Genomic DNA, 72,089 nt, shown 5'->3' on the forward strand with positions numbered 1-72,089 from the left:
TAAAGAGAAGAAATTCTGGAAAAAGTGAAGAAATGTTGGATCTCATTCCTTGGTTAAAGCTATTTTAAACATTAAATTTATGCTTTTCTTTGAAATAGTTCAGATATATGCAATTCTTCTCACTTATTAAGATGCATTTATCAGAAAAAAAGAGACAGAAAAAACTATTATTTTGTGTCAATCCTTCCCTAATTATCCTTTATTAATTAGTTTTGGCGTGTATTTTTTTCCCAAATTTATTTTTTCACCTTTACAACACTGTTTATTAAAGCAATTAATTATCTTTATAATTTGCATATTTGACTTATTAATCAAAATTCTCTAGATGTAATATATACTAAGTAATGCATCCTTCATTTATGTGTTCCGTTCTGTATTATGCATGCGTGACTGTTTGTATGTAAGTGTGTTTAACTGTGCACATGAATGTGAATATTAAAGAACATATTTATTTACTATGATTGTTATTTTCAGAACAAATAAATCTTTTGGCTGTTATGTTATTGATGTTATTATTATTGCTAGTTAAAGGGTGGTGACTTGGCTGAATATTTTGAGTCTTGTAGTATGTAGTTGTGTTAGTCAATATTCTGAGTTCAAATCCAACTCATTTCTTTATCATCATTATCGATGGACCACTCAAAGAGGTATGTATACATTATCATTTTCGTAACATAATTTCTGTAGTATTTCAAGATGTTTCTGACACGTATTTTGATTCACATGGCGGAGATCCAACATTTCTTCACTTTTTCCAGAATTTCTTCTCTTTATTTTTTTTTTTTTGCGAAATACGGAGTTTATGATTCATGTGTGAGTGTGTGTTCTCGATACTCGTTTAGAACAAGTAGTTTTACACCAATTACACTATTTTTTCTTAGTTTAAAGGCCGTGGACTGAAGATGTGAAATTTCCGAAGCCTCTCCCCGAGGCCTCTCCCCCACCCCCCTTTCGCGTGCGCGAATTTTTTTTTTCATATTCGTTCATAGGAAGTTGTTTTACACCTATTACACACATTTTTTTTTTGATTTTCTGATATTTGTTACGCCCTATATTAACCTAAAACTCAACGTGTATCTGTGTGTTTAACTTCCCGGCACAACTCCTCCCAGCCAACAAATCGTAGAACCATCAAAAATGGGTCACTTAAAGTTTAGGCGAATGAAAATTGAACTGTGCTATTTCTGTTCCGAAATTCATCTCGCAAGTGCAAAAATCGATAATGTGTTTGTTTAGGCCTTATCCCATGCATTGAATAGTGAACTTTACTCAGTCAGCTGTTTGACGTGAACTGTGTTCACCACGCGTGCAAGCATGTGTAAATTGCATGAAAAATTAAAAAATCAAGATATAAAGACGAATCGCCGTAAACATTGTAGAAATTCGGCATGTAGCCTGGAGGGTTTTTTCATATTAATATATATATATATATATATCATCATATATATATGTACGTATATATATATATATATAATTATAATAAAGGGTTAATTGCAACAAGTTGCTTAAACCACATACCGAAAATATTAGAAATAGCAGCCAAATAGGTTACCATAATTATATATAATCCTTACCGAATATGCTCATTTCCATACCGAAAAAACTACTAGGTGAAATTTATTGATTTTATTAAATTAATTATATTTCACCCTTTATGTGTATATATATATATATATATATATATATATATATAAATATATATATATTTGAGGGTATGATAGAAGAAGGCTAACTCTTCCTTCCGTAGAAGAAAAAATGGCATAGTTTCGGTTGTAGTAGCACAGATTTCCGTCGATTTCCGTAAAAAACTTTTATTTTTTTACATAAGTAATGAGAGCGAAAGAGACTAAGAGGAAGCGATTTTACGACGAGAAGGTTTCTCTTTGAAGTCGGCCTGTGTGTGTTTGATGGGGTGTGGGAGACAGACAGTATGTTGTGTAAGTGAAGTGCTTCTGTTAGTGTGTGCGAAGAGACAGACATACATATACACATACACCGAGTAAAAAATTACGATGAATCGGCCATACATACATACACACACACACATACATAGATACATACACACACACACACATAGATACATACACACACACACATACATGCAGACATACATATACACATACACCGAGTAAAAAATTACGATGAATCGGCCATACATACATACATACACACACATACATACATAGATACATACACACACACACACATAGATACATACACACACACACACACATACATATACACATACACCGAGTAAAAAATTACACTGAATCGACCATACATACATACACACATACATACACACACACATACATACATAGATACATACACACACACACATACATGCAGACATACATATACACATACACCGAGTAAAAAATTACGATGAATCGGCCATACATACATACACTCACACATACATAGATACATACACACACACACACATACATGCATACATACATATACACATACACCGAGTAAAAAATCAGTTATCTCTCTCTTTCACACATTACTCTCTCTGTCTCTTCGCACACACTAACAGAAGCACTTCACTTACACAACATACTGTCTGTCTCCCACACCCCATCAAACACACACAGGCCGACTTCAAAGAGAAACCTTCTCGTCGTAAAATCGCTTCCTCTTAGTCTCTTTCGCTCTCATTACTTATGTAAAAAAATAAAAGTTTTTTACGGAAATCGACGGAAATCTGTGCTACGACATGCGAAACTTCGCCGAAAAAATTCAAATCGGACCATTTTAACACCAAAAATTACTTACATCAAAGAGGTGCCTTTTTTCTATGAAAATCCCTATTTTTTACGATGTTTTGACTGCTGTGTTCACATTTTTCACAAGCTACATACTGCCAAATTTTTACTTTTCAAAAATTCCAATTCTAAAGAGTCTAAACAAACCGCAATGCCGGGCGATACTGCTAGTATGTATATATATATATATAATATAAAATAAAATAAATATAAGAGAGTGGTCACTATATGGCTCACTCTAGCACCAGTTAATCCAAAAGGTTTCAACCACAAAAATACATGTTTCCCATGAAAGTCAGTACGATTGTTAGCTCACACGGACAGGGCAAATAAAAAATAACAAAAATACAGATTATTTTGGGACAATTGTTTCGCTATTAATGAATTAAATGTAATTTTACTTACAAAAAAATCCACTTGTAGCTCGTCAGCCAAAACTATCTGGATGAAATCCACTCAATCACACGCCAGATTCTACCATAACGATAAATACGCGTGTGGTTCAATTGATTACATCCGACGTTATAATTCAAATGCCCCAGCTAACAGCGCGCCAAACTTTCTAAATTAATTATATATATATATATATATTTCTAAATTAATTATATATATATATATATATATATATTTCTAAATTAATTATATATATATATATATATTTCTAAATTAATTATATATATATATATATATATTTCTAAATTAATTATATATATATATATATATTTCTAAATTAATTATATATATATATATATATTTCTAAATTAATTATATATATATATATATTTCTAAATTAATTATATATATATATATATATATTTCTAAATTAATTATATATATATATATATATTTCTAAATTAATTATATATATATATATATATATAGAGAGAGAGAGAGAGAGGGGGGGAGAGAGAGAGAGATGAGAAAGTTGGTTTGTGAAAGCACGTGGTTGAATATATAGAAAATAGTAAAAAAGTGAAAAAACCACAGAAGGCTTGTTTTAAAATATATATTTTTTAACCTTTTAAAACAAGCCTTCTGTAGTTTTTACTATTTTCCATATATATATATATACTTAATAAAAAGGGTTCAGCAAAGATTTGCTTTACCACACCGAAGTTTAGAAATAGCAGCCAAATATCTTCTACTTTAAAAAGGGACTCCTTTTAAAGTAAAAGAAATAGCTAAGATTTTTGGCTGCTATTTCTAAACTTCGGTATGTTATAAAGCAAATCTTTGCTGGACCCGTTTTATTAAGTATTACTTAAGTTTACCGTGAAACGGTCTTTTTTTCATACCGATTTCTACTTGGTGGAATTATTGATTACTGCTTAATTAATTAATTTTACCCTTTGTTATTATTGATATATATATATATATATATTTAAAAGGGCGATCCCAGTAAAACCAAAGCACTTATTTTGGTTTTACTGGGATCGCCCTTTTAAGTAGAAAGAATAGCCAAAACTTTTTGACTGCTATTTCTAAATTCGGTATGTGGTGAGGCAAATCGTTGCTGAACCCTTAATTAATTAGTATTACTTAAACCTTCCTTGAATGGGTCTTTTACATACCGAACTCTACTTGGCGAAATTAATGATTATTTTTAGATTAATTAATTTCACCCTATATTATTGATAATTATATATATATATATATATATATAATATGCATGCATACACAGGTATTTCAGTACATATAAATTTATAAATAACTAGCAGTATCGCCCGGCGTTGCTCGGATTTGTAAGGGAAATAACTATATAACCATTTTTAGAGAGTTATAGCCGAAAAATGCATTAAAAATGGAAAAAAAAATTATAGTAATTTTTTTTTTAAATCGTTGACTCATCGTAGACATTTTTAGAGAGTTACTTCCCTTATATAATAGCGAAAAAATGCACTAAAATGGAAAAAAATGATGGTAAATTCTTTTTTAAATCGTAGACGCGCGCTAATACCCAGAAGGGCTCGATATGAATCACGACTATAAGATACCCGGTTTTGGTTAAACTGCACCGCAAAATGTGGGAGTAGTTAGGAATCTAAATCGTAAGAGATAGACACAACCTTACTTTTATATATAAAGACTAGCAGAGATAGCTGGCATTGCTCATGACACACGGAACTGAACGATTAGACATTTCTTTTATATTTTCTCTAATGAACTGGAATACTTACCGTTTGAATTTCATCAAAATTCCAGATTAAGAATTTTATCGACTAGTCACGACTAGCTAGTGCGGATGCGCGCACCGGGACCATTCTTCTTTAAATAGTACCCTAATAAAATCGTTATACACGCCACCTGAAAGGTATTCGTCCAAAATTTTAGCTTTAAAACATCCAGTTGGCTTATTAAAAAAAAACTGGCGACGATAGTTAAAAGTACATAGTTTTTACACATGAATTGTTATGTCTAAAGTTGGTGGAGAACAGAATTAATATTATTGTCTGACAAGCAACATCAAACGTTTTACAATAAACATATCCAAATACCTTTACAAAAATATTTCTATTATTATATCTTACCGGTAATGATACATAAATCTGGGTTTATAAATGAAATATCTTCAATTACAATAGACACGTGCTTCCACTGACAGAAAACAATAGAAATTGGCTTTCACACTAGAAATGACAAAACCCGACTAGGAAACAAAAACGAGGGAACGAAATTAGTTTCTATTTATAAGCGCCTACAAAATCATATATGTATTATTTCGAAAACTGTTATTTTGAAATATAAAAACTATATAAAACTTTACTTAAAATACGAACACAGGGTAATTCTATACATTTTCTCCGCCGACAATATCCGATCGGCTGAGTCGTGTCGGAAGGGACAATAAAACTCGGTGCTATAATTCTGAATATGTTTCTGAAGAACAATGAAATATCGATCTAGCTTCACAGGAGCTCAAAAAAAAAGACGTAAATATCATTCCCATTTTAACTGTTTCTCAAAGTTAAAGAATGGATACAGACGGTGACTGTCCTAATTTTTAGTTCGTTTCGTTTTATCCATATCGGTGTTTCAAGTGGTGCCGTGAAATTTTAGTCCGAGTTGAATGGACATCATGAAATATACTGATTAGCCACAAGAAAAATAGATTAAAAATAGAAAATACATGGAGAAATACAAATAAGAATTTTAGTCGGCTGTGGGAAAATAATTACTGCTTTTATTGATTCATTGTATAATATAAGTAGTATTAAATATATAGTCTATGATATATATATACCAGGCGGCGAGCTGGCAGAAAAGTTAGCACGCCGGGCGAAATACGTAGCCGTATTTCGTCTGCCGTTGCGTTCGAGATCGACTTTGCCCTTCATCCTTTCGGCGTTGATTCAATAAGTACCAGTTACGCACTGCGGTCGATGTAATCGACTTAATCCGTGTGTCTGTCCTTGTTTGTCCTCTCTGTGTTTAGCCCCTTGTGGGTAGTAAAGAAATAGCTATATATATATATATATATATATATATATATATACTTACACCATCCTGTACAAGATGTCGGGCGGGTTATGGACTGACGTGGTCAGAACAGTCAGCTTTACCCCAGAAAGCATAATGATATGGCTTTTCCCTTGTGTGAATACGTGTGTGCATAGTTAATTTACCTTTTGCAGAGAATGATTTACAGTGATATCAAAGTGATTTGGTTTCTCCCATTTATAAATACTTTCATGTTTGGTTAAATTGCTACTTTCAGAGATAGATTTACCACAGATATCACAGTGATATCGTTTTCCACCTGTGTGAATGTTTGTGGTTGGTTAAATTGCTACTTTGAGAGAAAGATTTATCACAGTGATATGGTTTTTCACCTGTGTGAATATGTCTGTGGTTGGTTAAATTTTACTGTGAGAGAATGATTTATCACAGTGATATCATTTTCCACCTGTGTGAATATGTTTGTGGTTGGTTAAATTTTACTGTGAGAGAATGATTTACCACAGATATCACAGTGATATCGTTTTTCACCTGTGTGAATATGTCTGTGGTTGGTTAAATTTTACTGTGAGAGAAAGATTAACCACAGATATCACAGTGATATCGTTTTTCACCTGTGTGAATATGTCTGTGGTTGGTTAAATTTTACTGTGAGAGAATGATTTATCACAGTGATATCATTTTCCACCTGTGTGAATATGTTTGTGTTTCGTTAAATTGCTACTTTGAGAGAATGATTTACCACAGATATCACAGTGATATCGTTTTCCACCTGTGTGAATGCTTGTGGTTGGTTAAATTGCTACTTTGAGAGATATCACAGTGATATCGTTTTTCACCTGTGTGAATATGTCTGTGGTTGGTTAAATTTTACTGTGAGAGAATGATTTATCACAGTGATATGGTTTTCCACCTGTGTGAATATGTTTGTGGTTGGTTAAATTTTACTGTGAGAGAATGATTTACCACAGATATCACAGTGATATGGTTTTTCACCTGTGTGAATATGTTTGTGGTTGGTTAAATTTTACTGTGAGAGAATGATTTACCACAGATATCACAGTGATATGGTTTTTCACCTGTGTGAGTATGTTTGTGGTTGGTTAAATTTTACTGTGAGAGAATGATTTACCACAGATATCACAGTGATATGGTTTTTCACCTGTGTGAATAGGTTTGTGGATGGTTAAATTGCTACTTTGAGAGAAAGACTTACCACAGATATCACATTCAAATGGTTTCTCTCCAGTATGAATACAGTTGTGATCGGCTAAATTCTCACTTCAAGAGAATCATTTACCATTGAAATGGCTTCCTCCCTATGTGAATGCATTTGTGTTTGGTTAAAGTGCTATGAAAAGGGAATGATTTACCACAGATATGACAATGATATGGTTTCTCTCCTGTGTGAATACGTTTGTGATCAGTTAAATTCCCTCTTCGACAGAATGGTTTACCACAGATATCACAGTAAAATGGCTTCTCCCCAGTATGAATACGCTTGTGGACAGTTAAATTGCTACTTTGAGAGAATGATGTACCACAGATATCACAGTTATATGGCTTCTCACCAGTATGAATACGTTCGTGATTAGTCAAATTCCTTCTTTCAGAGAATGATTTACCACAGATATCGCAGTGGAATGGCCTCTCTCCAGTATGAATACGCGTGTGAGATATTAGGGCACTTCGAAAAGAGAATGATTTACCGCAGATATCACAGTGAAACGGTTTCTCTCCTGTATGATTATGCTTGTGAGATGTTAGAGAACTTGCAGCAGGGAATGATTTACCACAGATATCGCATTCAAATGGCTTCTCTCCTGTATGAATACGTTTGTGAGAAGTCAAAATGCTACTTTGAGAGAATGATTTACCACAGATATCACAGTGAAATGGCTTCTCCCCCGTATGAATACGTTTGTGAGATCTCAAGGAACTTCCACAAGAGGATAATTTACCACAGATATCACAGGGAAATAGCCTCTTACTAATATGAATACGTTCGTGATTAGTTAAGTCACTTCGAGCAAGGAATGATTCACCACAAATATCACAGTGGAACGGCTTCTCTCCTGTATGAATTCGTTTATGGGTAGTTAAACTATGTTTGTAAGTGAAAAACGTTTTACAGATATTGCACTGATATCTTGGTTGTGGTTTCTCTTTCGACATCTCTTCACAATAATAATATATTTTCCAGCTTTCTCACACAATCCATTTGTCCATTATTTTATTGTCATGATCACATGGATATATTTCCTGTTTACATTCAAAAGTTTATTCCAAACAAATAATTTTACAGCCTTATTTCCATTGACTGCTGTCTCTGCTAATGTCTAAAGCTGATGTAAGATTCTGTTTAAAATTATCCAAGTTTAATTTGTGTATAAAATCATTTTGTAGACATTCCACACAGTTAAGAAATATTGCTATCAATTTCAGTTCAGAAGAAATATTTTACTGTAATTCTCTAGGGTTATTATTTTCTTTCAGCTTTGAAGGTGATAAATTTTGATGGAAACAATGCTGCGATGCCAATGTCGTCTGATATTCTGAAATAAAAAAAGAAAAACAATAGTGTAAGTTATAGAGGACATTTTAAAACAAAGTTAAAACAGTGGATCACAACTAAAACCTTCACCATCATTATTTCCAATCCTTGTGATAGAAGCTGAATTTTTCTATAAAAAACGTCTGATAATTTTGCAGCTTCAATAAAAAAATATATTACTCTACTTTTGGTATTCAAGTACTACTTTTTCTACTCTTTTTCGCATCTGTGTGCTCACCTCTGTTTAACCCTTTCGTTACTGTATTTATTTTGAGATGCTCTGTGTTTCTTTCAATTACTTTAAATATACCAAAGAATTTAGTAAAATAACTTAGTTATCATTAAGCTGGTGTTAGGAACATAAATTGTGACTAAGGTTTGGTGGAAGATTTTAATTCAAAACTTATGAAAACAAGACATTTGTACTCAGAGCCAGAGGTGGTTTCAACCAGGTTGTTATCAAAAGGGTTAAGAATTGTTTCTCTATTATATATTTTAACCCTCTCGTTACCATACTTCTGTTGAGATGCTCTGTGTTTCTTTCAATTAATTTTAAATATAACAAAGAATTTAGTAAAATAACTTAGTTATCATTAAGCTGGTGTTAGGAACATAAATTGTGACTAAGGTTTGGTGGAAGATTTTAATTCAAAACTTATGAAAACAAGACATTTGTACTCAGAGCCAGAGGTGGTTTCAACCAGGTTGGTATCGAAAGGGTTAAAATGTCACACAGTGGGAATGTACCTAGAACCCCACGGTTGGGAAGCAAGCTACTTCTCACACAGCCATGCGTACAGACACAGGATCCTTTCTGTTTGAACGGCAGTTTTTTCTAGCGGTGTCATATGAAATTGTCACCCATAATTATGACCCTTGTATCGATCTATTGCATTTCAACCTGTTTTAGGGTTAGGGGTGGGGGGAAGGGTATCTTTTTTTTTCTTCAGAAATGTAAATAAACCCAATCTGTTTCTTAAACGAGGGACATATTCATATGGCACACATTGTTTTCACCTCAATAGACGTCATTGATTGGTTGAAATTGCAGAAATTGAAGAGAAAAAAACAACAAATATCTTACAAACCATAGAATTTTCTCAATAAAGCCAAGAGAAAAAGATGTTTTATAAACACATTCTACCAGTATACGAAGTTTAAAAGTGTTTAGTTACCTAGAAATTATTTTAAAAAAAACTGCCGGTGAAACCGAAAAGAACCGGCACATATTTTATGTATTGGTTATGTTGGCACGTTACATACTCTCTCTTTTTCTCTTTTCCTTGTTTCAGTCATTTGACTGCGGCCATGCTGGAGCACCGCCTTTAGTCAAGCAAATCGACCCCGGGACTTATTCTTTGTAAGCCCAGTACTTATTCTATCGGTGTCTTTTGCCGAACCGCTAAGTGACGGGGACGTAAACACACCAGCATCGGTTGTCAAGCAATGCTAGGGGAACAAACACAGACACACAAACGTACACGCACATCTATATATACATACATTTTTACGACGGGTTTCTTTCAGTTTCCGTCTACCAAATCCACTCACAAGGCATAGGTCGGCCCGGGGCTATAGCAGAAGACACTTGCCCAAGATGCCACGCTGTGGGACTGAACCCGGAACAATGTGGTTGGTTAGCAAACTACTTACCACACAGCCACTCCTATATACATATATACGACAGGCTTCTTTCAGTTTCCGTCTACCAAATCCACTCACAAGGCTTTGGTCGGCCCGGGGCTATAGCAGAAGACACTTGCCCAAGATGCCGCGCAGTGGGACTGAACCCGAAACCATGTGGTTGGTTAGCAAGCTACTTACCACACAGCCACTCCTATATACATATATACGACAGGCTTCTTTCAGTTTCCGTCTACCAAATCCACTCACAAGGCATTGGTCGGCCTGGGGCTATAGCAGAAGACACTTGCCCAAGATGCCGCGCAGTGGGACTGAACCCGGAACCATGTGGTTGGTTAGCAAGCTACTTACCACACAGCCACTCCTATATACATATACACGACAGGCTTCTTTCAGTTTCCGTCTACCAAATCCACTCACAAGGCTTTGGTCGGCCCGGGGCTATAGCAGAAGACACTTGCCCAAGATGCTGCGCAGTGGGACTGAACCCGCAAACATGTGGCTGGTTAGCAAGCTACTTACCACACAGCCACTCCTGCGCCTATGTTTATGATTTATATACTGTTCATGATTTGACAACATTACATAAACATCACAAATTATGGGCTGTCTCTGTAGTCATTTTTGATTCCTCTCACAATTCACTTTCATTTTCCAAAACACTTTGCTTTCCGTTTTTAAACAATTTGCATTCGCTATTTTGGGACTGAAAACTCAAACGTTACTCTTTTTACTTGTTTTAATCATTTTGACTGCGGCCATGCTGGAGCACCGCCTTTAATCGAGCAACTCGACCCCGGGGGACTTATTCTTTTGTAAGCCCAGTACTCATTCTATCGGTCTCTTTTGCCGAACCGCTAAGTGACGGGGACGTAAACACACCAGCATCGGTTGTCAAACAATGCTAGGGGGACAAACACACACATATATATATATACTCTTACTCTTTTACTTGTTTCAGTCATTTGACTGCGGCCATGCTGGAGCACCGCCTTTAGTCGAGCAACTCGATCCTCGGGGCTTATTCTTTTGTAAGCCCAGTACTCATTCTATCGGTCTATTTTGCCGAACCGCTAGGCGACGGGGACGTAAACACACCGGCATCGGTTGTCAAGCAATGCTAGGGGGACAAATACAAACACATACACACACACACACATATATATATATATAGATAGATAGATAGATAGATGAGTGTATTTTTACCTTGTTAACAATTAACACGGAAAAAATAAATAAATAGTTACCAGGGCAGCAAAAATCTCACAAGTAAAGATGTTGTAACTCCTTGTTTATAGAGGTAGAAACTTCGTGTTTACGTTGAATATTTTGAATAATATATGAATAAATAAATGGAGTTTAACGCAGGTGTAAACAAATATTTTTTACTTTCTACACATGTTTCGAAAATTCCACTGATACTATTCAAAAGAATAAATGGTATAAACAATGCAATCTTCTCCTCAGGAAAGTGAAAAAAGCGAAACTTGTCAATATGACATTTTAGCAAAAAATGATGGATTTGTATAGCGATAGACAGAATGCTATTAATATTGTTTAAAAAAACGGTATATGATATAACGTCATAAGTAGCTAACAGAAAGAGTAGGGATACCAATAGTGAATGTTGAATATAAAGGAAATTAAAGTTTAAATTATATATAATGATAGAGACTACTTATATGCACTAAATGTATATATATATACGACAGGCTTCTTTCAGTTTCCGTCTACCTAATCCACTCACAAGGCTTTGGTCGACCCGAGGCTATAGTAGAAGACACTTACCAAAGGTGCCATGCAGTGGAACTGAACCCGGAACCATGTGGTTGGTAAATATATATATATATTTACCAACCACATGGTTCCGGGTTCAGTTCCACTGCGTGTCACCTTGGGCAAGTGTCGTCTACTATAGCCTCGGGCCGACCAAAGCCTTGTGAGTGGATTAGGTAGATGGAAACTGAAAGAAGCCTGTCGTGTATATATATATACATATATATATACATTTAGTGCATATAAGTAGTCTCTATCATTATATATAAAATAGTATATTAATTTTCTTTATATTTAACATTCACTATTAATATCCCTACTCTTTCTGTTAGCTACTTATGACGTTATATATATATATATATATATACGACAGGCTTCTTTCAGTTTCCGTCTACCAAATCCACTCACAAGGCTTTGGTCAGCCCGAGGCTATAGTAGAAGAAACTCGCCCAAGGTGCCACGCAGTGGGACTGAACCCGGAACCATGTGGTTGGTAAGCAAGCTACTTACCACATGTCTTTCAAAATTGTGACAGCGAGAATAAACATGCGGCATTTTCCCGAAATAATGGTAATTATAGTCGAGCAACATGTCATATAAAAGGACGGAAGTTGAAAGCAGAAGCTTGCGATCAGAGATAAATTTTACAGATCATCAATTAAGGCCATAAACTTAAGCTAGAATTATAAATCTTTTAAACCATTCAATATGTTGATCATAATCGTTGCACAAATTATATCTCAAGCATTGATATTCCCCAGTGGAGAATATAATTTCGAAAAACCTCATGAAAAATTCGAAAAATCTTTTGAAAAATTCCAAACAATGAATTTCGGTATATAAAATAAATTATCAAAACATTTATCTCGTTATGTCGCTTCACGTGTATAATAGAATGCGTCTATTTAAGAAAAAGGGATTGATATTTCAATCTGAAAGTATTACCCTGTATGTAAAAGTCAGCAAACGGACAACTTGCGGGAGTAAATATCTTTGTCCTAATGTTAACATGGGTTTCCCTTGCTGTATCGTGGAATGATTCGCAGAATAACAATTCTCTCACTTACACACACACATTATACAGATCTATTATTCAAGTAAATCTTTGCCAACTTACCGTTCTCCGTTCGCAATCAGTCGGTGCACAATTAGCAATTAAATCGACCTCTTTCTTATCATGTGCAATCTGCAACGTATGAAGTTGTTCCCCTTCATATATTATGAACTTCTTTGACTCTCCGGAAGAGAAAGAAAGTGGGTCGCCAATTAAAACTAGCAAAAAGCACAAATTAAAAGTGAAAAGTACTTTAAAATGGTAGCGGAGCAAAAAAAAATCGAATAAACAGATGTAGGTACTACTAGCGAACGGTGGTCCCGGATGTGCGCACACGCGCAGTCGCGCATCCGTGCTAGTTAGTCGTAAGTAGTCGATCCTACAACGACTACCTAGCAAAGTCAATAAAACACAAAATAGATATTTTTTTTTACACAAAGTAAATATTTTGGCAATCTTTCGTCTCTAGTAGACCTTTCCGTCGATTTCCGTAAAAATTTTTTTTTTTACATATGGGCTTGAGGGAACTTTTGAAGTAATGAGAGCGAAAGAGACTAAGAGAAAGGGATTGTATGACGAGGGAAGTTCTTTTGAAGTTACCGTCCAGGGTAATGTGTGTGTTTGATGGGGTGTGGGAGACAGACAGTATGTTGTGTAAGTGAAGTGCTTCTGTTAGTGTGTGTGAAGAGACAGAGTAATGTGTGAAAGAAAGAGATAACTGAAATTTTTTACTCCATGTATGTGTATATGTATGTATATTACTTCAAAAGTTCCCGCAAGCCCATACGTAAAAAAAAAAAAAATTTTTAACGGAAATCGACGGAAAGGTCTACTAGAGACGAAAGATCGCCAGCACAAAAACAAAGTAAATAATTTTTTAAACAAAGTAAATAAAGCACAAAAACACAAAGTAAGGATCAACTAGTCATGACTAGCTGGCGCGAGTACGCGCACCGGAACCACTGTTCTCAAGTAGTACCCAGATGTAAATATCAGAAGATTTATAATAAAAATCTCAGTTCTACTTAAATTAAAATCAAATTACCATCATGTTTTTTTTTTATGTTTACTGCTGTGCAACGTTACCGGTGAAGTAGCAAAGAGGGAACCTATAGACCAATGTGTCTCAACCTTTTTACCCTTGCGTAACCCTTAAAATAAATAACATGTCTCAAGGAACCCCTACACAAAAAAAAAATATATATATATATCATATCTTTCTCATATTTTTTCATCGTAGTTCACGTGGTAAATATCATATATATGTGTGTTGTATTTTTTGGATAACATAATAGGTTAGATAGGATGATGTCTATATTACAATAACCAATATATTGTGCATGTAATATTACGATTATGAAATTAGCATTAGCTTATCTCACTCTTTCTCGGAGAACCCCTAGGAAATTTTTGCGGAACCATAAGGTTCCGGGAAACCCCGGTTGAAAAACACTGCTGTAGACAATGACCTATCTTGCAAACTAGTTAACGAACTGGTCGATAGAAAAGGAACTTGGGCTTTAATAGTGTTTCGCATCCTCTCTCACGTTTTAGATTTTTAACACACAATAATCAACACTTCAGAACATCCTTGTTTGTAGTTATTTTTACGCATAGCATAACAAAAGCTATATTCCATAATGTTTTGGAAGAACTAATTGAAAGCGAAAAAAAAACTGAAAATAACGTAAAGTGTACTAGCCATCTCAATGTGGCTAGCCACTGGGGATAAGAGAACAGAAAGTGTGTCTAAAGCCAGCTGGAGACGATGATCTCCTGGGGCTAAAAGCTTCAGTAACACCCACCCCTACAGGTCTCTCCAATCGAAAACTGAAAATAGTTCTTAGTAAAAAATTGAATAAGTATGTGTCAATATCACTAGGTTTATATTAAAATCTTCATTTCTACTTGAATTAAATGCAAATATCCGTCAAATGAAAGTAAAGTATCAAAAGATTTATTTTTTTAAATTTCAGTTTAATCAAAATCAAATTTACGGTTATCAATTTGTGTTGCAAGATTCCTGATGTGAAATTATGTGTAGAAATTCGTGTTGTATTTCAGGACGGTCATTTTTTTTTTTTTTTGGACAAATAAACACACGCACTATATATTTTTTTCTTCACCTGTTTATTACTGTTCTTATTCTATTATTATAACTCATGTCCATTGTCTGGAAATCTTTCGTCACACATTAGCAACCTCTTCAGTGACACTTTTCGTTTTCGTGTGAGTTCTTCCTCCGCCTGAGCAGAACACACATGAAAACGAAAGTGTCGCTGAAGAGGTCACAGACGTGTGACGAATGATTTCCGGACAATAGATGTGAGTTAGAATTTTTAAAAATAAGAACAGTATGAAACGAGTGAAGAAAAATATATAGTGCGTGTGTTTATTTGGCAAAAATTTTTTTAAAAATTAACATTCTTGTTTCCATGTTTACTCCTGTAGGACATTGCTGGTGAACTTGCAAGAGACGAACTATTGACAAGGACCTGCAAAGTACATAATGAACTGGTCGACAGAAAAGAGACTAGCTTTAATTGTGGTTTGCATCCTATTGAACCAGCCAGGATCCCTGGTCTGGTGGTACGTAAAAAGCACTATCCGACTCGTGGCCGTGGCACGTAAAATACTCCAATGCGACCGTACGACAGGCACCCATGCCAACCCCCTTTGCTTGTGAAGACATGTTGGGGCAAGCGAAATCGAAATCGAAATCGAATTGAACCAGCCAGGATCCCTGGTCTGGTGGTACGTAAAAAGCACTATCCGACTCGTGGCCGATGCCAGCACCGCCTCGACTGGCTTCCGAGCCGGTGGCACATAAAATACACCAATCTGACCGTGGCCGTTGCCAGCCCCGCCTGGCACCTGTGCAGGTGGCACGTAAAAAGCACCCACTACACTCACGGAGTGGTTGGCGTTAGGAAGGGCATCCAGCAGTAGAAACATTGCCAGATTAGACTGGAGCCTGGTGCAGCCTTCTGGCTTCCCAGAACCCTGGTCGAACCGTCCAACCCATGCTAGCATGGAGAACGGACGTTAAACGACGATGATGATGATGATCCTCTTTTATGTTGCCAATTAATTAACACAATATAATCAACACTTCAAAAACATCCTTGTTTGTGATTATTTTTACGCATAGCATAACAAAAGCTATATTCCGTAATGTTCTTGAAGAACTAATTAAAAGTGAAAAAAAAAAAAGACTGAAAATAGCATCTCTGTGAAAAATTGAAGAAGTATGTGTCAATATCAAAAGATTATATTAAAAATTTCAGTTCTACTTCAATTAAAGACACAATAACATAATTCCTTTAGTGGAGAGGTACTAAAATATCGTCTGAGGTTTTATAATAGTGGTAATAGGATACCTTGAAATAAAATAATTAGGATCTTTCCGGTTTGAACGGCAGTTTTTTAAAAATAATTTCCATGTAACTAAACACTTTTAAACTTCGTATACTGGTAGAATGTGTTTATAAAACATCTTTTTCTCTTGGTTTTATTGAGAAAATTCTATGGTTTGTAAGATATTTGTTATTTTTTTTCTGCAATTTCAACTAATCAATGACATCTATTGAGGTGAAAACATTCTGTGCCGTATGAAAATGTCCCTCGTTTAAGAAACAGATTGGGTTTATTTACATTTCTGAAGGAAAAAAAAAGATACCCTTCTCCCCTAACCCTAACCCTAAAACTGATTGAAATGCAATAGATCGATACTAGGGTCATAATTATGGGTGACAATTTCATATGACACCGCTAGAAAAAACTACCGTTCAAACCGAAAAGATCCAATAATTATCAGTCCATGCAGATGTGAATGATTGACAACTTTCAAAAGGCTTAAGAAAACAATAATTTATTGTAAGAGGAATTGGCGATAACATTAAATCAAAACTTGTCTGCCAGTATACAGGGTACAGCATTCAGAGATATGGCATAACAATGTCCTAGATGAACAGAAGAAAAGTTCAAGCTCCTTTTTGTCAGGTAACACTTATTGTTACTGCACAGTGTAAAAATGCGGAACATGATAAATGTTCAAACAGTCCAATAAACAGTTGTAGGAGTGGCTGTGTGGTAAGTCTGTAGCTTGCAAGCTGGGTATATTTGGCACCAGGTAAGTGTGGCCGGATCAAGAAGTAAAGGTTCTACCCAGATGGCTGGGTTCCTTGCCCTACTATGTAACATTAAAATTGTAAACTCTATATTGTAAATATTGTACACATTATATTGTAAATACTAAAACGTTTTAAGCTACTACACCCTATATGTTTGTCTGTATTTGTATGTCCCCTCTATGTAATGCCTTAATGGCGAATTTTCATGAAATAAAGTAGCTTGCTTATGATCCATATGGTTCCGGGTTCAGTCCCACTGCGTGACACTTTGGGTAAGTGTCTTCTAATATAGCCTTGGGCTGACCAAAGCCTTGTGAGTGGATTTGGTAGATGGAAACTGAAAGAAGGATGAAAAGTAAAGTTGACCACAGCAGAATTTGAACTCAGAAGACAAGGACAGATGAACAGCTACTAAGCATTTTGCTCAGTGCCATAGCAATTCAGCCAGCTCATCGCCTTAGGTTCTACGCATATCATATTCCCTATAGTCTTCCTTTTGCATTACTGCCTTTAGGCAGTACTTGATAGCTTCTCTACAGGCAAGTGAAACTGAAGGAAAATCCAATAGCAGTTATGATTAATTATCCAGAACAAATATGTAGACATAAATACACATACACAAACACACACGTGTATTCAAGAGTTGTTGGATCAATAGTGGATGGTGTTAGGAAGGGCATCCAGCTGTAGAAACCATGCAAAATTGGACTATGGTCAAACCATCCAACCCATGCCAGCAGAGACAATGGACGTTAAATGATGAATGTGAAGACGCAGGCTGGAAAGCGGAACATTTTCCTATCGAAGTCGGTTGTAGAGGGTTTGTTGGACACAGCATGAGACGACTGTTGTTATCGCTAGGCCTAACTCATCGTAAAGTCAATACCACCATGACTGATATCCAAGCTACAGTGGAGAAGGCTAGCCACTGGATTTGGTTAAAAGGAGACGATGAGCGATGGCTAGAAGTATATTGAGTTCTTCATAACCAGCTGATCTAACAAGCGGGGCCTCATATCAGTGAGTGGGGCCGGTGTGCATTGATGCCATCGAGAGGTAGGCTCCGAAACGGCGCGCATTCTCTCCTGATGACCCCATACACTTGCTGGCTTCCGGTATGTGGAGTTCTCAACTGGTAGCACTTGCATGTGCAAGTTGCTTGCAAGACATCATTATATACACCTATGCATACAGAATGTGGCAATGACATGTATATCAAAGAAAGAACAATGATGAGTATGATTATAGAAAAGAGTTGATGGATCTTCTGATTTAGCAGAATAAAAGACATTATTGGTTGTTTTCAGATGCAATGAACTTTGACAAAGATATAGTCACATTTTTTATATGCATAGATATATGTCTATTCAAGTGACAGTTTGAGAGAATGATTTACCCTAAACAGCAGAATGATATGCTTTCTACCTTGTGTGAATACGTTTGTGCATAGTTAATTTACCTTTTGCAGGGAATGATTTACCACAGGTATCACAGTGAAATGGCTTCTCCCCTGTGTGAGTACGTATGTGCAGACTTAATTTACCTTTTTCAGAGAATGATTTCCCACAGATATCACACTGATATGGTTTCTCCCCTGTATGAATACGTTCGTGTTTGGTTAAAGTACCACTTTGAGAGAATGATTTACCACAGGTATCACAATGAAAAGGCTTCTCACCTGTATGAATACGTTCATGTTTATTTAATATGCTACCTGAAGAAAATGATTTACCACAAATATCACAGTGAAATGGCTTCTCTCCTGTGTGAATACGTATGTGCAGGGTTAATTTACCATTTTCAGAGAATGATTTACCACAGATATCACAGTGATATGGTTTCTCCCCTGTATGAATACGTTCATGCTTGGTTAAAGTGTTACTCTGAGAGAATGATTTACCACAAATATTACACTGAAATGGCTTCTCTCCAGTATGAATTCGCTTGTGAGATGACAAGCCACTTCCAACAGAGAATAATTTACCACAGATATCGCAGTGAAACGGTTTCTCTCCTGTATGAACACGCTTGTGAGATGTTAAAGCACTTCCAACAGAGAATGATTTACCACAGGTGTCGCATTCAAAGGGCTTCTCACCTGTATGAATACGTTTGTGATAAGTCAAAACGCTACTTTGAGAGAATGATTTACCACAGATATCACAGTGAAATGGCTTCTCCCCCGTATGAATACGTTTGTGAGATATCAAGGCACTTCCACAAGAGGATAATTTACCACAGATATCACAGGGAAATAGCCGCTCACTAACATGAATACGTTTGTGCTTAGTTAAGTCACTTCGAACAGGGAATGATTCACCACAGATGTCACAGTGGAATGGCTTCTCTCCTGTATGAATTCGTTTGTGGGTAGTTAAACTATGTTTGTAAGTGAAAAACGTTTTACAGATATTGCACTGATATCTCAACTGTGGTTTCTCTTTCGACATCTCTTCACAATAAAAATATATTTTCCAGCTTTCTCACACAATCCTCAATTTGCTTTTATCAGCACAATACAGGCCGAGGCATTTCCTGTTCCATTCGACAGTTTATTCCTAAGAAGTATATTTACTGTTCTCTTTCCTTCGGCTGCATTCTTTGTTAATATCTGAAGATGCTGTAAGAGTCTTTTCAAAATTACCCAAGTTTAATTTGTGTATGAAATCACTCTGTAGACCAGTGCTTTTCAATCTTTTTGCTGGAGCGGAACCCCAAGGAAACATTCCACTGGCTTGAGGAACCCCTGTGCAATAATTTAATAGTCTTATGCACACATATCTGCACAGGAGAATTAAAAATTAGTCGATTTTAGCATTTTTGTAACTTCTTGCGGAACCCTGGTTGAAAACCACTGAGTTAGACACAGTCAGTTAGACACTAGTTAGACCGGTGCTTTTCAATCTTTTTGCTGGAGCGGAACCCCAAGGAAACATTCCACTGGCTCGAGGAACCCCTGTGCAATAATTTAATAGTTTTATGCACACATATCTGCACAGGAGAATTAAAAATTACTACAGTTTTGTAATTTCTTGCAGAACCCCTGGTCTGTACTGGCGGAACCCTGGTTGAAAAACACTGCTGTTGACGTTCCAAACATTTAAGGAGAGAAATGTTGCTATCAATCTCAGTTCAGAAGAAATATTTCACAGTAATTCTCTAGGGTTATTAAAAATCTATTCTGAACAACATTTTCTTTCAGCTTTGAAGGTGATAAATTTTGATGGAAACAATGCTGTAATGCCAATGTCGTCTGATATTCTGAAATAAAAGAGAGAAACAACAGTATAAGATTTAGAGGACATTTTAAAAGCAGAGATGAAGCAGTGGATTACAACTAAAACCAACCTTAACATTACGTCAGGTTTGGAATACCAACATCATTCTAAAGGCTATGCTTCTCATAATGTGTCATCATCATCATCATCATCATCTTCGTTTAGCGTCCGCTTTCCATGCTAGCATGGGTTGGACGGTTCAACTGGAGTCTGGGAAGCCAGAAGGCTGCACCAGGCTCCAGTCTTATCTGGCAATGTTTCTACAGCTGGATGCCCTTCCTACCGCCAACCACTCCGTGGGTGTAGTGGGTCCTTTTTACGTGCCACAGGCACAGGTGCCAGATGTGGCTAGCAAACAGCCACGGTTGGATTGGTGCATTTTACATGCCACCAGCACGGAAGCCAGTCGAGGCAGCGCTGGCATCGGCCACGATTCGAGGCTATGCTTCTCATAATGTGTCAATGTAAATATATCAGGGATGATGTTCTATTCCCCTTGCATAACCCTTCCAACACCAAGATAGAAAGATACGGAACTAGATTATTCAAGTTCTTCAAAAGCATAGCACTATCCATCTCAGTACAGGACACACTAGTCAACTTTTTAGCTGTTACACTAGATCTAATTCCCAGTGTATTCAAACCATACTATAAATCTAACTACAATGTTAAATACATAAACTACAATAGCATTCAACCCAAATGCATAACTCAATCCATAGTCAGAAACATTTCCACTTGCATAGCCAAAGAAAACAATAATTGCTATAGAGTGGTTGTATACTGTCAACATAACGTGACAGTCCCGTGAAGGGAATTCTTACTTACTTACTTTCTTAAGCACTCCGTCGGTTACGACGATGAGGGTTCCGGTTGATCCAAATCAACGGAACAGCCTGCTCGTGAAATTAACGTGTAAGTGGCTGAGCACTCCACAGACACGTGTACCCTTAACGTAGTTCTCGGGGATATTCAGCGTGACACAGAGAGTGACAAGGCCGGCCCTTTGAAATACAGGTACAACAGAAACAGGATGTAAGAGTGAGAGAAAGTTGTGGTGAAAGAGTACAGCAGGGATCACCACCATCCCCTGCCGGAGCCTCGTGGAGCTTTTAGGTGTTTTCGCTCAATAAACACTCACAATGCCCGGTCTGGGAATCGAAACCGCGATCCTACGACCATGAGCCCGCTGCCCTAACCACTGGGCCATTGCGCCTCCACAAAGGGAATTACTCCACCGCTATTTAGCCCTAGGAAGCATCGACGCTTCCTGTCGGCTTTGACACATTACCTGTGTCCTTATATTTGCAAAGGGGAGGCAAGCACCCCCACCAGCTAGGACTAGCAACCTGAAGACACGCATGTTTCTGGGTTTTGCTCGTCATCAGTGCAGGGTAGCATGTCCTGCCAGTTGAGATACTTGCCAAGCCTTCGCAAATATATATATTTGCAGTGAAATCTATTCACTGGTCACCAATTTCTATGACAAAGCTTTAGAAGATGCAGGGTACAAAGATAAAATAGTACACAGCTCAGTGAACCAGACCAAAATGGATGAATGTAATAGCAAATTACACCCCCAAAATATAATCGTAACAACCAGATGCACCCCCATAACAGAATAGAGAAAATAATAAGAAAAGTGGTGGGGGTGAATACACAGGATACAACCCCCAAAAGTATGCAGTTCAGGCAGTAGCAAAACAACATTCAAACAAGCGGGAATATCAGGTGCACCTACCTAGTGGAAATAATGGCAGAAACCAAAGAACGCTGAATCTTACAAGTGAAGTAAACTACCCCAGGCGTACACATACACAAAACATAAAGAAATATGATAGCAAGATTCCCACACACCTGGACAGCCACAAGAGAAAAAAGAAAGGACCTAACATTAACAACCACACATCATTTGATATCTGTTTTCAATGCTGGCAAGAACTGGATGGTTTGACTGAAAAGGCGGCGAGCTGGTAATTATCGGTATTTCGTCTGCCGCTACATTCTGAGTTCAAATTCCTCCGAGGTTGACTTTGCCCTTCATGTTTTCAGGGTCGATAAATTAAGTACCATTTACGCACTGGGGTCGATATAATCGACTTAATCCATTTGTCTGTCCTCTCTGTGTTTAGCCCCTTGTGGGTAATAAAGAAATAAGAATCGTTAGCACGCCGGGCGAGATGCTTAGCGGTATTTCGTCTGCCGCTACGTTCTGAGTTCAAATTCTGCCGAGGTCGACTTTGCCTTTCATCCTTTCGGGATTGATAAATTAAGTACCAGTTACGCACTGGGGTCGATATAATCGACTTAATCCGTTTGTCTGTCCTTGTTTGTCTTCTCTGTGTTTAGCCCCTTGTGGGTAGTAAAGAAATAGGTTTTTCGTCTGCCGTTACGTTCTGAGTTCAAATTCCGCCGAGGTCGACTTTGCCTTTCATCCTTTCGGGATTGATAAATTAAGTACCAGTCACGCACTGGGGTCGATATAATCGACTTAATACCTATGTCTTTCCTTGTTTGTCCTCTCTGTGTTTAGCCCCTTGTGGGTGATAAAGAAATAGGTATTTCGTCTGTCGTTGCGTTCTGAGTTCAAATTCCGCCGAGGTCGACTTTGCCCTTCATCCTTTCTGGGTTGATAAATTAAGTACCAGTTACACACTTGGGGTCGATGTAATCAACTTAATACCTATATCTGTCCTTGGTTGTCCCCTCTATGTTTAGCCCCTTATGGGTAATAAAGAAATAGGTATATTGACAAAGGTCTCAGTCATTTGTCAATGCCACCATGAGGGACAATTCTATAGGACTGCCTGACACATTTAGTTGACAAATATATTATTTAAGGCAAACATAAGTAAAACACAAATTCTTTTCACTTTAATGTTTTTTTATGTATTTAATTTCAATTTGCAAATGTTCGTCAATTCGCTACAATCTCCTTAGAAAATGTTGGTTGTTATGAGATGAAATGATCTCGGACAATATAGTCACACTTTTGTACACATTCATCAGTGTCTATATGAGTGAGTTTTGAGAGAATGATTTACCCTAGATAGCACAATTATAAGGATTCTCCCCTGTTGGAATACATTTGTGCATAATTAATTTACTTTTTACAGAGAATGATTTACCACAGATATCACACCAATATGGTTTCTCCCCAGTATGAATAGGTTTGTGTTTGGCTAAAACATCCCTTCGAGAGAATGATTTACCACAGATATCACAACAATAGGGTTTCTCTCCTGTGTGAATATGTTTGTGATCAGTTAAATTCCTACTTTGAGAGAATGATTTATCACAGATATCACAACAATAGGGTTTCTCTCCTGTATGGATACGCTTGTGATCAGTCAAATTCCTACTTCGATAGAATGAGTTACCACAGATATCGCAGTGAAATGGTCTCTCTCCAGTATGAATATGCTTGTGATCGGTTAAATTCCTACCTCGAGAGAATGATTCACCACAGATATCACAGTGAAATGGTCTCTCTCCGGTATGAATACGCTTGTGAGTTACTAAGGCACTTCCAACAGTGAATGATTTACCACAGATATCACACTGATATGGCTTCTCTCCTGTATGGATACGCTTGTGAGGAGCTACAGAACTTTTGAAAACGAACGATTTACCACAGATATCACACTGAAATGGCTTCTCTCCTGTATGAATACGCTTGTGAGATGTTAAAGCATTACTTTGAGAGAATGATTTACCACAGATATCACAGGAAAATGGCTTCTCTCCTGTATGAATTCGCTTGTGAGATACCAAGTCACGTGCACGAGAGGATAATTTACCACAGATATCACAGTGAAATAGCTTCTTTCCAGTATGAATACGTTCGTGATTAGTTAAGTCACTTCGAACAGGGAATGATTCACCACAGATGTCACAGTGGAATGGCTTCTCTCCTGTATGAATTCGTTTGTGAGTAGTTAAACTATGTTTGTAAGTGAAAAACGTTTTACAGATATTGCACTGATATCTTGATTGTGGTTTCTCTTTCGACATCTCTTCACAATAAAAATATATGTTTCAGTTTTCTCACACAATCCATTTGTCCATTATTTCACTGTCATGATCACATGGATACATTTCCTATTTTCGATTGCAATCTCTGGTTAAAATCTGAAGTTGCTGTAGGATTCTTTATAAAATTATCCAAGTTTAATTTGTGTACAAAATCACATTGTAGACGTTCCAAATATTTAACCCTTTCGTTACCGCATTTATTTTGAGATGCTCTGTGTTTCTTTCAATTACTTTGAATATACCAAAGAATTTAGTAAAATAACTTGGTTATCATTCAGCTGGTGTTAGGAACATAAATTTTGACTAAGGTTTGGTGTAAGATTTTAATTCAGAACTTATGAAAACAGGACATTTGTACTCAGAGCCAAAGCCGGTTTCAGCCGGGTTGGTAACGAAAGGGTTAAGGAGAGAAATGTTGCTATCAATCTCAGTTCAGAAGAAACATTTTACTGTAATTCTCTAGGGTTATGAAATCTTTTCTGTACAACCTTTTCTTTCAGTTTTAAAAGGTGATAAATATTGATGATGGAAGCAATGCCATGATGCCAAATGTCGTCTGATATTCTGAAAAGATACAGAGGACATTTTAAAAGTATAAATAAAACAATGGATCAGAACTACAACCTTCACCATCACTGCAACCATTACATTGGTTTTGGAATATCAACATCACTTTAGAGGCTGTGCCTCTGAAAATATGTCTATATCATTACCATATATATACATCACGCTAAACGATGATGATATCATTGTCATCATCATCATCATCGTTTAACGTCCGCTTTCCATGCAAGCATGGGTTAGATGATTTGTCTCAGGACTGGTGAATCAGATGGTTACATCAGGCTCCAATCTTGATCTGCCATATATATATATATATATATATATATATTACGACCAGTCCATCAGATGTAGTTACACATCGCATTGTTTTAGCCTTCGAATGACGCCACCCCGCTGGCTAAGCGAGCAGGCCAACAGAATAAAGAGTGGCGAAAGAGTACAGCAGGGATCACCACCCCCTGCTGGAGCGTCGTGGAGCCTTTAGGTGTTTTCGCTCAATAAACACTCGCAACACCCGGTCTGGGAATCGAAACCGCAATCCTACGACCACGAGTCCGCTGCCCTAACCACTGGGCCATATATATATGTGTGTGCACACATGTATCATCATCGTTTAGCGTCCGTTTTCCATGCTAGCATGGGTTGGACGGTTCAACTGGGGTCTGTGAAGCCGGAAGGCTTCATCAGGCCCAGTCAGATCTAGCAGTGTTTCTACGGCTGGATGCCCTTCCTAACGCCAACCACTCCGTGAGTGTAGTGGGTGCTTTTTACGTGTATATACGTGTATATACACATATTACATTGTATACGGAGGCAAAGTAGCTGAGCTCCTGGGCCACACGGAGGCAATGACCAAGACCTTTGGCATTATATTGTGTTTGAGAAGAAGACCCATCAAACCAAGCAAAATCACAGTCGTGACAGATACTGGTGTCACGCAAATGGCACACATGCCAGTGGCACATAAAATCACTCATTACACTCTCAGAGTGGTTGGCATTAAGAAGGGCATCCAGCTAATGAAACTACAGTCTGGTCCAGCCTTCCAGCTTACGAGCCTTGGACAACAGATGCTAAATGATGATGAAGATGATATATACATGTCGCATAACCATATCAATTTCCATGCGGCGAATACAAACTCGCAAAAGTTTTCTCAGCAATTCCAAAAAATAAAATTATAACGAGTTATATGGGCTGCTTAAACTAGGATTTCGGAATATAAAATAATTTATCAAAGGTACTACAAGCAAACAGTGGTCCCGGTGCGCGCACTCGCGCTACCTAGTCGTAAGTAGTCGATCATACAACGACTCGCGCGTATGTTTGTATTTCAAGGCTGAATCCATATCAAAGGAAATTAAATAATATTTTTCGAACAAAGTAAATAAAACGCAAAGGAATTAATTTTTTAAACTAAGTAAATAAATTATTTTTTAAAACAATGTATATAATTTTTTTTACACAAATTAAATATTTTTCGAACAAAGTAAATGAAAGGCCAAATAAATAATTTTTTAAACGGCAATGTAAATAAATTATTTTTATAAACAAACTTAAAGGCGGTGCTCCAGCATGGCCGCAGTCAAATAAATGACTGAAACAAGTAAAAGAGCAAACTAAGGTTAGGGGGTTAAAAAAGTCGTTGTAGGATCGACTACTTACGACTAGCTAGCGCGAGTGCGCGTACCGGGACCACTGTTCGCTAGTTGTACCTTTATCAAATATTTATCTCGCTATATTATTTCACATGTAACAATGGACTTCGTCTATTTAAGAATAACAGATCGGACAATTCAGTCTCGAAGTATCATTCTGTAAAAGTCAGCAAAACGGGGGCTTCCGGGAGCAAATATCTTTGTACCAATGTTCTCAAGTGTTTTTCACTTGTATTGTTGAAGGATTCACAGTATAGCAATTCTCTCACTTACATACATTATTACAGATTTATTATTCAAGTAAATCTTTGTCAACTTACCGTTCCTCACATGCAATCAGTCAGTGCCCAATTAAACAACAATTAAATCAACCTCTCGCCGATCATGTACGTCGGACAAAGAACGAGGTTGTTCCCCTTTACATACTGTGTGTTTCTTGAATTCTCCGGTAGAAGGAGAGAGAGAGTTGCAAAGAGCACGAATTAAAACCGAGTGTTCCAATGTCACAATATTCCCGATATAACGTGGAAATAGGGCGGCGAGCTGGCAGAATCGTTAGCACGCCGGGCGAAATGCGTAGCCGTATTTCGTCTGCCGTTACGTTCTGAGTTCAAATTCCGCCGAGGTCCACTTTGCCTTTCATCCTTTCGGGGTCGATAAATTAAGTACCAGTTACGCACTGGGGTCGATGTAATCGACTTAATCCCTTTGTTTGTCCCCTCTGTGTTTAGCCCCTTGTGGGTAATAAAGAAATAGATAGGTCCACTTTGCCTTTCATCCTTTCGGGGTCGATAAATAAAGTACCAGTTACGCACTGGGGTCGATGTAATCGACTTAATACCTATGTCTGTCTTTGTTTGTCCCCTCTATGTTTAGCCCCTTGTGGGTAATAAAGAAATAGGGACTTCGTCTGCCGTTACGTTCTGAGTTCAAATTCCGCCGAGGTCGACTTTGCCTTTCATCCTTTCGGGGTCGATAAATTAAGTACCAGTTACGCACCGGGGTCGATGTAATCGACTTAATACCTTTGTCTGTCCTTGTTTGTCCCCTCTATGTTTAGCCCATTGTGGGTAATAAAGAAATAGGTATTTCGTCTGCCGTTACCTTCTGAGTTCAAATTCCGCCGAGGTCGACTTTGTCTTTCATCCTTTCGGGGTCGATTACATAAGTACTAGTTATGCACTGGTCTCGATGTAATTGACTTAATCCGTTTGTCTGTCCTCTGTGTTTAGCCCCTTGTGGGTAGTAAAGAAATAGATATAACGTGGAAATAAGTGGATGCAGGAATAATATCAGAAGACAGGAGGCTGGCTAATGCAGGATCGAACCTCTCCTTGAAAAATGCATTTTAAAAAAATGTTTGGATTTTGTTAATACAGCATAGTAGTTTATTTGGGATTGCTGACAAGTGTCAACTAAACTTCCCAACTGCCAGCTAAAATACTTCTTTGTAATTCTCCATAAATTTATTATTTGTATCTCTAATCCCCAATCTATGCTTATTATAGCTAATCTAAATATTTCAACGTGCCATTCATCTGGAACTAATTTTTCACAACACAACTTAAAACACTGACATGGAGAAAACGAAACGTACTAAAACATCTCACCATTGTCACCTGGTATCCACGTTCTTCATCTGTGAAATGCATTTAAAGTGAGGATGATGCTTCATTTGTACTTTTGAATACATTTAACCCTTTCGTTACCAACCCGGCTGAAACCGCCCGTGGCTCTGTAGTACAAATGTCTTATTTTCATAAGTTCTGAATTAAAATGTTCCACCAAACCTTAGTCACAATTTATGTTCCTAACACCAGCTTAATGGTAACGAAGTTATTTTACTAAATTCTTTGTTTTATTTAAAATTAATTGAAAGAAATACAGAACATCTCAACAGAAATACGGTAATGAAAGGGAGCTCGATACTTAATTATTCTTCAGAAACATTCAGATTAATGGCATCAAATTATATTGTACCATCCGCCAGTTTAAGTCTATTGGATATCGCAGAAAGATTTACAGAATTCAGCTTTTTCTAAAATTTCGAATAAAATTTCCGTAAATCTCGTACATTTCATAATGCCTGTTTGTATATTTTAAATACAACTTTTAGAAAAAAAAACATATGTATTTTTATACGAGCTTATAAACAGAAACTAAGTACGTTTCGTCGTTTATGTTTTCCGAGTCGGTTCTTATAAAATCTATTGTGAGAGATCACTTTGGGTGGAATGGCGTCAAGGAAGCAGACTTTAATGAAAGACTATTAAAGCTATTTCATTATAAACACAGATTTATGACGCATAAAAGGTAAGATATAAATAATAATAATAATATTTTAGTGAAATAGTTGGACATGGGTAATAACCAAACCCTTTAATGTTACTAGGCAGACATTGAAATTAGTCCCATTCTCCCCCACTTTTGTCTAAGAGGAATTATTAAACTGGATAACTACACACGTGTGTGAAAACAGGATATTATAGAGTAAAATTTTCAACAAATACCTTTCAGAGGCGATCTTTCGTCTCTAGTAGACTTTTCCGTCGATTTCCGTAAAAAAAATTTTTTTTTTTTTACATATGGGCTTGCGGGAACTTTTGAAGTAATATACATACATATACACATACACCGAGTAAAAAATTTCAGTTATCTCTTTCTTTCACACATTACTCTGTCTCTTCACACACACTAACAGAAGCACTTCACTTACACAACATACTGTCTGTCTCCCACACCCCATCAAACACACACACACACACATGTACATCAGTGCTTCCCATGCACGGTAACTCCAAAAGAACTTCCCTCGTCATACAATCGCTTTCTCTTAGTCTCTTTCGCTCTCATTACTTCAAAAGTTCCCGCAAGCCCATATGTAAAAAAAAAAAAAAATTTTACGGAAAGGTCTACTAGAGACGAAAGATGGCCTAAAATTCTTAAGCATCTACTCACACCTATACTTACATTTACTTAGCAACACTATTAAAATAGAGTGGTTGTATACTGTCAACATAACGTGACAGTCCCGTAAAGGGAATTACACCACTGCTGTTTAGCCCTAGGAAGCATCGACGCTTCCTGTCGGCTTTGACACATTTCCTTGACACAAGGCCGATAGGAAGCGTCAATGCTTCCTAGGGCTAAACAGCGGTGTTGTAATTCCCTTACGGGACTGTCAAGGAGTGGCTGTGTGGTAAGTAGCTTGCTAAACAACCACATGGTTCTGGGTTCAGTCCCACTTTGTGGCATCTTGGGCAAGTGTCTTCTGCTATAGCCCCGGGCCGACCAATGCCTTGTGAGTGGATTTGGTAGACGGAAACTGAAAGAAGCCTGTCGTATATATGTGTATATATATGTATGTGTGTGTGTTTGTGTGCTGGTGTGTTTACATCCCCGTCACTTAGCGGTTCGGCAAAAAGAGACCGATAGAATAAGTACTGGGCTTACAAAGAATAAGTCCCGGGGTCGATTTGCTCGACTAAAGGCGGTGCTCCAGCATGGCCACAGTCAAATGACTGAAACAAGTAAAAGAATAAAGAAAAAACCACTGTATCGCTCCACCACCGTACATATCTCTATGAGATATTTAGAAATTTAATATTTCTGACTATTAAAATATACATCTTGAAAATAAGGGAAAACAGTTCTATTGTCTAGATAAATGTTTATTTCTGCAGCTTGTTTCTATAAGAAATATACTAAAATTTATTCTGTTGTATTTTAAGTATTCCCTGTATCTTATACTGTTGTTTCTCTACTCTTTCAGAATAATGACATTGGTACCAAACTATTATACACATCATCAATATTTATCTTTTAATGATACAAAGAAAGTGTTGTGCTGAATAGATATACTTCTGTGGAAAATTACATGCAAATATTTTCTCTGAACTGAGATTTATAACAAAAATTCTGTTCTTCCTTGACTGGAATGTGAGCAAGATTTTACATTTGAATTAAATTTGCACAAATACAAATATAAAATGGAGTTTGCAACTCGATCCAGTTGTTGACGAATATTACAGTGGTTGAAATACTTATCAGGAATAAAATACATTAATTAAAAGAAGATAAATATTTCAATGTTGTGGTAAAAAAAAAAAAGTTTCGTGGCGATATGAATAAAGAGAAAGGGAAGACATCATACCACTGTGATATTTGTGGAAAATCATTCTCAGAAAATGGTCGCTTAGCATCACACAAACGTATTCATGCAGGAGAGAAACCACATCAGTGTGATATCTGTGGTAAATCGTTCTCTGAAAATTCTAACTTGACAACACATAAGCGTGTTCATACAGGAGAGAAGCCATATCATTGTGATATCTGTGGTAAATCTTTCTCTGTAAGTAGTGTCTTAACGAACCATAAACGTATTCATACTGGAGAGAAGCCATATCACTGTGATATCTGTGGTAATTCATTCGCTGTGAGAGGTACCTTAACTAAACACAAACGTATTCACACAGGAGAGAAACCATATCATTGTGATATCTGTGGTAAATCATTCTCTGGAAGTAGTGACTTAACTAAACACAAACACGTTCATACAGGAGAGAAGCCTTACCAGTGTGATGTTTGTAGTAAGTCATTCTCTCAAAGTGGTGATTTAACAAAACACAAGTATATTCACACTGGTGAGAAACAATATCACTGTGATATCTGTGGTAAGTCATTCTCTCGAAATGATCATTTAGTTGTACATAAACATATTCACACAGGAGAGAAGCCATATCACTGTGATATCTGTGGTAAATCATTCTCTCTGGGAAATAACATGGCTATACACAAACGTATTCACACAGGAGAGAAACCATATCACTGTGAGATCTGTGGGAAATCATTCTCCCAGAGTGGTGATTTAACTAAACACAAACATATTCACACGGGAGAGAAGCCATACCATTGTGGTATCTGTGGTAAATCTTTCTCTCGAAACGATCGCTTGACTGAACATAAACGCAGCCATACAGGGGAGAAGCCATTTCACTGTAATATCTGTGGTAAAGCATTCTCTAAAACCAGTCAGTTATCTACACACATACGTATTCATACAGGAGAAAAGCCATATAAGTGTGACATCTGTGACAAAGCTTTCTCTAAAACAAGCCATTTAACTACACATGTGCGTATCCATACAGGAGAGAAACCATACCAATGTTATATCTGTGGTAAATCATTTCCTCAAAGGATTCATTTAACAAAACATATAGCTATTCATATACTATAGTAACTTTATCAGTATGAAGATTCATGTTGTCGATGATGATTTCAATAAATGATGAATTTCTCTTGAATGGTATTTTATTCATTTTTATGATCCAAATTCATGGTATTGTTCACTCAGCTTTTATTTATTTATTTTTTTTAGATCTTTTGTGTTTTTTATTGTATATATGTCAGCATGGAGTAATTACTTGACAGTTAACTTCTGTCTTAATCCTTTATTGCCCACAAGGAGCTAAACGTAGAGGGGACAAACAAGGACAGACATAGGTATTAAGTCGATTACATCGACCCCAGTGCATAACTGATACTTAATTTATTGACCCCGAAAGGATGAAAGGCAAAGTCGACCTCGGCGGAATTTGAACTCAGGACGTAGCAGCAGACGAAATACCTATTTCTTTACTACTTGCAAGGGGCTAAACACAGAGGGGACAACCAAGGGATTAAGTCGATTACATCGACCCCAGTGCATAACTGGTACTTAATTTATCGACCCCGAAAGGATGAAAGGCAAAGTCGACCTCGGCGGAATTTGAATTCAGAACGTAGCGGCAGACGAAATACTTATTTCTTTACTACCCACAAGGGGCTAAACACAGAGAGGACAAACAAGGACAGACACGCAGATTAGAGTCGATTACATCGACCCCGAAAGGATGAAAGGCAAAGTTGACCTCGGCAGAATTTGAACTCAGAACGTAGTGGCAGACAAAATACCACCAAGTATTTTGCCTGGCATGCTAACATTTCTGCCAACTCGCTGCCTAAATACCTACTTTGACAACCCCAAACTAAGGGTGCAACCTACCCACGAGTATCGACAGGGTGTATAAGTGCAGGGATGGCTGAGTGGATAGGACACGATGTGGTTTCAACTGCAGCAACACTACACAGCATTTTGGGCAAGTAAAACCATCCGAACGTGGCCGTAGCCAGTACCGCATCGACTGGCCTCCGTGCTGTGGGCACGTAACAAACACCATCCGATCGTGGCTGTTCGCCAGCCTCGTCTGGCACCTGTGTCAGTGGCACATAAAAAACACCATCCGAGCGTGGCCGTCTGCCAGCCTCATCTGGCACCTTTGTCGGTGGCACATAAAAAACACCATCCGAGCGTGGCCGTCTGCCAGCCTCGTCTGGCACCTGTGTCAGTGGCACATAAAATCACCCACTACACTCACGGAGTGGTTGGCGTTAGGAAGGGCATCCAGCTGTAGAAACACTGCCAGATCTGACTGGCCTGGTGCAGCCTTCGGGCTCGCCAGACCCCAGTTGAACCGTCCAACCCATGCTAGCATGGAAAGCGGACGTTAAACGATGATGATGATGATGATGATGATTTTCAACTACAGCAGCAGGCTAATTCCTTCTGAGTGGAATTGGTAGATGACAACTGTGCAGAAGCCTGTGATGTGTACGTACATGTCTGTGTGTGTGTCTTTACCATTGCACCTACTTGACAACCAGTGTTGGTTTGTTTATGTTCCAGTAGCTTTGCAGTTAGACAAAACGGGTTTGCGGAATAAGTACCAGACTCAAAATTAAAAAAAAACCCACAAGTACAGGGGTTGATTGGTTCAAACAAAACCCTTCTAAGCTGTGCTCCAGCATGACCACAGTTTAAGGACTGAGACAAGTTAAAAATGCAAGATAAAAGACTGCTAAATTTATCAGATTCAAAAAACATTTCATTGATTTTAAAAATAATTATTTGCATTTGAATATTAATTAAACAAAAGAAAAAACTTCAAAGCATTTTTTTTAAAAATATAAATTTTATTAAATTGTTTTTTGTTTTGGATATTTGTTATTTATAAAAAATTCTTTTAACATAGGCATAGGAGTGGCTGTGTGTAAGTAGCTTGCTTACGAACCACATGGGCAAGTGTCTTCTACTATAGCCTCAGGCCGACCAAAGCCTTGTGAGTGGATTTAGTAGACAGAAAATATATGGCGGTGCCCCAGCATGGCCACAGCTCATAAGCTGAAACTAGAATCAATCAATCAATCAATAAAAAATATGCATAAAAAAATATATATAAAAATACAAAATGGGACAAGAACGCAGCTGAAATTGCGAGGATGATCCAGTTCTTGACTGAAGATTAAAGGCTTCGAATGACCCGTCCGTTTTTTGTGTCGTCTATTTGAATGTTTTGCGTTCTTGTCCCATTTTGTATTTTTATATATATTTTTTATACATATATTATTGCGGTGTAACGTACACCTTGTTCTCTTCTATGTATATATACATATAAAATATTAGAAAAAACCCACCCTTTATCAATTCAAGATGAATGATTAAATTACACCATCTAGAAAATTACATATAATAGAAAAGTTAAAATGAATAAAACAGTAATAGAAATAAATTTTTCAAAGATCAAAAAATCAGAATAAATCAATAATAAATAACCAAATAAAAGAATAAATGATAAAAAAAAATCGTAAAAAAAAGGGATAAATGAAATAATAAAAAATAAGATAGGGAAAAATTTTATTTAAGAAGTTTGTAGGTGCAGTCACTGAGAGGATGGGGTTGAGTTGAGTCAGAAAGGAGTTTGGGTATGTAGAGTGAAAATTGGTGGGTCCATTACGTAGGGCAGTGGTTTTCAACCAGGGTTCCGCCAGTACAGTCCAGGGGTCCCGCAAGAAGTTACAAAACTGCTAAAATCGGCAGTAATTTTTAATTCTCCTGTGCAGATATGTGTGCATAAGACTATTAAATTATTGCACAGGGGTTCCTCGAGCCAGTGGAATGCTTCCTTGGGGTTCCGCTCCAGCAAAAAGTTTGAAAAGCACTGGTCTAACTCAGTGGTTTTCAACCAGGGTTCCGCCAGTACAGTCCAGGGGTTCCGCAAGAAGTTCCAAAACTGCTAAAATCGGCAGTAATTTTTAATTCTCCTGTGCAGATATGTGTGCATAAGACTATTAAATTATTGCACAGGGGTTCCTCGAGCCAGTGGAATGCTTCCTTGGGGTTCCGCTCCAGCAAAAAGTTTGAAAAGCACTGGTCTAACTCAGTGGTTTTCAACCAGGGTTCCGCCAGTACAGTCCAGGGGTTCCGCAAGAAGTTCCAAAACTGCTAAAATCGGCAGTAATTTTTAATTCTCCTGTGCAGATATGTGTGCATAAGACTATTAAATTATTGCACAGGGGTTCCTCGAGCCAGTGGAATGCTTCCTTGGGGTTCCGCTCCAGCAAAAAGTTTGAAAAGCACTGGTCTAACTCAGTGGTTTTCAACCAGGGTTCCGCCAGTACAGTCCAGGGGTTCCGCAAGAAGTTCCAAAACTGCTAAAATCGGCAGTAATTTTTAATTCTCCTGTGCAGATATGTGTGCATAAGACTATTAAATTATTGCACAGGTGTTCCTCGAGCCAGTGGAATGCTTCCTTGGGGTTCCGCTCCAGCAAAAAGTTTGAAAAGCACTGGTCTAACTAGTGTCTAACTGACTGTGTCTAACTCAGCGGTTTTCAACCAGGGTTCTGCCAGTACAGTCCAGGGGTTCCGCAAGAAGTTACAAAACTGCTAAAATCGGCAGTAATTTTTAATTCTCCTGTGCAGATATGTGTGCATAAGACTATTAAATTATTGCACAGGGGTTCCTCGAGCCAGTGGAATGCTTCCTTGGGGTTCCGCTCCAGCAAAAAGTTTGAAAAGCACTGGTATAGGGCAAGGCCGAAGACTGTGATATTGGAAGTGGAGTGGTTGGCCAAACGAAAATGACGGGCAACAGGGGTGTTTGTATGCAGACAAATATCTCGTAGGTGTTTGATGAACCGGCTGGCAAGCCAGTGGCCTGTTTGGCCAATGTAAAGTTTGTTGCAGAGATTACACCTGATGCAATAGATAAGGCTGGAAGAAGTGCGGGAGAAGGAGTTCTTAATGTAGAGGGTGTGCTTGTTGGGTCCGGTGAAGGAGGAGAGGGTGGTGTCGGAGAGGAGGAGGCAATAGAAGGGGTTCAAAAAGTTGACTGAGCGCTTCCTCCTTGTATAGGTCCCCGGAAGCCACGGGGTGTGACATGATGATGAAAAGAAAGATAGCTAGAGCGGCGGGTTTTATTAAAAAGAGAATGAAAGAGTTGTATAAAGGGTTGGAAAGAAAATAGGAGAGAAGAAAGCAGAGGTGCAAAAGGAATGAATGGAGGTCAGGCATGGCGAGAAGGTGTGAATGTAGGTGCAGGTGATGGCAAGGAGGAGGCATTGGAGAAGGTGAACTTGTACCAGGGGACCAGGTGATGTGATGAAAGGTTAGTGTGTGACAGAGAGGAGATAAATGGTTACCTGATCAGAGAGAGAGTGATCAAGACTGAGACCAGTATAGGTGTGTTGTTATAGAGGAGATACATGGTTAACCAGTCAGAGGGAGGGTGAAATTATCCTTGACAACCAGAAATTTTATACTGATACAGTTACTGTCGTACATGAATATCAACATGTTTCATTAAATGGATCCTTTGAGAGAATGATTTCTCACACATATCACACTGATATGGTTTCTCTCCTGTATGAATACGTTTATGCGTAGTTAACTGGTTTTTTTGTGAGAATGATTTACCACAGATGTCACAGTGATAGGGTTTCTCTCCTGTGTGGATACGTTTGTGAGAAGTTAATTCACCGTTCTGAGAGAACGACTTACCACAGATATCACAGTGATATGGTTTTTCTCCTGTGTGAATACGTTTGTGTATAGCTATGTTAGTTACATGAGAGAACGTTTTACCACAGATGTCACAGTGATATGGCTTCTCTCCTGTATGACTTCGTTTGTGTTCATTCAAGTGAGAACTTCGAGAGAATGATTTGCCACAGACATCACAGCAATATGGTCTCTCTCCTGTGTGAATACGTTTGTGTTTAGTTAAATCACTACACCGGGAGAATGATTTCCCACAGACGTCACAATGATATGGCTTCTCTCCTGTATGAGTACGTCTGTGTTTAGTTAAGTGTTCTTTTAGAGCAAACGACTTACCACAGATATCACAGCGGTAAGGTTTTTCTCCTGTATGAATATGCTTGTGTTCAGTTAAGTAACCATTTCGAGAGAATGATTTACCACAGATATCACAGAAATATGGTTTCTCTCCTGTATGAATACGTTTGTGATTAGTTAGGCAACTATTTCCAGGGAATGATTTACCACAGATTTCACAACAATAAGGTTTCTCACCTGTGTGAATACGTTTATGTTTAGTTAAGGTACCTTTTTCAGAGAACAGTTTTCCACAGATATCACAGGAATATGGTTTCTCTCCTGTATGAATACGTTTGTGATTAGTTAAGGTACCTCTGACAGAGAATGATTTACCACAGATATCGCAGCAATATGGCTTCTCACCTGTATGAATACGTTTGTGTGTCGTTAAGAATCGATTTTCAGAGAACGATTTACTGCAAATATCACACTGAAATGGTTTCTCTCCTGTGTGAATATGTTTGTGATTAGTTAAGATACCTCTCTGAGAGAACGATTTGCCACAGATATCACACTGATATGGTTTCTCTCCTGTATGGATACGTCTGTGATTAGTTAAGACACTACTTACAGAGAATAATCTACCACAGATATCACAGCGATATGGTTTCTCTCCTGTGTGAATACGTTTGTGTGTCTGTAAGTTACAACGTTCAGAAAATGATTTACCACAGATATCACAGTGATATGGTTTTTCTCCTGCATCAGTACATTTGTGTCTTGCTAAGTTACCACTTCCAGAGAATGATTTCCCACAAATATCACAACGGTATGATGATGTTTTTCGATTCTTTTTATTCATTTTACCAGGACAATCAATACTTTTAAATAGTCTTTTATATTTAAACTTATTCACACATTATTCATCTTCACTTTTTTCCTCTTTTTTTTCACCACAATCTTGGAACGTTTATCTTCTTTTCACATATATTTCCTTGCTAATAAACATTTATACTACTGTGATCTTTGCTGGTATATGATGTGGGTTGCAAACTTCTTTTTAAATCCATCCACATTCAATATAATCTTGTACACATTCTGGACAATCAAGTGATGAATTATAATTAGCAATCTCAATACAGAAAAAATATTTGCCTGTAATTTGTCAGAGATTTATATAAAAAGATTCATATCTGTCCTGTATGACATTCTCCTTCAGTCTTTAAATGATACAATTCTTTGATGCCAATGTCATTTGTTATTCTGCAATAGTAGAGAAACAACAGTATAAGATATAGGGAAGTCTTAAAATACAACAGAATAAATTTTAGTATATTTCTTATAGAGATAAGCTGTAGAAATAAACATTTACCTGGACAACTGAACTATTTTCCTCTCTTTGGAAGATGTAAATTATAATAGTGTAGATATATATGTTATATATATATATGTATAGTACAGATGTGGGTGGGTGGTTAAGAATCTTGGCTTCCAACTCTTTGATCTTGGGTTTATTTCCATTGCTTGACATCTTGGGTAAGTGCCTCCTACTATAGCCACAGACTGACCAAAGCCTTGTGAGTGGATTTGGTAGATGGTATCTGAGTTCAAATTCCGCCGAGGTCAACTTTGCCTTTCATCCTTTCGGGGTCGATTAAATAAGTACCAGTTACGCACTGGGGTCGATGTAATCGACTTAATCCGTGTGTCTGTCCTTGTTTGTCCCCTCTGTGTTTAGCCCCTTGTGGGTAGTAAAGAAATAGGTATCTGTGTGGAAGCATGTTGTGTGTGTGTGTACTTGCACACACATATTTATACATACATATATACATTCATATACACACACATTTCAGGTAGAGCAGCTAGTGGGATTTTAAAGGTGGGATATGAATATATAAACAAGTGGGTGTGTTCAAGAGCTGTCAATCAAGTAAGGCACAGATTATGGAAGGGGAAAATATTAAAATTTATTGTCTAATGTCATACATATTATTGCATTCTTAATAAATGTAAAACTAGATTTTCTGTTTCTTCAACACCAAAGCTAGTGTATAATATAGTGCTAGCAATATTAACAATGATAAAGGCATGAATCAGATCAACAATTGCTTGCATAGCAATGACACCGACAACAGAAATACCGATAATGGTGATTTCGTCCGCCACTGCATTCTGAGTTCAAATTCCGCCGAGGTCAACTTTGCCTTTCATTCTTTCGGGGTCGATAAATTAATTTTCCAGTTATGCATCGGGGTCGATTTAATCGACTTAATCCCTTTGTCTGTCCTTGTTTGTCCCCTTTATGTTTAACCTCTTGTTAAATGGTGGTGGTGGCGGTGAGCTGGCAGAAACGTTAGCACGCTAGGTGAAATGCTTAGTGGTATTTCGTCTGTCATTACGTTCTGAGTTCAAATTCCACCGAGGTCAACTTTGCCTTTCATCCTTTCGGTGTCGATAAATTAAGTACCAGTTACGCACTGGGGTCGATGTAATCGACTTAATACCTTTGTCTGTCCTTGTTAGTCCCCTCTATGTTTAGCCTCTTGTAGGCAATAAAGAAATAAGTAATAGGGGTAACAATGACAATATTCGTGGTAATTAGAGAGTACTAGGTTAATGAATAGCATTGGTGGTAAATAACACTTGGTATTCCAGTAATAACTATAGTATTTAAGATTATTATGATCCCTTTTGCTTCTAATTTGATCTTGGATAACAGGAGTGAAATTAATGAATATAACACCAATTGTAGCTTTAGTGATGCTACTGTTTACTGTTTTACTTGTTTCAGTCATTTGACTGCGGCCATGCTGGAGCACCGCCTTTAGTCGAGCAAATCGACCCCAGGACTTATTCTTTGTAAGCCCAGTACTTATTCTATCGGTCTCTTTTGCCGAACCGCTAAGTGACGGGGAGGTAAACACACCAGCATCGGTTGTCAAGCAATGCTAGGGGTACAAACACACATTACATATATATATATATATATATATATATATATATATATATATACGACAGGCTTCTTTCAGTTTCCATCTACCAAATCCACTCACAAGGCATACAACATATAATATTCCTTTTATTGATACCCATAAAACGACTGAAACGAGATAAAGGGATGTTTATAGGCGCAGGAGTGGCTGTGTGGTAAGTAGCTTGTTTACCAACCACATGGTTCCGGGTTCAGTCCCACTGCGTGGCACCATGGGCAAGTGTCTTCTACTATAGCCTCGGGCCGACCAAAGCCTTGTGAGTGGATTTAGTAGACGGAAACTGAAAGAAGCCCGTCGTATATATATATATATATATATATATATATATATATATATATATATAACATTATTGGTGAATTGAAGAAATGGAGCTGAACGCAGATTGAACAGAAATCGTTTTATTTCATTCTACACGTGTTTCGAAACACGTGTAGAATGAAATAAAACGATTTCTGTTCAATCTGCGTTCAGCTCCATTTCTTCAATTCATCAATAATGTTTTAATTTCAATTATCCGCACCAACGCACGGTTGCAACGCCAGATGGTTGTACCTCCAACCGTGCTGTTTACTGCTGTGATTTTTGCTACTAAGGTATCGGTTAAACTTTTGATTAATCTACTACAAGATTATTCATCTTTCTATTTCACATAATATATATATATATATATATATATGTGTGTGTGTGTGTGTGTGCACGAGTATGTATGTGTGTCTATGTTAGTCCTCCTAGCATTGCTTGACAACCGATGCTGGTGTGTTAATGTCCCCGTCACTTAGCGGTTCGGCAAAAGGGACCGATAGAATAAGTCCCGGGGTCGAGTTGCTCCAGCATGGCCGCAGTCAAATGACTGAAACAAGTAAAAAGAGCAAAAAGTAAAAAAAAAAAGAGTCTTTTAGTGTCTTAGCGTTTTTCTCCGCCTATAGCAAAAGAAAAAAAGCACCATATTTTCCACAAATATGTTTTTGAGTGTGTAGATTACGATCATGTCGGATTTAATGTGAAGACAAAGTTTGCTGTGAAGTCACATAATAAACAAACCTTTCGTTCCGCATTCGTTTTCAGAAAGCGAATTATCGCCACTCTTATTTTTTCTCTCCCAAAACAGACTTTTTTCCTATAGGATTGTAATGTACACCGCATGGAAGGCATTTGTTGAAATATTATTTAAAAATAACGGTCGACTTTGCCTTTCATCCTTTCGGGGTCGATAAATAAAGTACCAGTTACGCACTGGAGTCGATGTAATCGACTTAATCCCTTTGTCTGTCTTTGTTTGTCCCCTCTATGTTTAGCCCCTTGTGGGTAATAAAGAAATAAGTATTTCGTCTGCCGTTACGTTCTGAGTTCAAATTCCGCTGAGGTCGACTTTGCCTTTCATCCTTTCGGGATCGATAAATTAAGTACCAGTTACTCACTGGGGTCGATGTAATCGACTTAATCCCTTTGTCTGTCTTTGTTTGTCCCCTTGTGGGCAGTAAAGAAATATATTTAAAAATACACATTTTTCACACATGGGTTGTTATGTATAAATCTGTTTAATTACTGATTTTAGGAAAAGCGGTGGAGAATAGAATTAATATCAACGTCTGACTAGCAACAGCAAAACGTTTTACATTGCCCATGTTCAACTACATTTACTTAAAATATCTGCATTATTATATCTTACCTGTTATGCAACATAAATCTGTGTTCATAGTGAAATATCATGAATTACAGCAAGTGCCTGTTTCGAGGCGTCATTCAACACGGAGTCAAATTTCACAACAGAAATTACAAAAACCGACTCGGAGACACAAACGACGAACTGTATTTAGTTTCGGTTTAGAAGCTCCACGTATTATATATATATATATATATATATATATAGCAAAAACTGTCTGATGAACGGCAACGAGAAACTCAGAGTAACAGATTTTGTTGAATTTTCTGCTGCTTAAAATAAAGTATATATATATATATATATATATATATATATATATATATATGGTTCGAAATATGCAGTCACTGTTAAATGCACTGGATTTTCGAAAGTTTTACTTAAAATATACAATAGAATTTCGGACATCACCCAATTTTACTTTAAATTCCTACCCGTTTACCGGCTTCTATCTTAATGCAGAGAACATGAATGGTTTTGCTTATTCCAATAAAGAAAACTTGTCTTATCATACCAACCTCTCTATGTGATAACAACATGACTTAAATTATTTCAGAGGCAGTGTCCATTATCACCTACAGTGTGGGTTTCCCTTTCTCTGACAACCACCGGCAGTTTTTTCTAGCGGTGTCATATGAAATTGTCACCCATCATTATGACCCTAGTATCGATCTATTTGCATTTCAATCTGTTTTAGGGTTAGGGTTAGGGGGAAGGGTATCTTTATTTCTTCGGAAATGTAAATAAACCCAATCTGTTTCTTAAACGAGGGACATTTTCATATGGCAGAGAATATTTTCACCTCAATAGACGTCATTGATTGGTTGAAATTGCAGAAAAAAAACAACAAATATCTTACAAACTATAGAATTTTCTCAATAAAGCCAAGAGAAAAAGATGTTTTGATAAACACATTCTACCAGTATACGAAGTTTAAAAGTGTTTAGTTACGTGGAAATTATTTTAAAAATCTGCCGGTCAAAGCGAAAAGACCCGTATCTTTTTTAGGTCTTTGTCCATCTTCTAACATTTATGTCCCTTTTTATGTTTTACAATTGCATCCTTTTGACATTGCAATACCTATTTCTTTATTACCCACAAGGGGCTAAACACAGAGGGGACAAACAAGGACAGACATAGGTATTAAGTCGATTACATCGACCCCAGTGCGTAACTGGTACTTATTTAATCGACCCCGAAAGGATGAAAGGCAAAGTCAACCTCAGCAATACCAACACACACAAGTCCTAACCCACTCCACTTACCTATCCCTTCATATCCACAAATTTTGCTGTCCTCCACCCAGTCACCTCATTGATTAGTTCCTAATCCGCATCTTCCGTTAATACATATACGTATCCTGTTTCACTGGGGAGGGGATTTTTTGGTATTTTGTGTCTGTTTCTTCTTTAGAGTGGCTGTGTGTTAAGTAGCTTGCTAACCAACCACATGGTTCCGGGTTCAGTCCCACTGCGTGGCATCTTGGGCAAGTGTCTTCTGCTATAGCCCCAGGCTGACCAATGCCTTGTGAGTGGATTTGGTAGACGGAAACTGAAAGAAGCCTGTTGTATATATGTATATATATATATATGTATGTATGTGTATATGTTTGTCCCCCTAGCATTGCTTGACAACTGATGCTGGTGTGTTTACGTCCCCGTCACTTAGCGGTTCGGCAAAAGAGACCGATAGAATAAGTACTGGGCTTACAAAGAATAAGTCCCGGGGTCGAGTTGCTCGACTAAAGGCGATGCTCCAGCATGGCCGCAGTCAAATGACTGAAACAAGTAAAAGAGTACAGAGTAAAAGAGTACTGAGGAAGGAGGACATCAATGATAAAAGTCGAGGGAATCCACTAGACATACTCTTTTACTTGTTTCAGTCATTTGACTGCGGCCATGCTGGAGCACCGCCTTTAATCGAGCAACTCAACCCCGGGACTTATTCTTTGTAAGTCCAGTACTTATTCTATCGGTCTCTTTTTGCCGAACCGCTAAGTGACGGGGATGTAAACACACCAGCATCAGTTGTCAAGCAATGCTAGGTGGACAAACACACACATACATATATATATATATATATACATATATACGACAGGCTTCTTTCAGTTTCCGTCTACCAAATCCACTCACAAGGCATTGGTCGGCCTGGGGCTATAGCAGAAGACACTTGCCCAAGATGCCACGCAGTGGGACTGAACCCGGAACCATGTGGTTGGTTAGCAAGCTACTTACCACACAGCCACTACGTGGTAGTAGTACTACTATATTCACCTTTATTGTATTTCCTACCCTGCCACCTTGCTATTTCTTCTGTCCTGTATTGGACAACTACTGTCCCAAATTTGTTTGCTCTAGACATGAACACAATATCCTTGTGTACCACGCTTAATGCTTTCTCAATTATTTCGACCGTGATCATTACCTGCGTCGCCTTACTGGCACTTGTGCTGGTGGCACATGAAAAAACATTTGAGCGAGGTTGTTGCCAGTGCCGCTGGACTGGCTCCTATGCAGGTGGTACATAAAAAGCACCATTTAAGCGTGGCCGTTGCCAGTACCTATTTCTTTATTACCCACAAGGGGCTGAACATAGAGGGGCCAAACATGGACAGACATAGGTATTAAGTTGATTATATCGACCCCAGTGCTTAACTGGTACTTAATTTATCGACCCCGAAAGGATGAAAGGCAAGGTCGACCTCGGCGGAATTTGAACTCACAACATAACGGCAGACGAAATACCGCTGAGTATTTCGCCCGACGTGCTAACGATTCTGCTAGCTCGCCGCCTCAGTACCGCCTGACTGTACCACCTCATGCCGGTGACATGTAAAAGCACCCACTATACTCTTGGAGTGGTTGGCATTAGGAAGGGCATCCAGCTGTAGAAACTCTGCCAGATCGGATTGGAGCCTGGTGCAGCCATCTGGTTCACCAGACCTCAATCAAATCATCCAATGCTAGCATGGAAAGCGAACATTAAATGATGATGATGATGATGATGATGATGAATATACAAAAATTTTAATTTTCAATGGACAAGACAAATGAATCTTCAATTGGGAAAGCGGACGTTAAACGATGATGATGATGAGATACAAGCGCACAAGCACACATGCATTTGCTCAGTGCTTTGGTGCTGTTGCCACACCCAGATATGATAATGAGGAGAGTAATAGAAAAACAAGTGGTAAATAGCTTTGTTAAAAAGATTTTATTTAAAAAAAAGTTTTCATTTAAAATAACAAATTACCAAACGAAAAAGAATTTAAAACTTTTAATACTTGAAAAAAAAAAATTTGATGTGGTCTTTTCTTCCATTGATATTCAAATGCAAATTTGCGTTTTTAGGTTTTCCATACAATACATTCGATAATCTTTCATCCTGTATCTTTTCTTTGTTTTTGTTTTACCCAATGGACTCCTGTTGATAGACCAAGCGTTTTTCCCTTCACTGTATAGGTGGGTACTTTTTTTTATACTTTGGACATAGTTGCACCTTTTTTTTAAAAAATATATTTCAGCATGTGAGCATTGTTTACAAATATACTTTATAGGCATGGGAAAATGAGGGAGAGAGTGCCTAGGTATATATGTGTGTGTGTGTGTGTGCGTATATATATATATATTGGAAGGTTTGGAGATGATGTACAGGTATTTTATATTAGAAGAAATGAGGTACTCAGAAAATCGGATAGCTTATATTTACAGATATTTATTTGTATATTACATGTTTTTATACATCATATAACTTAGATCATGTATTAGCGCTTTCTCCCATTCTAGTGGGGTTTTCAAATCAAAATATATATATATTTTGGTTATCAATTTGTGAATGGAATCTCAGAGAATAAATTTATTGAGCAAGAAGAAAATTAGACAAGAGGACAATGCATAAATTTTGCAGTGGAAATTTAGGAACAAATCAAACAGATAATTCTTGTCTTTCATAATCAATTTAGTGCAACAGAATGTCTCAAACCAATAGAACCTGAATCTTTATTAAGATGCTTTGCATTTTAACCCTTTAGCATTCAGCTTGCCCTGTTAAATTAATGCTTATTTATTAACATCATTTTGAATTCATCATCCATTATCTTGCAGCTTCGAGATTTTGGTAATATGATTGCTGATTTTTTGAATGACATTTTAGGTTAAGTGTGAGAGGCTGAATCTGGTCAGTTTGAACATAAGATAGGTAGAATATTTGGGGGTAGATATGGCCCCGTTTAAATGTTAAAGGGTTAATAAAGATTCAGAGATTCTGACAAAAATTGATTCTTATTGGAAAGAATAAAACTTCCTATTTTATGACATGCAAATGTTGATATGAGGAGTGTATATTTATCTCTTATTATAAAAGGCAGATTTTATCTGCCTCCCTTTGGGAGTTATACAAATCTACAATATAGGATTTCTTCAATTACAATTTACCTAGCAATTTTAAGAGTACAATGCATCGCGTCATGCCAGGTCCAGTTTTTAAAATTTAAACTCCAATTAAGCAAAATTTACAGAAAACTCACATTCTGGTGTGTGTGTCAAATGCTTTTCTTAGTCTGGTTTACACCACATGCAAACGCACACACACAGTGGACAACGAATAAAGTGAAACTAGATGTAATATTTGTTTCTGTCAATGACGCTGATAGATACATGAGTAAAATGTATGGGAAGCTAACACATAAGTGTGAGTGAAAATGTTCTTGGAAGAGAGTAAATAGCCAGAGATAGTGATTTGAGGAACACTCATACATACATACATACATACATACACACACACACACACACATACATACACACATACATACATATACATACATACACACACACACACACATAGTATTGAAGCTTGAGAACAATCAGATACATTTGCAACACATCTGTTGAAAATATTATTGTTCACACACATACATATACATATATACATACAGACAGACAGACAGATAGACACACACACACATGATCCAGCATGGCCACAACCTCAAGGCTGAAACATATAAAAGAATAACAGAATATAAATGTGTGCATGTGTGTGAGAGAGAGAGTGTGTGTATATGTATGTATGTATATATATATAATAATGCGGTTTTTTCAACAGCTTGAACTAAAAGTCAGAGGGGAATGGGATAAACTACTTATATTAACTTGCTATAAAAGCAGGTAGTAATTTTATCTTGTCCTTATTCATAGTGCAAGTTTTGAAGAGTGCATTTCGATTTTAACAGCTATTTTTTTCAAAGCTATATTGGAACAGCCTAGAAGACGAGCCTCATCCTGAAAGATCTGTAGAACTCGACAAGGACATCCTGAAAACCCTGGTGGAACAAAATATCATCGTAACTGTTGAGGAACTAGCAGAGAAGCTTGGATTTGGTCATTCAACCATTCATTGAGACCTGTGTGCTATCGGAAAAGTCAGCAAATTGGGTCAATGGGTTCCTCACGAACTTTCCGAGTCTAATTGCATGCAGAGAGTGAATGTATGCTTTTCTTTGCTGTCACATCTCACCACTACTGCGCTATGTATATCTATATATATAAAACTGTAGTTGTGTGAGTGTCTGTCCCCTTCGATTTAGATTCCTAACTACTCCCACATTTTGCGGTGCAGTTTAACCAAATTCGGGTAGCTTATAGTCGTGATTTATATCGAGCCCGTCTGAGTATTAGCGCGCGTCTACGATGAGTCTACGATTTTAAAAATAATTTAACATAATTTTTTATTCCATTTTAATGCATAATTTTTCGTGTGTCGATGGCGGCGGAGTTGGCGTCCATGGTCACACCTGCACCTGTTTGCTTCTCCCCTCCCTCGTGAAGCTGTGGGGAAGGGAGTGTAAGGAAATCAACGTCGTAAAGCGTTGTCAAGGAGACCAGCGTTCTTTTAGAACAACGACTTCATGGCTTGAAGACACCAAAACAGAAATGGCTAAGAAAGCGTCTACATGAGTCTACGATTTAAAAAAAAATTTACCATCGTTTTTTTTCCATTTTAATGCATTTTTTCGCTATTATATAAAGGAAGTAACTCTCTAAAAATGTCTACGATGAGTCAACGATTTTTCAAAAAATTTACCATCATATTTTTTCCATTTTTAATGCATTTTTTGCTATTTTTTGGCTATAACTCTCTAAAAATGCTTATATAGTTATTTCCCTTACAAACCCGAGCAACGCCGGGCGATACTGCTAGTATATATATAAAACTCAACTTGTGTGTCTGTGTGTTTAACTTCCCGGCACAACTCCTCCTAGGCAACAAATCGCAAAACCAACAAAAATGGGTCACTTAAAGTTTAGGCGAATGAAAATTGAACTGCGCTATTTCTGTTCCGAAATTCATCTCGCAAGTGCAAAAATCGACAATGTGTTTTTTTAGGCCTTATCCCATGCATTGAATAGTGAACTTTACTCAGTCAGCCGTTTGACGTGAACTGTGTTCACCACGCGTGCAAGCATGCGTAAATTGCATGAAAAATAAAAAAAATCAAGATATAAGAACGGGCAATTACTGCTAGTAGATATATGAATTTTATGAACTCAAATGAGTATAACCCTCCAAGCGTAGAAACACTGAGAGCAATTTTGATCATCAAATACAGACATAAAAGCAAAGTGGTAAATGTTGTTATGGTTGAAAATAGGTAGGAAACTGTTAAAGGAAATAGACATTGCTAAAGGCACCTCAAGGGTCAGATGGTTTAACACCAGATTGTGATGTTAAGGAGGATGATGGATTAAGGAGGATTAAGTTTACAATCTGGTTAGATTAGACCCGAGGAAAGCATTGCAGTCATGGCATTATTGCTTTAACCCTCTAGTGTTCTGATTATTCTATCAAACATAATGCTTATTGATTCCCATTGATTTGAATTAATCATGCATTATCTCATATCTTCAAGATCTTGATGGTGTAATTACCTAATGTAGAATAACATTGTAGGGTAGGTGTGAGAGCCTGGATCTGGTCAGTTTGAACATAAAACAGTTTAAATATTTTGGCCGGATATGGCCGGTTAAGGCTACACAAGGAAAAGCATGTGGGAAGGTTATAACTCACAATATATTTCTGGAATATTAAAAATAAATGCGCAGTTTAATGACTCGGTTATGACACTTGAATTTCGAATCAAATCAATAGATGAACATCAATGGAATTTGTATCCTTGTGGTACCAGTGCCGGTGGCACATAAGAAAACCATCCGAACGGGACCATAGCCAGTACCGCATCGACTGGCCCCGTGCTGTGGGCACGTAACAAACACCATCCGATCGTAGCCGTTCGCCAGCCTCGTCTGGCACCTGTGTCGGTGGCACATAAAAAACACCATCCGAGCGTGGCCGTCTGCCAGCCTCGTCTGGCACCTGTGTCGGTGGCACATAAAAAACACCATCCGAGCGTGGCCGTCTGCCAGCCTCGTTTGGCACCTGTGTCGGTGGCACATAAAATCACCCACTACACTCTCGGAGTGGTTGGCGTTAGGAAGGGCATCCAGCTGTAGAAACACTGCCAGATCTGACTGGCCTGGTGCAGCCTTCGGGCTTGCCAGACCCCAGTTGAACCGTCCAACCCATGCTAGCATGGAAAGCGGACGTTAAACGATGATGATGATGATGATGATGATATCATTGCTTTTTATCATCATTACTTTTTTTCAAAAAATTTCATGTCATTCTTTTCTATTTTGATATAAAGGCCATTTTGGATGTACAGACTTGGTTAGCAGGGAACTGGATTATTTGGCAATAGAGTAAACAAGGCAAAGAATTAAAATAGAAAATACAAGAGCAAAAGGCATGCAACTGAAGACGGTAAATAAAATGAATTGCCCGTATTCAAAGAGTTCATGAATGCAAAATCGGTGCAGAAATGTGAAGGAAGATAATAAGTTCATGTAATGTCTCTGAAAGTCCAAAGGGAATTATATAGTATATTTGTGCATATTGGTCTGACCCCTTTACTTTACAGCCATTTCTGTAGTAACGGAAGTTTTACGACGAAAAGTGCAGGGTTTATATTCTGGTTGTGTGGTTGTTTAACGGTGGAAATAACTTTTTGTGAGCAGGTAATGATTCCATAAAGGCTTTCTTAACCCTATCGATGCTGTCTCTCGTTTACTTTGAATGTCAAAGATCATGTTTCTGGATGTTGCCTGTAAACCATGGTATGGTTCAGAATTTGTGGTTCTCAAAGGATGCTCAACCGTATTATTATGGACAAAAACATCAGTCTCCGTATCAGCTGCTATTGACAGTGACCTGGTAACAAATTTACAGATGTGCAGAGAATACCAATTTTGAGTTGAATGCCAGACGTTACCAGAGTGATGGTGTTGGGTCACCAGCTTGTGGTGGTTGTGGTGGTGGTTTAACTGCAGTCGCCGGTATGGTTTTGTAGGTCAACGGTTGGATTGCTCACCAGTGTGGACTTGGTACACTGGGCACTGGATAATTTAGTCTGCTTGTATGTTGTTCCTATATCATCCCTTTCGCATTCAGACTATTTTTAATTTTTTTTAATTTCTTTACTACCCACAAGGGGCTAAACACAGAGGGGACAAACAAGGACAGACAAACGGATTAAGTCGATTATATCGACCCCAGTGCGTAACTGGTACTTATTTAATCGACCCCGAAAGGATGAAAGGCAAAGTCGACCTCGGCGGAATTTGAACTCAGAACGTAGCGTCGGGCGAAATACCGCGAAGCACTTCGCCCGGCGTGTTAACGACTCTGCCAGCTCACCGCCTTATTCAGACTATTATGCCAAATGTAATGATTATTCATTCACATTGTTTTTAATTAACCCTTGAGTGTTCACATTACTCTGTTAAATGTAATGCTTTTTTATTTAAATTGTTTTTAATTAATCATGCAATATGTTATAGCTTTGAGGTTTCAATGATGTGATTGTTTATTTTTAGACTGTCAATGTAGGTTAGGTGTGAGAGGCTGGATATGGCCAGTTTGAATATAAAATATGTAGAATATATTGGGCCGGATTTGGCCAGTTTAAACACTAAAGGGTTAATCATGCATTATCTTGTAGCTTTGATATTTCAATGATGTGATTGTTTAGACTGACATTGTAGGATAGGTGTGAGAGACTGGATCTGGCCACAAAACAGGTGGAATATTTCGACCTGATATATCCAGATTAAATGCCCAAGGGTTGAACCAAATCAGAATATTTAGATTTCAGTAACAGACAAGAGGTAAGAATGCTATCTGTTTGTGCCTGGTGTGGGGCAAGAATGTATGCTTAACAAGAGTTGATCTTTTAACACAAGTTCAGGGCAGCATAGCTGCCAGATATCTAAGAAAACCTCTGCAGAGCCTCTGAGCCCTCCTTGCAATCACTGTGATTCTGTCTTCTGCACATTTCAAATTACAGCCATGATTTGGTGTGAGACTACATGGAGTTTTCTTTATACTACACAAACGCACAAGAAGAATGATTTTATTACTACCCACAAGGGGCGAACATAGAGGGGACAGTACAATCGGGAAAAAAAAATTAAATTAATGAGGTATGAAGTATGTATAAACGTGGTGTAATGCCCCACCCGATCCTTGAAATCAGGTGGTTACATTTCGTCATTTTTAATTACATTTTACAATATTTTCAAAAATAACTAAATACATTTTACAGCATTTCACAATACATTCGACCGCAATACATTTCAAAAGAGAATTTCCAAAATACATTATCAATTGAATATTTTACAGAAAAATTGTTTTCCACAAATTCAAATATAAAAGCTTTCATAATACATTTTCAAGATTTCAAAGTACATTTGAAGTTAACAAAAGTCTTTTCTAATGGTGGCACGTAAAAGCACCATCCGTTCGTGTCCGTTGCCTCGCCTGGCCCCCGTGCCGGTGACATGTAAAAGCACCATCCGTTTTGTCCATAGCCAGCCTCGCCTGGCCCCCGTGCCGGTGACACATAAAAGCACCATCCGTTCGTGGCCGTTTGCCAGCCTCGCCTGGCCCCCGTGCCGGTGACACGTAAAAGCACCATCCGTTTCGTGGCCGTTTGCCAGCTCTGTCTGGCCCCCGTGTTGGTGGCACGTAAAAGCACCATCCGTTCGTGTCCGTTGCCAGCCTCGCCTGGCCCCCGTGCCGGTGACACGTAAAAGCACCATCCGTTCGTGGCCATTTGCCAGCCTCGCCTGGCCCCCGTGCCGGTGACACGTAAAAGCACCATCCGTTTCGTGGCCGTTTGCCAGCTCTGTCTGGCCCCTGTGTTGGTGGCACGTAAAAGCACCATCCGTTCGTGTCCGTTGCCAGCCTCGCCTGGCCCCCGTGCCGGTGACACGTAAAAGCACCATCCGTTCGTGGCCGTTTGCCAGCCTCGCCTGGCCCCCGTGCCGGTGACACGTAAAAGCACCATCCGTTTCGTGGCCGTTTGCCAGCTCTGTCTGGCCCCCGTGTTGGTGGCACGTAAAAGCACCATCCGTTCGTGTCCGTTGCCAGCCTCGCCTGGCCCCCGTGCCGGTGACACGTAAAAGCACCATCCGTTCGTGGCCGTTGCCAGCCTCGCCTGGCCCCCGTGCCGGTGACACGTAAAAGCACCATCCGTTCGTGTCCGTTGCCAGCCTCGCCTGGCCCCCGTGCCGGTGACACGTAAAAGCACCATCCGTTCGTGGCCGTTGCCAGCCTCGCCTGGCCCCCGTGCCGGTGACACGTAAAAGCACCATCCGTTCGTGTCCGTTGCCAGCCTCGCCTGGCCCCCGTGCCGGTGACACGTAAAAAGCACCCACTACACTCACGGAGTGGTTGGCGTTAGGAAGGGCATCCAGCCGTAGAAACACTGCCAGATCTGACTGGGCCTGATGAAGCCTTCCAGCTTCACAGACCCCAGTTGAACCGTACAACCCATGCTAGCATGGAAAGCGGACGCTAAATGATGATGATGATGATGATGAATGCATAAGAAGAATGATTAGCTGAAGTATGCGCCAAAGTCACTAATGAGAATATTCAGTACCAAATGTGAAAAGTTAATATGTTGTGAAGTAAAGGATACAGGATATTTCTCCACAAATTTATTGTTTGTGTTTCCCATCCTCAAACTATGTTTATCGTGGCTAAACTATAAATTCCATGGTGTCGTTCAATTGGAATTAAACTCTCACAACAAAATTTAAAACATTAATCTTTATATATAAAACTGTAGTTATGTGAGTGTCTGTCCCCTTCGATTTAGATTCCTAACTACTCCCACATTTTGCGGTGCAGTTTAACCAAAACCGGGTATCTTATAGTCGTGATTCATATCGAGCCCTTCTGGGTATTAGCGCGCGTCTACGATGAGTCTACGATTTTAAAAATAATTTAACATCATTTTTTTCCATTTTAATGCATATTTTTTCGTGTGTCGATGGCGGCGGAGTTGGCGTCCATGGTCACACCTGCACCTGTGTTGCTTCTCCCCCTTCTTCCCTCCCTCGTGAAGCTGTGGGGAAGGGAGTGTAAGGAAATCAACGTCGTAAAGCATTGTCAAGGAGACCAGCGTTCTTTTAGAACAACGACTTCATGGCTTGAAGACACCAAAATTACCATCATTTTTTATTCCATTTTTAATGCATTTTTTTGCTATTTTTTGGCTATAACTCACTAAAAATGCTTATATAGTTATTTCCCTTACAAACCCGAGCAACGCCGGCGATACTGCTAGTAAGGAATAAAAGAAACATACTAAAACCTCTGGACATTGTCACCTTCCTCATTCTTCGTCTGTATAATTACTTTTGAGAAACACATCTACAGTGAGAATGATACTCCTTTTTGTTCTTTGAACTCGTTTAAAGCAAGGACGATACTTTGTTGTTCTTCAGAAGAAATGCATTCAGAATGATGGCACCAAATTATCGTACCTTCCATGATAGTACAAAGCCAACCAGATGTTGCCGATGCAGAGATTGACAGAATTCCATTGTTTTTGTAATTTTTGTGTTTTAACCCTTTAGCATTCAGATTATTGTGTCAAATGTAAAGCTTATGTATTCACACCATGTAAAATTAATCTTGCATCATTTCATGGCCTTGAGATTTCAATGATGTGATTGTTTATTTTTAAAATGACACAATAAGGTAGCTATGAATGACCATATCTGACTAGTTTGAACATAAAATAGGTAGAATATTTTGGCCGGATATGGCTGGTTTAAACACTAAAGGGTTAAATAAAGTTTTCATAATTCCAGTTCATTTCACAGTAACTTCTTGCATCCGGGAATCCGGGACCCCCTTCGGTCACGACACTGACCATGGGATTGCACCTAGAAAGTTACCCTCCTAGTCACAAGTCTGGGCAAGGTGGTTTTATGGAAGACCAGCAGTCGCCCATGCATACCGGCCTCCCCTCTCCACGCCACCAGTGTTATCCAAGGGAAAGGCAAAGGGGCCGATACAGCTTGGCACCCGTGACGTCACAACTCATTTCTACAGCTGAGTGAACTGGAGCAACGTGAAATAAAGTGTCTTGCTCAAGAACACAACACGCAGCCCGGTCCGGGATTCGAGCTCACAACCTCACGATCGTAAGCTCGACGCTCTAACCACTGAGCCATGCGCCTTCACTTCTTGCATATCCTAAGAAATAATATACATTTATTTTTTTGTAGGAGCTTATAAACTGATACAAATTTCATTTCATTGCTTGTGTTTCAGAGTTTTTATAATTTCTGTTGCAAAAGTTTGGGTTGAATGGCACCGTGGAAAGAACATTTGTAAATGAAGCTATTTTACGATAAACACAGATTTATGTAGCATAACAGGTAAGATATAATAATACAGGTATTTTACTAAAAGTAGATGGACATGAGGAGTGTAAAATGTTTTGATATTACTAGTTAGACATTGATATTAATTACACGTGTGCAAAATATATATTTTTAAATAAAATTTTCAACAAATAGGCGTAGGAGTGGCTGTGTAGTAAAGTAGCTTGCTTCTGAACCACATGGTTCCGGGTTCAGTCCCACTGTGTGGCAGCTTGGGAAAGTGTCTTCTACTATAGCCTCGGGCCAACCAAAGCCTTGTGAGTGGATTTGGTAGGCGGAAACTGAAAGAAGCCTGTCGTATATATATATATGTGTGTGTTGTGTTTGTCCCCACCAACATCGCTTGACAACCGATGCTGGTGTGTTTACATCCCCATAACTTAGCGGTTCAGCAAAAGAGACCGATAGAATAAGTACTAGGCTTACAAAGAATAAGTCCTGGGGTCGATTTCCTTGACTAAAGGCGGTGCTCCAGCATGGCCACAGTCAAATGACTGAAACAAGTAAATGAAAAAAATGAGAAATACAGGTGATGTACATTACAATTTTATTGGAATTACAGGTGTGCGGAGAAAACAGAAAAGTGGTGATAATTCACACGTTTCATCAAACTGTATGTAGAAACCTGGTTGAGGCTTGTGAATTATCCGACCCCCACCTCAAATTTTTTGCTTTCACATCAAATTCCCACATAATTGAGTGAAACTAGAAAGTTAATAACAAACAAATCAAAGCTCTTTCAGAAGAAGTTTTCACAACAAATACTGATATGACAATAATCTGCACTATGTACAAAGTATTTTTGGAAAATTTCAGTAAGAAATAAGTGTTTTTTATAAAGTTATGAAGAAAGAGGCGCAGGAGTGGCTGTGTGGTAAGTAGCTTGCTAACCAACCACATGGTTCCGGGTTCAGTCCCACTGCGTGGCATCTTGGGCAAGTGTCTTCTGCTATAGCCCCGGCCCGACCAATGCCTTGTGAGTGGATTTGGTAGACGGAAACTGAAAGAAGCCTGTCGTATATATGTATATATATATATGTGTGTGTGTATGTGTTTGTGTGTCTGTGTTTCTTCCCCTAGCATTGCTTGACAACTGATGCTGGTGTGTTTACGTCCCCGTCACTTAGTGGTTCGGCAAAAGAGACCGATAGAATAAGTACTGGGCTTACAAAGAACAAGTCCCGGGGTCGATTTGCTCGACTAAAGGTGGTGCTCCAGCATGGCCGCAGTCAAATGACTGAAACAAGTAAAAGAGTAAAGAAATTTTTGTGTCATCTCTGGAATTTCTGCAATTCCCATTACCCTCTGTTCCAGGCTATATTTGGTGCAACACCTCCACCAGCCATGAATGTTCTTATGTGCCATAAAACATCGACACAATGTTTACTCTACATTGCATTCCCTAGCACATCCTGGTGTCCACACCACACAGAACCTGATCACAAGCCACTCCATGTGGCCCAACATCAAAAAAGGACACCCGTAAATAGGCTGGGAGCCGTGTCGCGTGCCAAAAAGCAAAGGTTCACCGACACATTAACCCTTTCGTTACCAACCTGGCTGAAACCGGCTCTGGCTCTGAATACAAATGTCTTATTTTCATAAGTTTGGAATTAAAATCTTCCACCAAACCTTAATCACAATTTATGTTCATAATACTAGCTGAATGATAACTAAGTTATTTTACTAAATTCTTTGTTATATTCAAAGTAATTGAAAGAAACACAGAGCATCTCAAAATAAATTCAGTAACGAAAGGGTTAAAACTCCTATTGGTTCCTTTGCAACTCCTGATGCACGTTTCCAACATGTGCACATTGACATCATTGGACCCTTGCCTCCTAACAACTGCACTCATCTCAAAAAGAAATATAGTAAAATTTTCGCTCTTGTATTTTGAGTAGCCCCTATATTTTATACTGTTGTTTCTCTATTATTTCAGAATATCAAATGACATTGGCATCAAAGAATTGTCGACCCTGTGCTTGAGGAGATCCATTGAGTCAAGTACACCAACATCAAAATCAATGGAAACTGCAGTTGTGATCCCTGAGATGGTGGCACGTAAAAGCACCATCTGAATGTGGCCGATGCCAGTGCCACCTAGACTGGCTTCCGTGCCAGTGGCATGTAAAAAGCACCATCCGAATCGTGGACGATGCCAGTGCCGCCTTGACTGGCTTCCGTGCCAGTGGCACGTAAAAAGCACCATCGGAATCGTGGACGATGCCAGTGCCGCCTTGACTGGCTTCCGTGCCAGTGGCATGTAAAAAGCACCATCGGAATCGTGGACGATGCCAGTGCCGCCTTGACTGGCTTCCGTGCCAGTGGCACGTAAAAAGCACCATCGGAATCGTGGACGATGCCAGTGCCGCCTTGACTGGCTTCCGTGCCAGTGGCACGTAAAAAGCACCATCGGAATCGTGGACGATGCCAGTGCCGCCTTGACTGGCTTCCGTGCCAGTGGCACGTAAAAAGCACCATCGGAATCGTGGACGATGCCAGTGCCGCCTTGACTGGCTTCCGTGCCAGTGGCACGTAAAAAGCACCATAGGAATCGTGGACGATGCCAGTGCCGCCTTGACTGGCTTCCGTGCCAGTGGCACGTAAAAAGCACCATCGGAATCGTGGACGATGCCAGTGCCGCCTTGACTAGCTTCCGTGCCAGTGGCACGTAAAAAGCACCATCGGAATAGTGGACGATGCCAGTGGCGCCTGGTACCTGTGCAGGTGGCACGTAAAAAGCACCCACTACACTCACGGAGTGGTTGGCATTAGGAAGGGCATCCAGCTGTAGAAACACTGCCAGATCAGACTGGAACCTGGTTCAGCCTCCTGATTTCCCAGATCCCCGGTCGAACCGTCCAACCCATGCTAGCATGGAAAGCGGACGCTAAACGATGATGATGATTAAATACATCATCAATATTTACTATCTTTTAGAGACTCAAGGAAAATCTTTTACAAAACAGATATGACTTGCCTTATGTAAACCTAAAGTAAATTACAGGCAAACATTTCTTTCTGAACCACGATTGATATCAATTCTTTTCTCGACTGTCTCGAATCTGTACAAGATGACTTTGCAGTCGATTTGAACTTGCAGAGATTCATAAAGGAGCTTGCAACTCAAATCGTATACAGACAAAGATTACGGTAGTATAAATATTTATCAGCAATAAAATATATGAATGAAAAGAAGATAAACATCTCCATATTGTATGAGAAAAGTAAAATAATAGAAATGGAATTACGTGAGAATAAGCTCAAATTTTAAAATAATTGATTTTTCTAGTGATACGAATAAAGAGAAAAAAAATGATATCATATTGCTGATATGTATGGTAAATTATTCTCTGAAACTGGTAAATTAACTATTCATGAATATATTCACGGATGAGAAAAACCCAGTAGGTGTGATATCTGCGGTGAATGGTTTTGCACGAAGACTAATTTTATAATTGCATCTTTATAAGCACCATCCGTTCGTGTCCGTTTGCCAGCCTCGCCTGGCCCCCGTGTTGGTGACACGTAAAAGCACCATCTGTTCGTGGCCGTTTGCCAGCTCGTCTGGCCCCCGTGTTGGTGGCACGTAAAAGCACCATCCGTTGGTGTCCGTTTGCCAGCCTCGCCTGGCCCCCGTGTTGGTGGCACGTAAAAGCACCATCCGTTTCGTGGCCGTTTGCCAGCTCTGTCTGGACCCCGTGTTGGTGGCACGTAAAAGCACCATCCGTTCGTGGCCGTTTGCCAGCCTCGCCTGGCCCCCGTGCCGGTGACACGTAAAAGCACCATCCGTTTCGTGGCCGTTTGCCAGCTCTGTCTGGACCCCGTGTTGGTGGCACGTAAAAGCACCATCCGTTCGTGGCCGTTTGCCAGCCTCGCCTGGCCCCCGTGCCGGTGACACGTAAAAGCACCATCTGTTCGTGGCCGTTTGCCAGCCTCGCCTGGCCCCCGTGCCGGTGACACGTAAAAGCACCATCTGTTCGTGGCCGTTTGCCAGCCTCGCCTGGCCCCCGTGTTGGTGGCACGTAAAAGCACCATCTGTTCGTGGCCGTTTGCCAGCCTCGCCTGGTCCCCGTGCCGGTGACACGTAAAAGCACCATCTGTTCGTGGCCGTTTGCCAGCCTTGCCTGGCCCCCGTGCCGGTGACACGTAAAAGCACCATCTGTTCGTGGCCGTTTGCCAGCCTCGCCTGGCCCCCGTGTTGGTGGCATGTAAAAGCACCATCCATTCGTGTCCGTTGCCAGCCTCGCCTGGCCCCCGTGCCAGTGACACGTAAAAGCACCATCCGTTCGTGGCCGTTTGCCAGCACCGTCTGGCACCTGTGCGGGTGGCACGTAAAAAGCACCCACTACACTCACGGAGTGGTTGGCGTTAGGAAGGGCATCCAGCCGTAGGAACACTGCCAGATCTGACTGGGCCTGATGAAGCCTTCTGGCTTCACAGACCCCAGTAGAACCGTCCAACCCATGCTAGCATGGAAAACGGACGCTAAACGATGATGATGATGATGATGATGTTTAGACTTAAGTACCCTGAAAAAGGCTCTGGGAATAAGTCTCAAATGACTGGTCGTGCAACCAGTCATATGACGCTGAAATACTTTGTCGAATCTGACATTTGGATTGGTCTAATTTTACATGGGATACAGAGTGCATGTCCAATCGCGTTGCACAATAGACCACAAGACGTGGCAAATTCTAAATGTCTGTCTGAGCCATTTGTTGTTAATAAATAGCATGAAGTTCTTCATTTTATCAGTGCGGGGGAGAGTTTGTTTTTAGGAAGCCAAGTCACATTATTTTCTTTCCTGTTGAAGCATGAATAACCAAGTGTGACTGAGTTAAAAGGCCATCTATGAATGATTTTCTACAGCCCACATTCCCTCGTAATGTATCAATCTGGTTCGTTGTATAATTTTATTTGGCTGAAGAATAAAGTGTTGCTGTTAACTGAAGGTTCGTTTTCGGTATTATTTCCCTGGCTTCCATGCCGGTGGTAAGTAAAAGACACCATTCGAGCGTGATTGTTACCAGCATCGCCTTACTGACACCTGTGCTGGTGACATGTAAAAGACACCATTCGAGCGTGATTGTTACCAGCATCGCCTTACTGACACCTGTGCCAGTGACATGTGTAAAAGATTCGAGCGAGGTCGTTGCCAGTACCGCCTGACTGGCCCCCGTGCCGGTGGCATGTAAAAGACACCATTCGAGCGTGATTGTTACCAGCATCGCCTTACTGACACCTGTGCCGGTGACATGTGTAAAAGATTCGAGCGAGGTCGTTGCCAGTACCGCCTGACTGGCCCCCGTGCCGGTGGCATGTAAAAGACACCATTCGAGCGTGATTGTTACCAGCATCGCCTTACTGGCACCTGTGCCGGTGACATTTGTAAAAGATTCGAGCGAGGTCGTTGCCAGTACCGCCTGACTGGCCCCCGTGCCGGTGGCATGTAAAAGACACCATTCGAGCGTGATTGTTACCAGCATCGCTTTACTGGCACCTGTGCCAGTGACATGTGTAAAAGATTCGAGCGAGGTCGTTGCCAGTACCGCCTGACTGGCCCCGTGCCGGTGGCATGTAAAAGACACCATTCGAGCGTGATTGTTACCAGCATCGCCTTACTGACACCTGTGCCGGTGACATGTGTAAAAGATTCGAGCGAGGTCGTTGCCAGTACCGCCTGACTGGCCCCCGTGCCGGTGGCATGTAAAAGACACCATTCGAGCGTGATTGTTACCAGCATCGCCTTACTGACACCTGTGCCGGTGGCATGTGTAAAAGATTCGAGCGAGGTCGTTGCCAGTACCGCCTGACTGGCCCCCGTGCCGGTGGCATGTAAAAGACACCATTCGAGCGTGATTGTTACCAGCATCGCTTTACTGGCACCTGTGCCGGTGGCATGTGTAAAAGAATCGAGCAAGGTCGTTGCCAGTATCGCCTGACTGGCCCCGTGCCAGTGGCATGTAAAAGACACCATTCGAGCGTGATTGTTACCAGCATCGCCTTACTGGCACCTGTGCCGGTGGCATGTGTAAAAGATTCGAGCGAGGTCGTTGCCAGTACCGCCTGACTGGCCCCGTGCCAGTGGCATGTAAAAGCACCCAGTACACTCTCGGAGTGGTTGGCATTAGGAAGGGCATCCAGCTGTAGAAACTCTGCCAGATCAAGATTGAAGCCTGGTGCAGCCATCTGGTTCGCCAGCCCTCAGTCATTCGTCCAACCCATGCTAGCATGGAAAGCGGACGTTAAACAATGACGACGATGATGATGATTTTATACACAACTCAAGAAAAGCAAGGTTTGTATTAGAAGGGCCAGAGACACAACCTTCCAGTTAAAGTTCTATAAAAGTTGTAACTTAACAACACACAAACGTATTCATATAAGGGGAAAGCTGTACGGGTGTGATATCTGTGACAAATCATTTCCTCAAAATGATTGCTTAACTGCACACAAACGAAGTCACACAGGGGAGAAAAACCATATCCCTGTGATATATGTGGAAAACCGTTTTCTACAGGAAGCCATCCACACACAACTGTATCATTTACACAGGAGAGAAACCATATTTGTATGGTCTCTCTGTCGAATCATTCTCTCATAGGATTCATAAAATGACAAATGTAGGTATACATATACAACAGAACAGCAGCTGCATCAGTGGAGGCGCAATGGCCCAGAGTCCTCAATGATATATCTATCCTGCTGTGAATAGAATAGCAAGCGACGCAGCAAAATTAACGCACTTAATCGGTGCCCTTTCACCTGAAATAATGTTGGAGGTCAGGGACTTGATTATGGCCCCACCAGGTTCCGTGTCTTACGACACTTTTAAGACTGAACTCATAAAAAGGACCTCTGACTCGGAGCAGCGGTGACTGCACCAACTTTATGACGGATGAAGCAACTCCTTTTGTTTACGCGTACATCGATGATATATTGGTAGCAAGCAAATCCGAGGAAGAACATGAAAGGTATTTAGATCGACTATTCCAGCGGTTAGCTGATCACAGCATTGTAATCAACACCAGTAAATGTACTACAAACACAAAGTCTTTCCCAACTTCACACAAAACTACCAAAATCACAATTGGCTGTGTGAAAGAGCAATATTAGCTCAAAAAAAAACGTCGCTGTTACAAAAATTAATCAACAGCTAATGTATTCTCTTCCCGGCACTATTTACACTTACAAGTCTGTTGATACAATTCCAGGTAAAAATGAAGTTGTGAACTATCCTCTTGAATTTCTCAATTCGCTGGAGCCTCCTGGACTACCTCCCCAAATATTAGCACTTAAAGTTGGAACTCCTGTAATGCTACTCCGCAATCTGGAACCACCAAGACTTTGCAATGGAACACGACTGGTGATAAAGAAAATGATGTCACACGTTATCGAGGCGATCATTCTTTCTGGATGTGGAAAAGGTGACGATGTCTTTATTCCAAGAATTCCTCTTACTCCATCAGGAGCAGAAATTCCATTTACATTTAGAAGACTGCAATTCCCCCTTCGTGTCAGCTTTGCCATGTCCATTAACAAATCTCAGGGTCAAACCCTCTCTGTAGCTGGTCTTCTCTTGGAAGAGCCCTGCTTCTCGCATCGGCAACTGTATGCCCATCAAAACAGCTATGGACTTCTTTTGGAATCCAAAAGATGTTCAACGAATACTTATGTTCTACTACAACAACTTGAGGATGAGATTTACAGCTGGAAAGTTCACAACAGAGTGGCAACGGCTTGAAGTAGGTATTGCAGAAGGGGAAAGAAGACATGCACTGAACACCTCTGAAAGGGGGTGCCCCGCCACGTCAAAACGGTTGAGGAGTAGGGGCCGAAACCGGGCATGGTTCCTCCTGATGATATCTTGAGCTAACTGGATCCTATAAAGGAGCTGTTGTGGTAGCAGACCAGGAAACATGGTTGAAATTCCTCTGTGTAATACGTGGTCGGTGTATGGAATGTCAAAGATTTTTGTGAGGTGACAGAAAAGAGATTTGAGTGACAATATGAATATGCAAAAAGAGAAATATCTCTCTATATATAAAAGGCAGTTTGTCTGTCTGTGTGTCTGTCAGGTTGTACCCTCTCCCTGACCACGGCTTTCAACCGATTCTGATGAAACTTGACACACACATAGCCCAATGTCATAATTCAAAACTAACGCAGCGAAAATTTTGAAAAGTTCCCCCAGTTCTGAAAAAAAATCGATAAATTCAACATGGGGTCGAGAATCTAAGGTTTTTATATGCAACACATTTTCTGTCTAGGGGACACAACTAGACCTTTTTGTCGCCCAAAGGGACAGCTAGGAACATCGTATACACAGAAGTATTCGAGTGAAGGGAAGACATTGCAATCTACACATGCGCCTTCGTTCCCTAGAGGGAAAGGACTAGATTGGGATTAGTCGTTGCCTACTAGGGGCTCTTACATACCCGGGCAATGCTGGGCTATGCTGCTAGTTTAATATATTTTCAGAGCGAAGGAATAGAGTTGTTTACCAATCCATTATTAAGGGTAAAGACCCCCTTCGGTCAGGCACTGACCATGGGTTTGCACCTAGAGAGATACCCTCCTAGACACAAGTCCGGGCAAGGTTGTTTATGGAAGACCAGCAGTCGCCCATGCATACCGGCCTCCCCTCTCCACGTCACCGATGTTGTCCAAGGGAAAGGCAAAGGGGCCGATACAGCTTGGCACCTGTGACGTCGCAACTCATTTCTACAGCTGAGTGAACTGGAGCAACGTGAAATAAAGTGCCTTGCTCAAGAACACAACACGCAGCCCCGTCCGGGATTCGAGCTCACAACCTCACGATCGTAAGCTCGACGCTCTATCCACTGAGCCATGCGCCTTCACTATTACAATCCATTATTACGCGTTCATTAACAGAAATTATCTTGACATCATATTTCTATTCAATAACACATCGTAGTTGAGAGAATCGTCGAGAATATGCTCGCTCTTGTTATTGATTAAATCTGGGCATAACTACAGATGTGTGCCACACTAATTATGTTTCTTCATAATACTTATTTCTCACCGAAAATTCCCAGAGATATATTTTAGAGGGTGCAAATTGGGGCTGTAACAGAATTTGTTGTGAAACATTTTTCGGAAGAGTGTAGAGGAGTTTCGAGATTTTAACTTCGTAAAAACTAGGTATTATTTTATAAATATTTTCTTCCACAAATCAGTTTCAGATAGTGTAGATCAGTGTTTTTTCAAACTTTTTGCTGGAGTGGAACCCCAAGGAAACACTCCACTGGCTCGGGGAACCCCTGTGCAATAATTTAATAGTCCTATGCACACATATCTGCACAGGAGAATTAAAAATTACTGCCGATTTTAGCAGTTTTGGAACTTCTTGCGGAACCCCTGGACTGTACTGGCGGAACCCTGGTTGAAAACCACTGAGTTAGACCAGTGCTTTTCAATCTTTTTGCTGAAGCGGAACCCCAAGGAAACATTCTACTGGCTCGGGGAACCCCTGTGCAATAATTTAATAGTCTTATATGCACACATATCTGCACAGGAGAATTAAAAATTACTGCCGATTTTAGCAGTTTTGTAACTTCTTGCGGAACCCCTGGACTGTACTGGCGGAACCCTGGTTGAAAACCACTGCCCTACGCAATGGACCCACCAATTTTCACTCTACATACACAAACTCCTTTCTGACTCTCAACCCCATCCTCTCAGTGACTGTGCCTACAAACTTCTTAAAAAAACTTTTTCCCTATCTTATTTTTTATTATTTCATTTATCATTTATCCACTGGTGTAGATAATGATTATGTGGGAATTTGATGTGAAAACAAAATATGGGGTGGAATCGGACAATTCAGAAACCGCGACTTTGTTTCCTCATACGTTTTACAAAATTTGTGAATTTTCTTGTTAAACATCAAGTTCCGATAAAATCGTAATGTACACAATCTACGGGACATTTGTTGGACGTCTTTTTTTTTAATAATATTTATTTTTGACGCACGTGTACTCATGTCTAATAATTGGATTTGAGACAAAGGATGAAGAACAGAAGAATTAATATCAATGTCTGCTAAGCAACATCAAAAGGTTTCACCTAACCCATATCCAACTACTTTTACGAAAATATCTGAATTATTATATCTTACCTGTTATGCAGCATAAATCTGTGCTTCGAATGAAAGATCTTGAATTACATCAAATGTCTTTTTCAAGGCGCCGTTCAACACGAAATTAACTTTCACAACAGAAATTATAAAAACCGACTCGGAAACACAAACGGCGAAATGTATTTAGTTTCTCTTTATAAGCTCCCAAAAGAAAATATACGTATTACGGTATTTTAACGTGTATAGGGACCCCAACTTTTTTTTTTTTTTGTAAAAAATTAGGTTAAAAAATATGGGTGTTTCTTATACATGGATAGTATTATAGTCCCTTACAAAATCTTTTTTCTAAATTTTAAGCCCCCCCAAAATTAGGTGGGTTCCTTGTACACGTGAAAATGCGGTATATCCTTAATCCTTAAAATGTTTTAGCCGGAAGGCCGCGGCCATGCTGGGGCACATAAAAATATTTTACTTAAAATAAAATAAAAAGAAAATATGGGGTGAAATCGGATAATTCACAAACCTCGACATTTTAAATGTAATGAAATTATAAAAAAAAAAAAATTACTTAAGACACAAAATCAATGGAATTCCGTATATATCTCAATATTAGATGGATGGATAGAAGCACTCCGTCGGTTACGACGACGAGGGTTCCGGTTGATTCGATCAACGGAACAGCCTGCTCGTGAAATTAACGTGTAAGTGGCTGAGCACTCCACAGACACGTGTACCCTTAACGTAGTTCTCGGGGATATTCAGCGTGACACAGAGAGTGATAAGGCCGGCCCTTTGAAATACAGGTACAACAGAAACAGGAAGTAAGAGAAAGTTATGGTGAAAGAGTACAGCAGGGATCACCACCATCCCCTGCCAGAGCCTCGTGGAGCTTTAGGTGTTTTTGCTCAATAAACACTCATAACGCCCGGTCTGGGAATCCTAACCACTGGGCCACCACTCAATATTAGATATTAGTACTGTGACAGATGGTACAATATCATTTGGTACCGTCATTCTGAATATGTTTTTCAAGAAGGAGGCATTAGTCTCGCTTTGAAGTGTCATTTTTAATTTAAATATGTTTCTCAAAAGTAATTACTCATATGGAGAATGAGGTTACAGAGGTGACTGTGAAGATGATTTAGTACACACACATTGGTGTCTTAAGTTTTTCTGTGAACGATACTGTGAACGGCCACGTTCGAATGGTTCTCTTACGTGCCACTGGCATTGGTATCACAGCTACAAATTCCATTGATGTTGATAGATTTCGATTTTGATTTTCACTTGCCTCAACAGGTCTTCACAAGTAGAGTTATGTGTCCCAAGAAGGAAGGTATGCACAGGTGGACTGACTACGTCCCAGGTAGAGGCCATGGGTTATGGCCTCACTTGTCCTGCCGGGTCCTCTCGCACACAGCATACTTCCAAAGGTCTCGGTCTCTGGTCATTTCCTCGGTGAGACCTAAAGAGCGAAGGTCGTGCTTCACCACCTCGTCCCAGGTTTTCCTGGATCTACCTCTTAGGGAACTAAGAAAGATAAGCTAGAGAGGGCATTAGCATGAATTTAGGGAATAAAGGCTAATAAAGTTGTATTAAAAATTAGACAAGATCAATTCAAGATTTATTGAAACTATCCTTGACAACCTCAATAATGACACTGATATAGCTATGGTCCTGTATGAATACCTATATGTCTGGTTAAGTGAATCCTTTGAGAGAATGATTTACCACAAATATCACAGCAATAAGGTTTCTCTCCTGTGTGAATACGTTTGTGCTTAGTTAGATGAACACTTTGAGAGAATGATTTCGCACAGATATCACACTGATATGGCTTCTCTCCTGTATGAGTACGTTTATGTGTGATTAAGACACTGCTTACAGAGAATGATTTACCACAGATATCACACTTATACGGTTTCTCACCTGTATGAATACGTATGTGATTAGTTAAGACTTTATGTACAGAGAATGATTTACCACAGACACCACAGTGATATAGTTTCTTTCCTGTATGGATTTGTTTGTGTTCAGTTAAAGTACCATTTTGAGTGAATGACCTACCACAGATATCACAGAGATATGGTCTTTCTCCCGTATGACTCCGTTTGTGGGTGGTTAATTTATAATTTTGAAAGAACGATTTACCACAGATATCACACTGATATGGTTTCTCTCCTGTATGAATGCGTTTGTGTCCAGTTAAGTCACCACTTTGAGAGAATGATTTACCACAGACATCACAGCGATATAGTTTCTTCCCCGTGTGACTTTGCTTGTGTCTAGTTAATTGACCATTTCGAGAAAATGATTTACCACAGATATCACAACGATATGGTTTCTCACCTGTATGAATACGCTTGTGGGTAGCTATGTTATTTCTATAAGAGAATGATTTACCACAGATATCGCACTGATATGGTTTCTCTCCTGTATGACTTCGTTTGTGTCCAGTTAAGTCACCACTTTGAGAGAATGATTTACCACAGACATCACAGCGATATAGTTTCTCCCCTGTATGACTTTGCTTGTGTCTAGTTAATTGACCATTTCGAGAAAATGATTTACCACAGATGTCACACTGATATGGTTTTTCTGTTTTGTGACTTTGTATTTGTTCAGTTAAGCGACTGCTTTGAGAGACTGATTTACCATAAATATCACACTGATATGATTTCAAATCTGTATGAATGTATTTGTGTGTTATTAAGTTACAACTTTCAGAGAATGATTTCCCACAAACGTCACAGTGGTGAGTTGTTTCCCCTTTCTCTTTATTCATGTCACTAGGCAAATCAATACTTTCAAACTGTGGTTTAGATTTAAACTTATTCTCACATAATTCGTTCTACATTAATTTTCTTCTCTCATTACAATTCAGAGATGTTTATCTTCTTTTCATATACATGAAGGGCATCCAGCTGTAGAAACTCTGCCAGATCAAGATTGAAGCCTGGTGCAGCCATCTGGTTTGCCAGTCCTCAGTCAAATCGTCCAAACCATGCTAGCATGGAAAGCAGACGTTAAACGATGATGATGATGATAAGGCCAGATCAACATTGAAGCCTGGTGCAGCCATCTGGTTCACCAGCCCTCAGTCATACGTCCAACCCATGCTAGCATGGAAAGCAGACGTTAAATGATGATGATATTCTCAGTAAATATTTCTGCTACTGTGATCACCATCAATATGGAAACTGGTTTAATAAATAATAATAATGAAATTATTGTATACTGTGCTCAGGTGCACCACAACTTGTCAGAAAGTGCGTATAAAGTATATGCAGTAATGTACAAATGTCTGGAAAGCGAACAGTGTATGAGTCAGATACATGCTTGTGTGTGTATGGAGGGGAGGAGATCAGGTGTAGTGTTGGCGAATCTCAGGAAGCATGGAAGTTTTGAAGGATGCAGTGCTCCGACAACTAACAACCGATGCCGGCAGTTTGTTCCATGCTTCAGCAACTCTCAGCGTGAAAAAATCTGTCCAAGTTTAATTCAAAAGCAAACTCATCCTTGTACACATTCCAGATAGCCAAGAAAATGATTATGGTTATCAATCTCAGTTCAGGAAAAATATTTGCCTGCTATTTACCATAAATTTATATAAGGAGGTTTATATGAGTTCCGTATAACTTCCTCTCTTAGTCTTCAAATTATATATCCGATTTAAATGATGTATACAATTCTTAAATGCTGGTGTCATTTGTTATTCTGAAATAGTAGAGAAACAACAGTGTAAGATACAGGAGATACTTAAAATGAAACAGTATAAATTTAAGTATATTTCTTATATCTCTAGTCAGTTAAGGCGAGACAGTGTCACATAACAACTTGCTGGGATTGCCTGTCAGGTGATGGTCGTTTAGAAAAAGTGCGGGCTAAAACTACGCGCCTTCACTAGTCAGTTAAGGTGAGACAGTGTCACGTGACAACTTGCTGGGGCTGCCTGCTGGAGCCTATGCGGCAGGTATTTAAAGGGAAAAATTTGACAAGTCTGTCCGTCACCGGCTGGCTGACGATACATCTGAAGAGGACAGGGAACAGAAGAAAGAAGACATGCATCCAACACCAGAACTGAAGATACCTCCGAAAGGATGGGGCCCCGCCACATCAAAACAGTAGAGGAGTAGGGGCCGAAACCGGACGTGGTTCCTCCTGATGATGTCTTGAGCTAACTGGATCCTATAAAGCTGTTGTGGTAGCAGACCACGAAACACGGTTGTAATTCCTCTAGAGATAAGCTGTAGAAATAAACATTTACCTGGATAATAGAACTGCTTCAGTTTTCAAGATGTACAGTGTTGATAAATAAATGCATAGAACAGGCATGGCTGCGGTTATCTTACCATGTAGTCTCATGTTCAATCCCACAGTGTGGCACCTTGGGAAAATGTCTCTTAATATGTATACTCTTTTACTTGTTTCAGTCATTTGACTGCGCCATGCTGGAGCACCGCCTTTAGTCGGGCAAATCGACACCAGGACTTATTCTTGTAAGTCCAGTACTTATTCTATCAGCCTCCTTTGCCGAAACGCTAAGTGACAGGGACACACCAGCATCGGTTGTCAAGCAATGCTAGGGGAACAAACACAGACACACAAACACATACACATATATATATATATATATACATATATATGACAGGCTTCTTTCAGTTTCCGTCTACCAAATCCACTCACAAGGCATTGGTCGGCCCGGGGCTATAGCAGAAGACACTTGCCCAAGGTGCCACGCAGTGGAACTGAACCCGGAACCATGTGGTTGGTTAGCAAGCTACTTACCACACAGCCACTACTGCGCCTATGCTAATGTTTGAATGTGGCCTTGTCTTGACACCATGTGAGTTGTAAATGAACTTCACCAACATCCAAGCTACATTGTTTGTTTCCAGTCTTCTGTGAAAAATGACTATGCATGGGAAATGCTACTTTGTGGAGGCACATGGCCTAGTGGTTAGAGCAGCGGACTCGCGGTCGAGGGATAGCGGGTTCGAATCTCAGACCGGGCGATGTGTGTGTTTATGAGCGAAAACACCTAAGTACCATGCGGCTCCGGCAGAAGGTAATAGCAAAACTTCTGCTGACTCTTTCGCCACAACTTTCTCTCACTTTTCCTCCTGCATCTTGCAGCTCACCTGCAACGGACCGGCGTCCCGTCCAGGTGGGGAACCTATACGCCAAGAAACCGGGAAACCGACCCTTATTAGCCAGGCATGGCTCAAGAAAGAACAAAACAATATAATCCATCATTGTTGTGGAGGCACATGGCCTAGTGGTTAGAGCAGCGGACTCGTGGTCGAGGGATCGCGGGTTCAAATCTCAGAGCGAAACACCTAAGCTCCACGCAGCTCCAGCAGAAGGTAATGGCGAAACTTCTGCTGAATCTTTCGCCACAACTTTCTCTCACTCTTTCCTCCTGCATCCTGCAGCTCACCTGTGACGGACCGGCATCCCGTCCAGGTGGGTAACCTATATACCAAGGAAACCGGCCCTTATGAGCCAGGCATGGCTCGAGAAGGAACAAATAATAAATAAAAAAAATATTAGTTTACTTGGAAACAGGTGAAGACAAGGGCCAGGAGGGGTGTCAGACTGTACAAAATCTGCCTCAGAAATCCTGTCTGACCCATGCAGACATAGACGAGGGTATTATATGATGACGATTGTAGCTGTGTGGTACCAAGTGAACCTCTCAATGATACAGTTATTATATAGAAGTGAAAATATTTCCTTGTACAGGATAATACTTCTAAACTGAATCACTCTCTCTTTACTCTTTTACTTGTTTCAGTCATTTGACTGCGGCCATGCTGGAGCACTGCCTTTAATCGAGCAACTCGACCCCGGGACTTATTCTTTTGTAAGCCCAGTACTTATTCTATTGGTCTCTTTTGCCGAACCGCTAAATAACGGGGACATAAACACATCAAGCAGTGCTAAGGGGACAAACACAGACACACACACGCACATATATACATATATACGACGAGCTTGTTTCAGTTTCTGTCTACCAAATCCACTCACAAGGCTTTGGTCGGCCTGGGGCTATAGCAGAAGGCGCTTGCCCAAGGTGCCACGCAGTGGAACTGAACCCGGAACCATGTGTTGGTAAACAAGCTACTTACCACACAGCCACTCCTGCACCTATCTGTTATTTTATTTATTATTTTTGGAAAACCCAAGGATAGCTGTTACATTTGATCCTTCATAACTTACTGAAAAATACTTTATTTCATACTGAAATTTTTTAGATACATTTTAGATGGGGTTAAATTGGAATTTTGTTGTGAAGATTTTTTTTTTTTTTTGAAAGAGTGTAGAAGAGTTTTTCTTTGTTTTCTCATGAATTTCTGAAAACTGGATATTTTAAAATAAAATTTTCTGCAAATCTGTTTCAAATAGTGTAAACTATGATTATGTAGGAATTTGATGTGAAAACAAAAATTTGAGGTGGGTTTGGACAATTCATCAAACCTTGATTTTGTTTCCTTGTACATTTCCAAGAAATCCCCCCCCACACACACACACACACACACAACAAATTCTAATAAAATCATAATGTACACCATCTGAAAAGTATTTGCAGCAAATTTTATTTGAAAAAGGAGTGGCTGTGTGGTAAGTAGCTTGCTAACCAACCACATGGTTCCGGGTTCAGTCCCACTGCGTGGCAACTTGGGCAAATGTCTTCTTCTATAGCCCCGGGCCAACCAATGCCTTGTGAGTGGATTTGGTAGACGGAAACTGAAAGAAGCCTGTCGTATATATGTATATATATATATGTATGTATATGTGTGTGTGTTTGTGTGTCTGTGTTTGTCCCCCTAGCATTGCTTGACAACCGATGCTGGTGTGTTTACGTCCCCGTCACTTAGCGGTTCAGCAAAAGAGGCCGATAGAATAAGTACTGGGCTTACAAAGAATAAGTCCCGGGGTCGATTTGCTCGACTAAAGGCAGTGCTCCAGCATGGCCGCAGTCAAATGACTGAAACAAGTAAAAGAGTATCCATTTTACAATCATGTATAGCTGTTTAAGTCAGATGAAAGAATATTAGTCGAAGAGTAACATTGCTTTATTAACCAACCAGCAAAAACCAAATACATTTTTGGACATCACCCAGGTTTACTTTTAATCCCAACCTCTTCACAGGTATCTGCATGAATCTAGGTTTTGTTTATTTCAATAAAGACAATCTATCTTTCCAGACTAGCCTCAATGAAACAACCATGATAACAATGTGACTTCAATCATCTCAAAAGTAATGGAAATAGTTGTTAAACCACTACTTCCTTTAGCACCTGCAATGTGTCTCCTTTCTCTGTGACCATCCCTACAGTTTTGTTGGAAAGGAATAGACTGGTCAGAAAATTAGACTGCGAACTTCCTGGCTAAGACGTTTCGTTTAGTGAATCCTTACAGAGAATGATTTGTCATAGATATCACACT

General features: G+C 39.3%; 3 protein-coding genes and 1 long non-coding RNA gene across 9 annotated transcripts in view; all 4 read right to left on the reverse strand.

Annotated features, from left to right (window-relative positions):
- Window positions 1–6,192: 6,192 nt before the first annotated feature.
- LOC115226413 (zinc finger protein 626-like) lies at window positions 6,193–13,689 on the reverse strand. Of its 5 annotated transcripts, none has more exons than XR_005004405.1 (5): window positions 13,319–13,689; window positions 7,751–8,782; window positions 7,356–7,425; window positions 6,842–7,115; window positions 6,193–6,601 (listed from the first exon to the last, which is right to left on the reverse strand). XR_005004405.1 is itself a non-coding variant. In XM_036515455.1 (5 exons), the coding sequence occupies exons 2-4, from the start codon at window positions 8,400–8,402 to the stop codon at window positions 6,866–6,868; spliced, it is 747 nt and encodes a 248-aa protein (XP_036371348.1). In that variant the 5' UTR covers window positions 8,403–8,782; window positions 13,319–13,689; the 3' UTR covers window positions 6,193–6,758; window positions 6,842–6,865. The 5 variants fall into 5 exon arrangements, 4 of the variants coding, with proteins under 4 accessions (XP_036371348.1, XP_036371347.1, XP_036371346.1 ...); XM_036515455.1 differs by having other exon boundaries at window positions 6,193–6,758; window positions 6,842–6,890; XM_036515454.1 differs by having other exon boundaries at window positions 6,193–6,890.
- A 9,626-nt stretch (window positions 13,690–23,315) lies between these two features.
- LOC118760844 (zinc finger protein 724-like) lies at window positions 23,316–38,174 on the reverse strand. Of its 2 annotated transcripts, none has more exons than XM_036515459.1 (3): window positions 37,703–38,174; window positions 37,334–37,366; window positions 23,316–24,244 (listed from the first exon to the last, which is right to left on the reverse strand). In XM_036515459.1, exons 1-3 carry the CDS (start codon window positions 37,938–37,940, stop codon window positions 23,712–23,714), a joined length of 804 nt encoding a protein of 267 aa, XP_036371352.1. In that variant the 5' UTR covers window positions 37,941–38,174; the 3' UTR covers window positions 23,316–23,711. The 2 variants fall into 2 exon arrangements, with proteins under 2 accessions (XP_036371352.1, XP_036371353.1); XM_036515460.1 differs by lacking the exon at window positions 23,316–24,244 and adding an exon at window positions 35,706–36,829.
- Window positions 38,175–38,236: 62 nt separating this feature from the next.
- LOC115226605 lies at window positions 38,237–41,901 on the reverse strand. The gene is made up of 2 exons (XR_005004416.1): window positions 41,741–41,901; window positions 38,237–38,341 (listed from the first exon to the last, which is right to left on the reverse strand). It is a non-coding gene; the product is annotated as an uncharacterized LOC115226605 (long non-coding RNA).
- Window positions 41,902–66,231: 24,330 nt separating this feature from the next.
- LOC118768610 (zinc finger protein OZF-like) overlaps window positions 66,232–72,089 on the reverse strand; it is a 19,764-nt gene continuing 13,906 nt past the window's right edge. The window contains exon 4 of the mRNA XM_036515415.1: window positions 66,232–66,421. Within this exon, the coding sequence (XP_036371308.1) occupies window positions 66,306–66,421 (116 nt within the window). The 3' untranslated portion in view covers window positions 66,232–66,305. The remainder of the gene's footprint in view (window positions 66,422–72,089) is intronic.

This window comes from Octopus sinensis, linkage group LG30 (genome assembly GCF_006345805.1).
Source record: "Octopus sinensis linkage group LG30, ASM634580v1, whole genome shotgun sequence".
NCBI lineage: Eukaryota > Metazoa > Mollusca > Cephalopoda > Octopoda > Octopodidae > Octopus > Octopus sinensis.

Bases quoted from the DNA above. Each gene is read 5' to 3' on its own strand.
- LOC115226413 (XM_036515452.1), bottom strand. From the start codon at position 8,402: ATGTCGAAAGAGAAACCACAACCAAGATATCAGTGCAATATCTGTAAA.
- LOC118760844 (XM_036515459.1), bottom strand. From the start codon at position 37,940: ATGAATAAAAAGAATCGAAAAACATCATCATACCGTTGTGATATTTGT. The intron at 37,367-37,702 runs GTGTCTTAACTA...TCTCTGAAAAAG, and splicing joins TAGATTATTCTCTGTAAGTA to GTACCTTAACTAAACATAAA. The intron at 24,245-37,333 runs GTGAGAAACCTT...GTATCCATACAG, and splicing joins ACATAAACGTATTCACACAG to GAGAGAAGCCATATCAGTGT.